Raw genomic sequence first — 72,089 nt, 5'->3', positions numbered from 1 at the left:
CTCCACACATGGGGATTAAGAGATGAGATTTGGGTGGGGACACAGAGCCAACCATATCAGAGTCCTTATAAGCAGAGGCTCAGAGTAGGAAATGTGATGATAGAAACAGAGACTTGAGAGATAGAAATTTTAACATGCTATTGGGCTGGCTTTGAAGATTTAGAAAGGGATGAAGGGCCAGGGAAAGCAAGTGGCCTCTAGAAGCTGAAAAAGTCAAGGGTAACAATTTCTCAGAGGAGCCTCTAGAAGGAAGGTAACCCTGTTGACTCTTTTTAGAATTCTGACCTTCTCAACAGCAAGATAATACATTTTTGTTTTTTAAAGCCACTAAGTTTGTGGTAATTTATTACAGCAGCAATAGAAAACTGATCTAAGTCCCAATCTCCATCTCTAAAGAAATAATATTTCTTCTTAAATTAGTCTTAGAGTGAATAAAAGACAAAGACTCAAGCTATCAACTCTCTGTGGGTTCTAAAGATTAAATGTATTTAAAATAATACATGGCGAGGCTATACAAAGGAAGATTTACATTTTGGTTGCTATGGTGATTATTAAACCTACATCTATGTAATGCATTATTTTGAGCAACACAAGCCATTTTGAACAAAACAAAGTAATGCAACACATTCCTATGGTTCAATACAAATATATAACCTTCTGAAATAAGCATTTCAGGTTCAGCTTAAATAATTTTTTTTAATATCTACTATGTCTTGGGTATCTTATGCGTGAGTGTGTGACAGAGAGAAAGAGAGAGAGAATTTCCAGTACTTTATGAACCTTATCACCACATGTCTTTCTTTTAGCAGTACACTCTAGTCAGTCATTTATTAATTCATATTATTATTTTAAAATATTTATGGCATAATTTAAATGGATTCATTGTTAGGACATGTTTGGAAATGTTACCCATCTTTAATTTGTGAGACATGTCATAGTTTTCACAAACTTTTTGAATCTTTATTTGCTCTTCATCCTTATTTGGTAAGCTAAGACTTCAAATTCTTTCTCTCCCTTTTCCCTTCATATGAACTCTTGCCTTAATGTTGAGATGCCAGGAATTCATGGAATTAAAATGGTAGCACTTTCTGTAAGAAATTTGCATTGTCAAAGGTTTCAGATTATTCCATTCTAAACATGAAGCCCTGTTGGTAGAAGTCTTAATGTCTATAATCTTTGGCATTTTGAATTCCCATTTATAATAAATTGTACAGTTTACAAAGCACTTTTCTTTTGGAAGAACACAAGGTTTAGGGTTATCATTTAGGGTTCTGACACAAACTCTGCCACTTCACAAGCTAAGTGAACACTGGTAACCTGCTTAATATTTCCGAGCCTCAATTTTCTTACCTAAAAAAAGAAATAAGTGGAAACGATAATACTTATTGTATATCTTTGTTTTGAAGATGTAGTAATATATTTTTAAAGGAATGTTAAACCATAAGAAACAATGTAAACAATGGTAATAATTTTTGTTAATACTATCATCGTAATGGTTATCTATTAATGGATAACAAATATCTTGGAACTTAGTGGTTTATCACAATGAACATACAATCTCGTGGCTTCTGTGGATTAGGAATCTAGGTGTGGTTTATTAGCTGAGTCCTCCATTGGAGATGTGTTAGATGGGCTATAGTCAGAATGTCTGGCTGGGCTACAGTTATCTCAGGGTTTTATTGGGGCACATACACTTCCAAGCTTTTGTATATTATTGTTGACAGGATTCAGTTCCTCAAGGGCAACTACAGTGAGGCCTCGGTTCCTAGTTAGCTGTAAACCCGGGGTATACCCTCAGTTCCTCATCATGTGGAGCTCTCCATATGGAAGCTTATGACATGGCAGCTGGCTCCCCTCAGAGCAAGCAAGCAAGAGTGGATGCCCAGGAAAAAAAGGCAACAGTCTCTTGGTAACTTAATTTCAGAACTGACATTCCATCATTTTTTTTTTATTCTATTTATTGGAAGCAATTCATTAGGTCCAATCCATATTCAAGTGAACAGCGTGCACCAGGTTGTGAATTCTGAGAACTGGAAGTCACTGGGGCCATATTAGAAGCTGCCTATCATAATCATTGTTATCTAGTTCTTAAAATTGCCCCTAACCAAAATTCTAGCCACGGGGTCAAGGCATTTTCCTTTAAAAGGAGTCTTGGATAGTTAGCTGAAGGCAAAATAGACACTCAGGTCCAGTTTTAAGGGTCCATTTCCATGTACATTTGAATTTATATTTCATGATTAAAGTACAAGGAACACATCATGAATTTTCTTACAGAAAACTCTTATCTAGGGGTCTGGGTAATGGAATACGCCAAGCTATGAAGTTTTGCAAAACACTTGGTTGCAGGGGAAAAACAGATTAGTGCTCTCTTACCTATGACTAAACCAGTGGGTACAGCATGCAATCACCATTTCCAAAACAATTATTTTGAATTTAATAGCTCTTCAACTCTTTCTGGTGCTGCAACAAGACTACTGATTTAATGGTGCACCAAGCTGCTACAAACCAGAGGTTAAAACCCGTGGTTCAATGACTCTGGTGAGTGGTGTTGAAAGCTGTCATCACGTGGACAGTTCTCAGACTCCAGGAAGGGGGAAAGAGGAGGGTGGTATGAGGAAGGGGGTAAAGAGGAAAATAGAACAAAACAGGAAAACCCGACAGGCAGCTGAGGCTTTCAAAAACACTCAGATACTGCCAATTTATTTTTCTTTTCTTTTCTTTTTCTTTTTTTTTTGTCATTCCAAATGTTAAATTGAGGTGATTATAAACCTCTTGTTTGTTTTGTTTTGCTTTCAGTTAAAAAGGGAAAATTAAAAGACAGTGGGGATAAAGTGCAGAGAGAGCTTTTGACAGCTGAAGGATGGAAAGCCCATTACCCATAATCATAATAATACAAACCCTCTGGACAATGCTAGGGGAGGGAACCTCTCACAGGAGAGGTGCTGGAAATGACCCAGGCCTGGCAGGCCCTGAGGCCATCACAGGAATGAGATTGCAAACCCCAGGGAGAAGCATTGAAGGCTGCCAACATGGCGGGCTCTGAAAGCTGCACTCTGTGATGACAATGGAAAGCAGGAGAATTGACGGTGAACTGATTGGCAGTGGGTGGGAAAATGGAGAAATAGGCTGCCTGCCTGGAAGGCCAGAGACCTGGTAGGAGAGAGGTCTGAACAGCCAACAGAGAGGCAAAAAAAAAAAAAAAAAAAAAGAAAAGAAAAAGAAAAAAGAACAAAAAACCTGAATGCCAGAGGAAAATATATATAATCAGAAATCAGTTAAAAGAGTGAATTGTAACTTTAAATCCAGGGCATGAAATATAGAAAAGGAAAATAAATAGATTAACGAATACTTCTTCATGTAGTACAAATAGATTTAATGTTGTCCAAATAAGCGTAGAGAATAAGCATAGCTGCATTGTTATGTTTTTGTTAGAAATTTTATTAACCACACAATCCATAGTTATTATTGTTGCTTTAAACAGTCACTTAGCTTTTAACTAAATTAAAGATAAAGTGTGAAGACATTTAAAAAATATTTAACCATAAAAATAAAATAAAATGGTGCAGAAGTCATAATGTAATCGCTCAATGAATTTTCAAAGGAAATGCACCTTTTAATCAGCACTCCAATTTAAATAAAAAGACAATTACCTGCCTTCAGAGGGTTCCCCATGTCTCCTCCATTTATTATCCACTCTACTGTCACCAGCGATAATCACCATACTGATTTCTAACATCATAGATAAATGTGTATGTCTGAACTTTACATGAGTGAAACCTATGGTGTGCTCTTTTGTGTGGTCTATTTTGCTCAACATTTTTTCAAAATTGATACATATTGTGTGTCATAGACTTTTGATTATCATTGCTGTATAGGAATTCAGTGTGTGAATGTATCACAAACTAATGATACATTTCATTTTTGAAGGTATGTGATTAGTATTTAGGTTAGGCCTGTTATTGGTATTTCTGTTGTGAATGTGTTAGTACTTTTTTTTTTGTGCCATTTATTTTGGATTTAACTTTATGGCTGCATTTGAATGTCCCATAGGATGCAAATGTTTAGCTTTGGTAGATATTGCCAAATGTCTTTCTAAAGTAGTTATATACAGCTACCCACTCCGCCTCCTGAAAGCAGTGCATAAGAGTTTCTTTTGCTCCATATACTTTCCAGCATGTGGTATGTTTTCTCTTTAGCATGATAGCTATTGTATTATAGTAGGCATGCAGGGATACTACTGTATTAACAGCTGTGTGTTTTTCTTCTCCTGCTTCTTGAACCCCCAGCCTCATACCTCTACTGAGCTATTAAGCCATCTCATGACATCCTCATGACAATCTGATAAGATAAAATGATGGAGGCGGGGTGGAACAGAGAGGTTTACCTGTACAAAGAAGGACCACATGAAACAAGCGGGAGCTCTTGAACTGATCTGGGACAATGCCAAGAATGTCCTGCTACACTAAAATGTTGACACCAATGATAGCAACTCCTTAATTCCCCTCTAGATCCATGTAGATGTTGAGTTTTTATGTAAATATTAACTATTAACAAATATTAATTCAATCATAGGATGGAGACAAATAAAAATCCCATTGACACATAGTAGAAAACAGAACTGAAACTCAGCTGTGGTTTAAAAGGTAGAGTAATATTTGGCAAATCACTGGACTTCCCTGAGCCCCGAATTTCTAAACTATGAAAGTAACAGATGGTTCTATATTATGTGCAGTATGTTCTTCAGTACTGTAAATTCTTCCCTTTATGAAATACATCAAGGAGTATTTACCATCTAGAGGACATAAATTCAGCTCATTTTTTTATTCCCTAGGTTTTAACTTCAATTGACCATTGGAATTAGAGTAACTATATTGTCAATAACATCACAATTCAGGAAGAGCTAGAATTTCAGATTTACATTTCTCGAATTAAAGGCAAATTTTTAAAAGTCTAAATGTTTTGCATTACTACAAAGAAAATGTCAAGCCTTATATTCAAAATATAAAGGGAATGATTCTAAAGAGAAAAAATACTGTAACACTTCTTGATAATTATTAAAGTATCCTGCAAAATCTCGATATGACATAGCAATTGTGGTCAAATATTCGTCAAATATGTGTTCATTAATCCTCAGTATAAACAGAAAAATCTGATTAAGATTCTCTTTCGGCCGGGCGCGGTGGCTCAAGCCTGTAATCCCAGCACTTTGGGAGGCCGAGATGGGCGGATCACGAGGTCAGGAGATCGAGACCATCCTGGCTAACACGGTGAAACCCCGTCTCTACTAAAAAATACAAAAAATTAGCCGGGCGAGGTGGCGGGCGCCTGTAGTCCCAGCTACTCGGGAGGTTGAGGCAGGAGAATGGCGTGAACCCAGGAGGCGGAGCTTGCAGTGAGCTGAGATCCGGCCACTGCACTCCAGCCTGGGCGACAGAGCGAAACTCCGTCCCAAAAAAAAAAAAAAAAAAAAAAAAAGATTCTCTTTCAGCATTGCTCTGTTTTCTTCGCAGATCCATTTCAGATACACATGTAGGTGTATTTGAAACTTGCGTATCTAGTGTGGATATTGGATATTCATATTTCCTCAATTGTGAAAAACAAATGAATAGATTTGTGCTCAAAAAACAACACAGTTTGGTTTCTAATCTATGGGTCTTACTGGATGCATCAGAAAAAGCAGAGGTAACAAAGTAGAATCTCCAAGAGGAGGAAAAAGCATTATCCTTAAGCCAAAGTCAGAGAAGGGATGGATAAGGTAGAGATAGTAAGTACTGCTAGCAAGAAAACAACATCTCCATAGATAGTTCACATATGTGGCCTTTCATCTTCAATAAATCAGAAAGCCATGAGATTTTTTATCTTTATGGCTTGAAATTGAACATTAATTTGAATGGGAAGGTGATAAACATATAAGTAAAAATCAAGATCTAGCAGTAACGGAATTAGTAATTCTGTTACAAGGTCCTGAATAACTCATAAATTAATTAAAGGAATGAGTGTGATTCTTGAGAGAGTCAACATCAGAGAGACTAATGCCTCTCTGTCAAACACTTAAAAGCAGGAATAAACACAAAGGGATAGAAGATGCTTATGGAGTGGTCCTGGCCAAGGCATATTATGAGTTCTTCTTTGATCTCTCTAGGCTGAAAATAAAACGGTAGAAAGCTGACAACGATTTTTTTTCAACATAGTGCTCCACATTGTTTCCTATCAAAATTGCTATATTTATTTATGTTATCTATTAAAAATTAAGCATCTATTATAGAAGAATATATAATGATCAGAAAGATGTCCATAATATATTGATAAGTTTATGTGTGTGTATGTGTTTGTGTGTGTGTGTGTGTGTGTGTATGTTTACAGTTGATCCCTGGGCAACACAGGTTTGAACGGTGTGGGTCCACTTACCTGCAGACTTCCTCCTCCCTCTGCCACCCCTGAGACAGCAAAAGAAAAACCTATCCCTTCTTTCTCCTCCTTGGCCTACTCAGTGTGAAGACAGTGAGGATGAAGACTTATGATTATCCATTTCTACTAAAGGAACAGTAAATATATTTTCTCTTACTTTTGATTTCCTTAATAACATTTATATCTCCAGCTTATTTTATTATAAAAATACAGTATATAATACAAAAACAAAATATGTGTTAATTGACTGTTACTGGGAAGGGTTCTGGTCAATGGTAGGCTATTAGTAGTTAAGTTTTGGTGGAGTCAAAAATTATACATAGATTTTCAACTGCGTGGGGAATTGGTGCCCCTAACTTCTGTGTTGTTCAAGAGTCAAATGTATAATGATGGGGAAGATGTCCATAATATATTGTTAAGCTTAAGTGTGTGTGTCTGTGTGTGTGTCTGTGTGTGTGTGTGTGTGTGTGTGTGTGTGTGTGTGTGTGTAGAGAGAGAGAGAGACAGAGAGAGAATAGGATCTATCCCAACCCAAACTGGTAAAAAACAGAATAGGTTTTATCTATCTTTTCTAAAGTGCTAACTGGACACGTACATCTTTTTTTTTTTTTTTTTTTTTTTTTTTTTTTTTAACCCGAGACAGAGTCTCACTCCTTCGCCCAGGCTGGAGTGCGGTGGCGCCTTCTCTCGGCTCACTGCAAGCTCCGCCTCCCGGGTTCACGCCATTCTCCTGCCTCAGCCTCCGGAGTAGCTGGGACTACAGGCGCCCGCCAACACGCCCGGCTAATTTTTTTGTATTTTAACAGAGATGGGGTTTCACCGTGTTAGCCAGGATCTCCTGACCTCTTGATCCGCCCGTCTCGGCCTCCAAAAGTGCTGGGATTACAGGAGTGAGCCACAGCGCCCGGCCGTACATCTTTTTTAATAAGAAAAAAGAAAATACTAAATGAATAGCCCAAGTTACATAATGTTAATAAATACTTAATTTCATTTTAAAATTATTAACTTACTCTTCTGCATTAGCCAAAGGTCACTCAACAAAATAGTCAGTCCACTGGTTTATGCTTTGGGTGCCCCCAAATCATCCATCCATCATTAGTGGAGAACTTGGGAACCGGTGACAAAGCGTAGAATTCACAGGTGTATTAATAATAATGCAGTAGTAACAAGGAGTATATATCAACAACAACAACATACACTGAGTGTTGACTGCATCTAAAACATTATACCACATGGTTTACAAATGATGATACCTTTTATTGTCACAGCAGCCCTATTAGGTTTGCACAATTATTTCCTCCTGTTTTTGAGATGAGGAAACTAAGACCAAAGGGCTTGTGAATCTTGCGCAAGGACTTACAATAAGTGATGGAAACCAAAACAGTCTGATACAAATATGTTCTTTAAAACGATGCCATGCTTCCTCAGAAAAGAAAGATTCTGCTTCCGTAACCCACATAACAAGGTAATGAGGACCTTACCCAGCTGTGTCTAATATACACCTGGGAGAGCAGTGTCACCAGAATCCATTTCACATCACACAAATGGAAACAAAGTTTTGCCAATTATCTGGTTAATCCTGTTAGTTTCAGTGAAGCAATGAGGCTACAAGATAAATTTTATTTGGCCTGAAACTTTGATTTGGCTGTCTGCATCGATTGAAAAAACTGGATAATCAAGAAATCTTCACGAGCTCTGCTTAGCCACATCCAACTATGTATCTGTAAATTTCCTCTCAATCTGGTGTAAAATTTCAACATTTCATCTTAAATATTGTATATGCTTGTTATATGTTATTTTGGATCATACATAGATTGCTACTGAACAATTTTCAAAGATTGTGAGGTGTTTATTTGAGCATATGGTAAAATTAGAACTTCGGGTATTTGAGAAACAGGTTAGAAGGTGAGGGAGGAAGGAGGAGGAAGGTCAGAGGCTTGGAAAGTGAGTTGTTTCTCTTGTAAGTTAGTACCTCTTTTCTCAAACCAGAGAGACCTTAAATGATGTGTGTCTGTTTATTTTAAAGACCACCTGGGGAGAGGCTGTTAACTGTCACCAAATAAATTTTACACGATCATTCTTACACCCATTTATTTCCCATGCCTTCTGAAATAGAAAAGAAAGCTTCACGTTGTCATTCTCTATACTAGATATTAATTCCTAGATGAGTTTGATTTTTTTTGCAGTTGAATGATGATAAAATGAAACTATTTTGAAGCACATTAAATCTGCAAATTTTAACACTTTGATGCCAATGTTCATTTTATTGCAAGGTATCCTATTTTCACCTTAATAAAACTGAATGCTTGTATGTACCATATAATTAAATTTAGCCATACCAAAAACTCAAGTCTATGAATTTATTAACTCTTGACTGCATCACTGCTTAGAAACTTTGATAAAGTTTACTGCAATTTCCTTAATCTCTGATGTAGCTCAATTCTGAAGTTTAGGGAATTACAAAGCTTTGCTTTCTTATTTCTGTGGCCCCTATCACAATTGCACAGTGCTATTCTGGCAAAGACAACCACGATTAGCAAGGAATTCTTTTCTTCTGAGATACCGGGCTCCCCTCAATGTTGGCGCTAGTATCTGCCCTCAGGAACAGAACTGTTCTTCTAAGGGAAGTAGAAATTAGTTGCTGTTCATCAAGATGGAGACTTATAAAATACATTCTGGCTGGTCACCAGAAAACAGAAATTTTGCAAATCTTAGAAAGTTTGGTGCTGCTAAAGGTGGCATTTGCAATCTGTTCTTTCAGGAGGATTTTATTCAGATCAGTTATACAGGAAACCTAGAGTATATAATAAGAAAAAGGACAGAGAAGAACAGATTCCCTGGAATAGAAAGTCACAAAGAACCAAACATGAACATTTTAAAGGAGAGATGTGCTTTTCAAGGGAGAGGGCCACAGGCCCATCTAATCTGTTACACTAATTGCTCATATATATATGTAAATATCAGCAATTAGTGTAACAGATCCTTATGTGTGACATATATATCAACAATTAGTATATATATAATTAGTATATATGACATATATCAGCAATTAACATAACAGATATTTATGTATACACACACAAACACACACACACACACACACATATATATATATTGCTTTCTATAGTGTTGCCAAGTATGAACTTACAGTCTTTTCTGCCTTATTTCCATTCACTACCAACCACATGTCTATTCTGTGATCAAAATAGACGGCAAATATTTTCCAAAAAAACACATTTTTTACCCCTCTGGTTTCTTATCCATTCTGTTTTATATGTTCAGACCACCAATCATCTGCTCACTGGTTAAGTACAAACCAGAAGTTAAATCTGTGACGTCATTTCAGCCATGAATCTTCTCTGCTCTCTGTCCTAGCCCATTTTCTCAAAGTATTGTCGACACAAGCTATCTTCATCTGCTTACATCCTTCTCACTCTTCAGCCCGTACTGATTCAGTTTTGGTTATGCTATTCCACTGAAGCTGTACTCGTCAAAGTCATTCATGCCTTCCATACTGGCAAAAGAATGGCTTTCTCTGTTCTCATCATAATGGACTTTTCATTAGCTCTAAAAAAAATAAGGTACTTATTTCCATTTGAAATATTCTATTTGGGAGTGAAACTTACCACTCTGCTGATGTATTTTTTTTTTTAATTCCATGGTTTTCCCCCCATTATTTTCCTGTGATGTCTCCCCCTCAATCCCAAATCTGTAAATTCTGGTTGCTGCAAACTGGGTTTCCTTAGGGTTTGGTCATAGTCACTTTACAATACTCCCGCCACCACCCATTCCCAATAAAGTTTTTATTAGGTTGGTGCAAAAGTAATTGCCAATTGAAAGTAATGGCAAAAACAGCAATTACTTTTACACCAACCTAAGAGTTCCCAAGGAATTAATCACTATTCTTATACCAATCACTCTAGATTTATACATTTTGGCAAGAATTCTCGGTGATTGTGATATTTTTATATCTAAACTTTCTATCGCCCTGGAATAACCCCATATGTATCTCAAACACAACTCTCCAGAATTTATCTTTTGATTTGCACCACCATGACCTGTCTTCTATCATCTACTCAGTTTTTCATGCAGAATATCAATGGAGACATTAAAGTTCCTCCCTTTCTTTCAAACACGCCATATGATACATGAAAAAGTTTCGGAAACTTTCATACAAGTGATCTCAAATCTGTACAGTTCTCTGTTGACTACCATGTTAATTTAGTGTGCCACGTGTGTCGATGTGTGTACACAATTATACATCTGCAGAGTTGTTGTTTTCTGAATGGTATACCCTAAATTTTATTTAGTAAAGTTGCACGTTTCTGTACACAAGTGTGATATTTTTAACTTGTAAAAATTAGATTACACTCATATTGTATGATTCTATTTGATTGAAATCCAAATGCAAACAAAACTAGTGATAATAAGAAAAATCAGAATTGTGGTTGCTATGAGGGAGATAGAAGTTAGTGGATAAGGGGGAAATTGACTGGAAAAAAAGTACAAGGGAATGTTCCAGAAGGGTTGTAACTTTCTAATCATACAATATGAGTGTAATCTACATTTTGTTTTGGATAGTGGTACCAAGAGTTTACAACCTCCAAAACTCATCTAGATGGATGCAGAAGATCTGACCACTTTATATTAATTTTATATCAAAACAAAGTAAGGCATACATTAAAGGTTTTAGTAACTTCCCATGAAATAGCGAAACAGAATCTTTTCTCATCAAAAGACTCTGAAAGAGCCTGCCTAGGCCTCTAAACTCATCCTGCCTCACTATTCTTTGCTCATATTGCTCACACCATACCCATCTTGTTCCAGTTTCTTTAATATGTGAAGCTCTTTTCTCCACCTGGATGAACTCCATCACTACCATCAACCATGCCCCCCTTCATCTGGCTACTTGTGTCTCAGTATTAATGGTTATCACTGTGCTTCCAAAAATTCATTAACTTTTTTGTGATCGATATTAATCTTTTAAACTTTTTAAAAAATACCACAATTTGCAATTGTTTGATTCATTTTTCTGTGCTTGCTTCTTGATCTGTCTCCTTCATCATAGCATAAGGCCTTAAGAGCAAAGCCTGAATGTCTTCTGATCAGTACTGTGTCCTTGGTCAGCATAACACATTTGACCCCTGAGCAACAGAGGTTGCTAGCCTGTGTTGCTCAGGGGAACATAGAAGCCATATATACTTGTTTATAGATATTACATATATTTATAAATTTATTCATACGTTTTGAGGTTCAGTGAAAAAACGGGATATTAGAGAAAGTTCTAAAAGGCAGATAGACTCCGTTTGGTTGGCAAGATGAGAAGGACATTCTAGGCAATGGGAGTGAGTGAGGCAAAAACATAGAAGCATGAAATAATTGCATGCATAGTATAATTGGCTGTTGATGAAAATGATCCTGTATGAAGTAAGAGTGGAAAATAAAATAAGGGAAGTAAAAGAGAAACCCTTGTAAAGATAGTTTTTTATTAAAATTGATTTTAATTGGTGTTGACGTCTACATTTTCTTTTGTTGTTATTGATGTTGATGTCTCTCTCTCTAGTGTGTCAGTTAAACAAATTCTCCAAGTTTTATTTTCTCTGCACATAAAAACAGTAGGTCTTTATTTTAATCTTTAAGCACAGAACTTTGTGGGACAGTCTCTCTGAAAATGGATACTGATGAGCCAGGATTTTTTTCTGTAATCATCATACGAAAGAAAATTATTCAGCCAACATTTACCTGGCCCTATTAACATGTTATGAGACAACATGCTCAAATCATATGCTAAAGTTTTGGTAGATGAATCAGAAGCATTATACAGCCATAAAAAGATAAAAAACATTTGTAGCCTAAGAGTTAAATAGAAAATAAAAATAATTGACCACATAGAAACTCTGAAGCTAACTCAAGAAATAACCTTTAACAACAGCATGGAGAAGCAAATTACCAGATGGTTTTGACCCAACAGGCCAGGAAAGGAAAATGCAATGTTTCAAAATTATCATCATTCTAAAGTCTGAATACATTCACCTTGTGAAATTTTGTAATCTGAGTCTTCAAAGAATGAAGGGTCATCTTTATGCTGAAGACAAAAAGCTGTTTTAGGGCTCTGAAGTCACACAGGGCACTAACTCATCTACGTTGTCAAACAGCTGTTATCCATATCTGTGGAAAGGCAACAACTGATGTTTTCTGACATGTTGTTATGTTTATATAACATGGAGTAATGAGTGTTCCATGTTGAGAATGAAGCCATGTCAAGGGGGCACTAAAGTGACACTACTGGTCTTATGGAATCACAGAATCTTGGAATTGGAAAGGTTGTTGGACTATTAAGCAAAAGAACTCATCAGATCCTGGAATAAAACTTAAATGTGCAGTTGCAATTTTATTGGTTTCAGGGCATCTCACTTTAAGGGGTAAACTAAAACATCACAGTGATGTCCTTAACAGGAATATTTGCATCATGGGATGAAATTTTGGGGAAAAAAACAACAATAGAACAGTCAAAGTCAATGAGCAGTAGAGGAGTGGAAATCTGAGAGTACAGACTACATGGTAAGTAGGCTCAGCTCTTATGGTTAAAAAAAAACTACCATTATTGTTATTGGAGATAGACATATAACAATATACTATAATTTATATATCAATATTTATATATTATTCAGGATCTTTTTTTTCAATATTTTATTGGAATACTGACTTTGATTCAATAGAAAGAAGAATGACAGCTGGGCACGGTGGCTCACACCTGTAATCCTAGCACTTTGGGAGGCCGATGAGGGTGGATCACCTGAGATCAGAAGTTCGAGACCAGCCTAGTCAACATGGTGAAATCGTGTCTCTAATAAAAATACAAAAATTAGCCAAACCTGGTGGCGGGCACATGCAATCCCAGCTACTCGGTAGGCTGAGGCAGGAGAATCGCTCAAACCCTGGAGGTGGAGGTTGCAGTGAGCCGAGATCGTACCACTGCACTCCAGCCTGGGCGACAGAGAAAGACTTCAAAAAAAAAGAAGAAAGGAAGGGAAGGAGGAAGGGAGGGAGGGAGGGAGGGAGGGAGGGAGGGAGGGAGGAAGGAAGGAAGGAAGGAAGGAAGGAAGGAAGGAAGGAAGGAAGGAAGGAAGGAAGGAAGGAAGGAAGGAAGGAAGGAAGCCATAAGGCAGAACTGTCCGGAAAAGGAGTGTGTTTCATGGGGATGTAGTTACTTGCATGTCCCTGGTCAAACATGCAACAAAAGTAGTATTTCAAATGGGGCTTACCATCAGATTGGATGTGTATCAATGAGCTTAGGGTCTGATATTCATAACTCGGGGGGGATAGGAAGAGTTGATTTAGATAACTATGGTTGGAAAGCTCATTATTTATCTTTAATTATAAAATTGTGGTTTATAAAAAGAAATATACAAAGTTTAAAATGGGTATACTAAAGGCAAATGTAAGCTTTTAATTTGAAACTGACTTTTCTTTTTTTTTTTTTTTTTTTTTTTTCTTTTTTTTGAGACAGAGTCTCGCTCTGTAGCCCAGGCTGGGGTGCAGTGGCGCGATCTTGGCTCACTGCAAGCTCACCTCCAGGGTTCACACCTTTCTCCTGCCTCAGCCTCCTGAGTAGCTGGGACTACAGGTGCCCACCACCACACCCAGCTTATTTTTTTGCATTTTTAGTACAGACGGGGTTTCACCGTGTTAGCCAGGATGGTCTGGATCTCCTGACCTCGTGATCCGCCCGCCGCAGCCTCCCAAAGTGCTGGGATTACAGGCATGAGCCACCGCGCCCGGCCTGAAACTGACTTTTCTGTTAACTCTATTATTCCAGAAAAATAAACCGGTTCAAATTCAAGGGGAAATAATCAAAGTTTATAACCAGAAATATGAATAGTTGATCCAGCTATTCAAATATCAGCCTAATTATTCATATTTTTTAATCTAAACTTTCAGATTGAAAGACCAAAATTTTACTTTCATCTTGTAGGCATTTAGGAGACTTGGAGGGACTCCAGGAGAAAGGTTAAGGTGCTATTATTAGCCAATTCAGACCAATGAGTGTTGGGCATTTGCACAACTCTAAACTAGGAGACTGAAAATGTTCTCTTTAATGATTTTCTTTCCATTCCCTACTGTTTTGCATGCTTTCAATTTCTCAGTTCTAGCCCCATCACTCTGTTTCCAAGCTCCTGAGCATGCTATATTTTGCTTAAATTTGTTCAGATATTCTCTTTCACTTGCCATCTGAGAGTAGGGGGATGTTCGGAAACCAAGATCTTTAGTGATTTTATTTTTGCTTCCATTTTCAACCACATTTACTGTCATCCTCTCACTTATACTTCTGAATATCTTCTCAAATTGTCTTCATAGAATCTGCTAAATAAGTAGGAGGCTATAGTTTTACATCTGAGCCTCTGCACTCTCTTGAACTAGAATAAGCCCTTGACCCACATTAAACAAATCTGATTCTCTTTCAGAAATTTGAAATTGAAACTGAGGAATGCTATTTTTTTCTGGGGATATGTCTATCTTGAGGGACCTCGTAAGACTTATGGGCTATTTTTCTGTAAAGAGAACCAGAGAAAGCACTCAGAAAAAAGAGAAAAATGAAACAGATCAACACAGACCAGAAAATAGAAAAAAATTGTAGTGAGATAAAAAGATGAAGTGGGCAAGAGAAGAGCACAAGGACACAATCAGAGATAAAGAGAGGGATAGTCCTAATCCCTGACCAATCTGAAAATCTGTTTCCGGACTATAGGAGGTTTGCCTTTGTGCTCTGGCAAAATTTCCATAGAACGATTCCTCTCTATTTCCAATTATTATCACTTGTTGTCATAGTTTATTTGAATGAATTTGAGTTGCTTTAGAGTCGAAAAAAATCTCTGAATAAAACAATTCTTTCCAAGCCATTCCAAGTGCTAGAATGCCCGTTGCCCTACAATTCATTTGCCTTAGTCTTTCAGCCTTCAAATCTCCTTCTCCATGGAGCCCTTCACAGCCTTTTTTGGCCATATTTGTCTCTCCTCCATGCTTCCATAGCATGTTCTTTTGCTGTGTTTTCCTGCTCTTTAGAACTTATTTATTGTTAATGGAATATACTTGATAGATATTTCAGGTAACATTTTATGTGTATCGAAAAGTACATTGTATTTTTTGGTTTAGAAACTAATAATTCATGATTCCATATGGTTCACAATTTGTCTACATGTACAAATATATAGCTATATTTATACACATTTACGCATAAATATTTGTGTGTGTCTATGAGTAAATTCTGTTGAGTCATTTACATTTTCTACATCTTCTTTTCTTATTTTTGTTCTGCCTAACCTATTGAGTTTTTTTTGTTGTTGTTTTTTGCTTTTTTTGAGGTGGAGTCTCGCTCTGTTGCCCAGGCTGGAGTGCAGTGGTGCGATCTCGGCTCACCGCAAGCTCTGCCTCCGGGGTTCACGCCATTCTCCTGCCTCAGCCTCCTGAGTAGCTGAGACTACAGGCGCCCGCCACCACGCCCAGCCAATTTTTTGTGTGTGTGTTTTTAGTAGAGACGGGGTTTCACCGTGTTAGTCAGGATGGTCTCGATCTTCTGACCTTGTGATCCGCCCATCTCAGCCTCTCAAAGTGCTGGGATTACAGGCGTGAGCCACCGTGCCCGGCCTTGAATTTTTAAGGTGGTATTTTAGAAAGCATTATGCTTTTTTTTTCTTAGAATTGTTTCTGATTTATTGAAGTTGTTGAAGTCTGTAATATTATGTCTTCATTGTGGGTTGAATTTTTATCAAATTAAAATACCCTGTCTTCTCATTTAATATCCTTTAAATTACATTTTTATATCTGGTGCTACTATTGCTCTTAATGTTTTGTTTTGGCAGATGCTGTTGAAATTCCTGTTTTAATCTCTCCCGTTTTTTTTTAACGTTCATAGCGTATTCACTGTATTCCAATACGTTGTAATAACATGATTGTGGATTTATTATGGGTGGGGGTAGTTCTACCAGCTATTTTTCCTTTTATGTGAAAAGGTTCACCATACCTTGGAATCATTTGCCCTCAGGGACACTATCTTGCTGCTCTAGTTCCAGGGCTCACATTCACTATATTAGTCATAGGAAAACTCAATGGCTTTTGCATATTTGCTACTCTATATGTAACTCCTCTTTTAATAACAGAATATGTGTTATTGGCTCTAACTTTTCAATCTCTTAACTATAAGTTTAGCGTTCTCCCACACAAATCCTCATATTGTACCAAGCTTCTCTAAAATCTATTTGAGACTACAATTTCTTTGCTCCCATCTGTTTCCATCTGCTTCTTATCTTTTCAGGATTCCCACCAAATTTCCAGTCAACTGATGATCTCTCTTACCTGCCTATACTGTGAAATTTCCATCTACATGGTGCTATTTTAGTCTCACCAAGTTGTAATGATGTCTTTACATGTCTCTTTCCAAATTTCTTGTGACTATCTTGAAAGAAGGAATGATTTCACAGTCTCTAATTTTAACACCTACTGCTGCGCCTGCCTCTGGAGCACTTAATAAATATCCTTTGAATTAATAAATGAATTAATATTTCCTTCAAAAAACCCTGCAAGATATATTGTTTATTTCTCATTTGGAACTCAACATTCCCCCAAAGATGTTGTTTTCAACTCTCCTAAAGAATGATAGGCTCATTTTTGAGACGCTTCCCATTAAAATTTCGCCTTAGAAGATTTCACTTGATGAAGAACATACAACCTAAAAGATGTAGTTTTTATAACAGAACACCTTTCATGACCTTAACAATCACTTTGTAATTGGGTCATTATAATGGATGTAAACAAGTAGAAAATTATCTCTGTGCCAATAATAAAAGTAACTTTCACTTTTTGAAAGTCCTAAGCAGCTGATCCACCATCCCAAAGCTTGCTACAGATATTTCCTACCGTAGTGTAAGGACCACAGAAGACTCAGTAGAACATTAAATATATGTTTTGAAATCAAATGTGATGAAAGTACATTTCAGTTAGAGGAGAATGAGCAGAGAAACTGACAAGGAAGAAAATGTGTGCAGAGCATCAGCCTCTCTAATCTCGACAAACAGGATCCCTCTTTGGGGCTGAGCTCATATTGACTAATCATAGAAATCACAGAGCAAGGGTGAGAGAGACTCCAGAGGAAGCAGGGATCTGACAAACTTCCCTGATAACCTTTATTGCCTGGACACAAGAATTTGGCGGGGCTTTGAAAGTGAAAGGGAACCTGCCTGGCAAACAAGTTGAAACTGCAGAAAAGTTTAATTGGAGCCATTGAGGGGATATTAAAAGTAGGAATAATTAGGGCAGCAAGAAACAAAAGAATGAAACCAGATGATTAAAGGAAGGCTCCAGAGGCATGGAGCTACCTGTATAGCATTCTGACAACTATTAAAAACAAATTTGATGTTTTGCCTAATTCCAGTTTAAATTTTTGGTTTGCAGTGTGTGTGTGTGTGTGTGTGTGTGTGTGTGTGTGTGTGTGTGTGTTCCTCTATTATCTGGTTTTTCTTTAATTTTTTTTCCCCCTTGGCTACAGCAGGGTAGGAATGAAAGAGTGCCATGATCCAAACTGGATTTTAATGAGGACAGCTCAGTGCCTGCCAAGTCCTTGGGCGTGAAGTTGGGGAGCTGGGCCTACTGGTCTTAAGGGTCCCTGCTCTGGAACTGAAAGTCCCTCTGTTGAAAACTTGGCAGCCCTTCCAAAGTCTCTTTCCCCTCTGCCAAGCAGATGAAAGCAGCGTCTGGCTCTGTACATGCAATGCTGAAAGTTGCCACAACTGTCAAAGGCCTGAAGAAGGAGCACTTCTTTTCCCTGACATAGATAGCTTCAAATCCAACCCAGGGACCCTCAGCTGTTGTCACCTTTCCTGAAAGATAGCAACTTTTTTATTCTTCATAAATTGCAAAGATGCTGCTTTCTACATTTAGCTTGGTAAAGACCCAAGAAGAAAACTTTGCTTTAAAAAGTCATCCTTATGAAGGGCACTGTTGCTTGCTGATGTGTCTAGAGACAAAAGCTTATATGGGAGAGTATTAGGCAGTGAGGCTAAAGTTTTAAAAATGAGTCAGACTCTAAACTTTCTGTCTATGAATAAAAGAAATGGTTTCAATTTTCTATGGAAATGTTATGGGGCAGCAACAAAGCTGTCTAAGCAGAACAGTAACATAAATTAATTTTTTAAAAAATGCATGAGAAAAACGATAATTGCAGGCTATGAGAGAGAGAGATTTGAGATGTATATATCAGAGATAGAAGACAATAGAGATACTATTTCAACTGCAGGTAGAATGAGAAAAACCTTGGCAGTGGGAAAAAATGGATATATATTCTAGATTTACAAAGAAGATATAATCAACAAGACTTAATGATTGACTTTATGGGAAAGAATGGAAAAAAAGAGCATGAAGATGGCACACAGTTTTCAGGCTTATCCGAATGAATGGTGTTGTCAACCATAAGGGCTGAAAATTAAGAATAAGAAAATTAGTTTGCTCCTTAACAATAATGGGAAAGAAATCACAAGTTTTGGAGTTATTTATAAAGATGGAATTTTAAAAATATATTACAATTGCTGTGCAACTATTGAAACTAAATATGTATGTACCCCTGCAGTATTTATGGGTCTATATACTTATTTTTCTATTTGTACGTGTAAAACTCTCTTGAACATCTCCATCAGTGTGCATGCCAGTCATGATTTCTATAGTGGCATTAAGAACAAAATCAAACTCCATCCCACTTGACTACTACTCCTAAAGTACAAATCTCCCAGATTGCGGAGGATTCCCCAACTGGAGAAGAAAACTCTATCTGTAGAAAATTGAAGCAGATGGTTCCAGTGGGCTAGTAGTTCTCAATGATGAGTGCTTTAAACATCCGTATGTCCAGTTTATGCCCCAGACCAATGAAATGAAATTTGCAGGCGTAGGACCTAAGTGACAGCATTAAATCTAATCAGCTAACGAAAATGGAGTCTAGTTTTAGAATTACTACATAAGGTTATATCTGACACAAATTGGAAAGAGACAGCTGGGAGACAAAAATACCAAGGCCAGTCCAAAAGAGAGGAGTAGAATCATACTCAACCAAAAAATAATGGACAATCAGGAAAGAAGCAGAGCTTGCCTTTGAAGAGCAGTACTGCAGGAAAAAGAATTAAGAACACCCCTCAAATTGGTATGACCTGAATTGACACAGCCAAGGCTTGTTTCTTAGGTGAGGAATACTAGGTGGTGTCTCAGGTAAATTAAGAAGCAAAGCATGAGAAGACATCAGAGGTCAGATATCTTGCAGGAAACCTTCCTCATGTCTTATTGGCTTAGTTTGTTAACCAGCATATTCTTAAGCTAACTCCCATTGTAAGGGAAATGTCAAAAGCTGATTGAATTAAGCACGAGTACTAGAGGTGATAGTAGGTGGGTACCTGCTTATTTTAGTTCTACAAATCTGCATCTGCTCATGAGCATGGAATAGTTAAAAGTAAACCACTGCATTAAAAGTAAACTAAAATTTTTCTCGATGTTCCACATATAGATATTTGCCACTTTTCAGTCTTATTTTAATAAAGTGGCATAAAAATAACTAGTTAATGTTTATTCCCACACTCATATTTCCATGGTATCATCTTCATCTTACAGGTTCAAGTCACTCCTGGTGACTAAATGGCTGCAGTTCTATGCCTCTACGTGAACTTTATTTGATCTTCAAACAGAGTTTCTGGTTGTTCTCCCAAAACATAAGCAACATTCTTCCCCACAAATGTCTCAAACTTTTTCAAGATTTAATGTTATAACTTTATATCAGAATAGTAATGGAATTAAAGAGAACTTAAAAATACCTCTGACTGGAGTTCTCTTTAATTCCATTACTATTCTGATATAAAGTTCTCAACCATTGTGGAAAACAGTGTGGCGATTCCTCAAGGATCTAGAACTAGAAATACCATTTGACCCAGCCATTCCATTACTGGGTATATACCTAAAGGATTATAAGTCATGCTGCTATAAAGACACATGCACACGTATGTTTATTGTGGCACTATTCACAATAGCAAAAACTTGGAATCAACCCAAATGTCCATCAGTGATAGACTGGATTAAAAAAATGTGGCACATATACACCATGGAATACTATGCAGCCATAAAAAAGGATGAGTTCATGTCCTTTGTAGGGACATGGATGCAGCTGGAAACCATCATTCTCAGCAAACTATTGCAAGAACAGAAAACCAAATACCGCATGTTCTCACTCATAGGTAGGAATTGAACAATGAGATCACTTGGACACAGGAAGGGGAACATCACACACCGGGTCCTATTGTGGGGGGTAGGGGAAGGATAGCATTAGGAGATATACCTACTGTAAATGACAAATTAATGGGTGCAGCACACCAACATGGCACACGTATACATATGTAACAAAACTGCACATTGTGCACATGTACCCTAGAAGTTAAAGTATTTAAAAAAAAAAAACCTCTAACTCCAAACACACACTACTCAAGCATTTTCAATTTTGTGAACTGCCTTCTAGTTTTTTTCTATATAAAAATTACCTTTTTCACTTCATGATTATGTTCTAAAATGCATTAATTAGTATCTTAGCATTTTCATTTAGTTTGATTTTGTATGCACATACACACATAACATATATATTTAACACCATCTTAATATTCACAATTATAACTTTTTCATGTCCTTTTGAGCCTTTTTCTGGTAATAAATTCCCAAAAGGAAGATAAGTATGTAAAGTTCCATTGGTACATTTATTGTTTATGGATAAGTATACAGATGCCTCTCCACTTAGGATGGAATTATGTCCAGATCAACAATAATGGTATTTTCAATTTACAATAGGTTGATCAAAAAATAGCCCCATTATAAGTCAAAGAGTGTGCTGAATGCCTATCACTTTTTCACCATAGTAAAATGAGGAAGTCCTAAGTTAGGGACCATCTGTATATAGACAGATCAACTGATGGATTAATTAATACATTGATCGATAGAACTGATAGATGATAAGTGGGGAATACAAGAGGTTTCCTCTTTTATTAGTTTCATTCCAGTAGTATTTTACATCAATTTTATTGCAATACCTTTAGAAAACATAACTATGTGTATGTTTCATACTTGTTTTGTTATTTCGCTAGCCAAGAGATAATTCAATAAAGTTTTAAATAGTGTTTTATTAATAGTAATGGTTGGCATCATAAGGGCTCAGTAAATATTTGTTGAGACTAGATTTTCTGTTTGTTCATACACTATTTATATTTTATCTTAAGTCATTTTCTTTGCCCTTAACCAAGTCTTTTAATTCAAAAACCTATGCTTTATGAGATGTCTGACTTCTTGACATCTGAATATTTCATGGCAATTTATTTTTTTAAATTCAATCCATCTTCATTCAAATGAAGTTGCTCTTCACTTTTTAGTTGTTATAGTTCTTTATGCTTACTAATACTAAATTATTTTGTAATCTTTATTTACAAAGTGGTTGAAAAATACTTTGTATCATGCAAGCATTCTAATAAGTAGATCAGATAAGAAGCGACTTACCTTAATAGAAGGAGCGCTGGTGCTAATTAAAATGTGGATTTTAATCTTTGTGCTATATAATATGTACTATGTAACCAGGATCCAGTCTTTTTGCTTCTCTGCAACTCACCTTACTCTTATGAAAAATGAGTGAGTTGATCTAGAACAGTGGTAGAAAAATGGGTAGTAATTAATGAAAAAAGTCATGTATAGAGGTAATGTTATTTTTTCATATAACATTAAAATTGATTTATGTAGGGTAGTATGAAAAAATGTATATTACTTTCTAATGTATTACCTGCCTTTTTATATTAGAATGCTACCATACAATGTGCTGTTGCATTAGTTAATGTTTTATTTTCCAAAGATAGATGAAACAACATTTCCCATCTCACTTGTCTTACCATGCTGCCTTTATACTCTTCCAATTGAATGATTGGGAATATATCACTTTTTCTTAGATCTGGTTGGGTTTGTAACAGCTGTGGCCAGCAGAGTACAATAGAAATGACATTATGTAACTTCAATGACTATGTTATACAAGTCAATGGAATTCTAAAACAAAAAAAATACCTTGCTTTTAAAACCAACTGAGGAGTCCAACTTTCCTGAGGTCTCCATGCTACATGGAGAGACCGTTTGTACATTGTCTTATTAAAAACTCAGCTGAGATCCTAGTCAATATCCAAACATGTGAATCAAGATGCCTTGAACATTTCTAGCCCTCAACCATTAAGTCTTACCAGGTAGGGCCCCTGACATCATGACCTAGTCGATTTTTCAGATTCACAGAATCCATGAGCATAGTAAAGTGGTTCCTTCATGCCACTCAATTTTAAGGTCATGACAATCTACACACCCCAAAGACTAGTTCAACTCTCTCCATGTCTTAATTCCAAAGTCCAAAACATGATGGGTCAGTGTCCAGTACAATCCAGGGTGTTGTGGTCAGAGGTCAGGCACAGACCCAATACAAATCTTCCATGTCAGGACACTACTCAACCAAACAAGTTAAAGTGAGCAGATCCTAGAGAAAAAAAAAATAGCCCTAGATTTTGGATTGGTCAGACACTACTAAAAGTATGCTCACAAAGCCATCCAGAAATACACAAGGACAACTGAGAAAATGATGCATTTTGCACCAAATTCTGCTTGTGCCATTAAGGAAAAAAAGGTTTTCTGTATTTTGTAGTGTATAATCCTACTTCTGATTGTCACTCAGAATCTCTACCAAAACAGCTCTGCTTAACATGTATGTAATAAGTATGTATGTATGTATGTAACATGCATGTAATGGCTTGCCTTATCAGGCAGTGTTCCATCTAAAATAAAAATAACATTAACAATCTTACAGATATATCTTCCTATTTTGAATGGCCACACTGAGGTCACTTTAGTAGATCTCAGTATTGAGATCACTGGAAAATAAATGAGTTTGTTTCCATAAACACAATAGTGCTTTTTATTCAATTATATCAAGGAGAGATGATTACACAGTTTACTAATGTAACCACAAGTCTGTAGAAATTAATAAAGTACAATTCAGAGAAGATGCTCCATAAAGATGGAAGATACATAACCTGACTTTGGTTGTCCCAAAGGATAGAGTACAGAACCTTGTGGTGTTTGAATGTGGAGCCAGGTGTTTGCATGCTATCTATTTATAGAAAAATAACATTTGTTATTTCCTCGGGAAAGCTTCCACTGAAATAATGGATTTCAAAGAGAGAGACAGAGAGAGAGAGTGCCTTTCACTTTCAAATTTGAATGTGAAATTATAAGTGTCTATACATTTTATACCACTGCCAGAGAACTACAATGATTTCTGCTGCAATTTCCTAAGGAAATCCAGTCTCTGTTTGCCAAACATAGAAGCATTGTACAACTGTCAGACAGGAAGCTCTCCCCTGAGAAAACAGACATCTCCAGTAGGACCCAACAGATGTTGGAGGAATCTCCCAGCAGTGATATTTACAGTGCTCCATTTTAGGTATTGTCAGTGCTAGTCATGCTGCAGAATCAGTGCCGTTACTATTATTGAAGCTAATAGTTAACTGAATATGAATTAAATGGCTGTTTTTGTCATAAGTGAATCAGGCAGCATACCATGTTCACTCACTCAGTGAGAGGGAAGCCGCCTCCTCAGAGCGACAGTACTAGAAGCATTTTGTCCCTTAGGAAGGTGTATTTTTCATGTTTCTGGGCACACTTAGGAATGTCACTTTCCCGTGAGATTGGGGACAGCATCACACACTCTGAGAAACGAGGAATGTCACCCTTGGTATGAAAAGTCCAAATGTTCCAGCTGTTCAGCCTTTAAAATGCAGGCACATTTCTACTTGCATTATCTGTGATTAAAGTGAACAAGTTTGCAAATTTCACCTATACAAGTAAGAGTAAAAGCTTAAGAAAATAAAACCCAAATCCCTTAACCCATTGGGCTATACTTCTATTCCAGATAAAATATATCTGTTTGGAGGTGACAATGAACAAAACACAAATTGATTGACACTCTCTGTACCACTTTAAAATCACAGAGCTAGCTCTTGCAAAATTAATGCTGGAATTCTGGCCTTTTGAGTCTTCATGTTATGATACATCCAATATTTAACACTCTACTTTCTTGCAACATTCGACATTCTCAACATTCGCCCATCTTTGTGTTTTTCCTGTAGATGCATTCTTCTCCCTCTGTCTTCCCGTCTCCTTATCTCTGATCCAATCTTTTCTTTATGTTGTTTCATTACATTTCCTCCATTGATCATTAGTTTATACAACTTAAAATTTTAAAGGAGTGCTTGATTCAGAGCAGATATTTCAGACATACTTGCTGAATCAAACATAAAGGAATACATGTCACCGGTTTATTTTCTTGTTCTCTGCATTCATTGTCTCTTCAACATTCTAAACATCGCCATTGCTTTGAAAGCTCACTCTCAAAACTAATTTCACCATGATTTCTGTCTTTCTACAGGAGCCATGACCTCCTCTCATGCATTCTCTCAATAAACAATTTATAAGTCTTACAAGGAGAGAGAGAATTTGAGATTCCAAACAATAACTTATAACATCATGAGAAAAAAAAAGAAGAGGAGGTCAAGATATGGAAGCAATCTAAGTATCTCTTGAAAGACAAATGGATTTCCTTTTAAAGTACTGTACATTAACGTACAAATATACAATTTGGAAATTCAGCCCGGTTTCCTCTCTTTTGGCAATTTAATGCCCCCTCAAGCCACATTCAAAAGATACTTTCTGTAGGTCTGTGAAGCTTTGACTAACCCCTCTACCAAGAATAAAGAAAGAAAGTATGGTGAAATACGAAAAGCATGGATTCTGTGGCTAAATGAATTTTGGCTTACTTTTGAGCTGTGGACTTCAGAAAAGTTACTTTTATCTCTTAGAGCTTCAGTTTGCTCACCTGCACAAAAAGAATAGCAATACCAACGTTATAAGGGGTTGTGCAGTGCCTAGCACATGTGAGGGCTTCTGTAAATAGATGTTCTTTGCCTGTTCTTCTCTCTACACTCAGCAAAGTGTATATAACCTGCCTCTCACCCATCTCATTGTGACTTTTTATAGATCTTTTGTCTTCCTGGAACCCAAGTTCTCTGCCTAGCTCACAGTGCCTAGAATATGACTTTAGCAGTAACAATTACATCTACTGAATGACTTATGTATATGTATGAATGTGTGTGTATATGTGCCAGACATCAGAACAGACCCATTTTTGTAGTGTGTTAATCTTTTGTCAGCCCTCAAAGTTTAGATACTTTTAAAATTCCCAGATGAGAAAATTGTGGGCTCATAATGTTCATGCCGCACATTAGTGAGGGTACTCACCAAAATATGGGCCTTTAAAGTACAATTCCAGCACCCATCTCTTAATCACATCACGACCCTGCCTTTTAAACTGGGTGGGTGTAACTAATCTTCGACGATCGAAGTTCCAGAAAGTCCTAATAAAACTAGCAGTCACACATGGCCCTGGGCAAAAAAAAAAAAAAAGAAAGCCGTATATATGAGTACTCCTACTAACTTCTTTTAGAAATAATTTTGGTAGAGTTGGCATGCATAGAGTTACTTTTTGTATCTTGCTGAACCCCAAATGCCAATAGATTAAGATTACCTTAAAGTGCAGTGAAGACACAGCTTTCTGTGCAGTGGGAGAGAATATGGAAGCTTGTGGCATCTCATTAACTCTCTCATTTCCTACGTTGAGCAGCATAAAATGAGGCTGAAAAGGCAATTTACCTTTCAATACAAGGAAAGCTGCTTGATTTCATTTCCAGAGAAATTAGCTCTTCTTCCTCCCTTTTAGTCTTTGGAAAATTGAAGGGAAAGCAAAACACTGTGTCGATAATCTCTATAAAAAGTTTATGACATAAGAGGAAACAAAAACTGAGTTTAAATACTATATAATGTAAAAATGCTTATGCTAGTTTTAAAAGAAACAACTCATATTCAACAAGTATTTGTGCCGTGGATGGCCTGGGGTCAACACTTAACCTGTGCTGTCTCACTTAGTCCTCAACACCGTCTGTTGACCTGTGATTATCTTTACATCCATATGAGGGAAGGGAGACACACATGATTTAATATAAGCGCCCAAAGTCACACTGTTAGTGTCCAAGCTGAAAAGTCTACCCAGAAAGTTTAACTCCAGTGTCTGTGCTGTTTAACCCTACATTACACCAACAGAAAAGTGTGACCCAAATGAGGGTGAAATCAGAGAAGGACGGCATTGGTATGGTGAAAACTTTGGAAACTGGGGTTGGACTTAGAGAGTGTCATCCAAAACCTCTGTGGAGATGAGGGGCCCTCAACAGAGTTTGGCTACATATAAGGAAGCCTTTCATAACACAAAGCGCTCATTAAATAAAATTGTATTCATATACTTATTTTAACAATTCAAAATGGTTTTCTTGTAAAGCACTGGACCTTTTTTTCCCCCCCATATGCGTTCTCAATAGTAGATGACCCTGGATGGTCTGCTCCAAATATCATTTTATACAGAGGCAATTTGGTTGTTCACTGTTCCTTAACATTCCCTCCTTAATCAAGCTTTTCTCTCAATTGCTACATAAATAAACACTGCTAATTCCTGTCTCTGTTCTCTCTGTTCAAGAGATGAACCTTTCCCAGTAAAACTTACAGTAAGTGCTATTGAGTGATAAATTCTGAGTTCCTGGAACAAGAGAGACTCTCCCTCATCATCTGTAATCCCTTCTCTCTCCCCTCCTATCACCAACCATTGCCCATGTTTCAGGACCTGAGTCAAGTCTCACTTCCTTCCATCTTTCTTTATCAAGCACCCTCACCAACATCTTCCAGCTACACGAGGATCTTATTTCACTCATACTGAAATATTTATTGCCATTTTTTAGTGTTTTTGAATAGTGGGTTTTGCCATACTGATGAGACTACAAACTCATAGAAAACAGGCTGTTTGGACAAATTAGTGCAATTGTTTCCAAATTCCTCTACAAATATAAAAGTATGCAGAATTCTCATGCATAAAATAGATGCCAGTGGGAGGCTCTCGTGGAAGTGAGAGTACTGGCCACCAAGTGTGTTCATCCAGCTTCCCTGCCCTTTCCCATTTCTTCTTCAAGAAACTATAAAATAAGAAATGGACAAGGGGATCATAATCAGAGGGACTGAATTCAAACTCAAGCTTACTGAGTGACATCGGGAGAGTTTCCATTTATTGAGGTCTCTGTTTTTATTTTTGCAACGACCATCATACACCAACCTCAGGAATGATATTTAGGCTTCGAAGAAGTAACCAACCAGTAACGTTTTACTTTCTTCTTTTGTTTCTTGCTTTCCCTTTCCCAGACTCTTTGTTTTCTTTTCTCTCATTCTTCACACAACCCTTTTCCATGACATCTTTTATATTGCTATGTCTGTGGTAGGTCCCTGCATACATTTCTTTATTTATCATTTCATGTCCTAAATAGCAAAGATATATTTTGAATGCATTATAATTACAGGTATATGCAGTATGAGGTATGCCAAGAAAATAATATGACAGCCACCATGTTTGTGTTATTGGACATATATTTATATAACTATTTTTATGTATGGAGATAGAGTTTGCATATTCATGGCTTATGTTTTCCATTCCACAATACCACATTAAGCAATATATTACATCTCCTGGCCTGCTTGATATTCATTGCTAATAAAGTCTCATAGATATAAAGCTATGTGGTAATAGAATGGCAGCTTTTTATTATAGAGATGTTTCTATTATGCTAATTTATGATTTAGATGATTTACGCTAATAAGTATAATTTCTTAATATAAACAAAACTATAGTCAAATTTTAAAATGTCTCTAACTCTGGCTGGCAAATTTACATACCTCACAGTTTTATTAAATATATTCTGTGGAGATAAAACACATTTTTTACATAACAATCACCTCCGGCTTTTCCAGGGAGAATTTGATGGCACAAAACAGCTGCACATCTGTAATTGTTTTACCACCTGTTCTATGGAAGTGAAAGTTCTGTACCCTACAGTGGTGATTGGATACTGTTTTGCTCATATTTCAAGGTCATGAATTCTTCTACTTTTCTCTTTCAATACCTCTGGCATGGGAGGGGGAAGGAATGTTTGATAGAGTTGATTTTCCAAGGTTTGATTAGAAATTTTCCAGAAGAAAGGAATTAAATAGGGATTTACTTGAAATGAACAAGATGACTGGATAACACGAGACAGCCACCATCTGTGATGAGCTTTAATTTCTTTTCTGAAGGGCAGTTATTTTACTTTTATTTTGATACAGAGAAAGTAAAATGGTTGAGTTCAAAAGAAATGGAGGCCTTTCATTCAGGAAAAATAACATGAAAATGTGACAATATTGTTTAAATAATGAACTCTGTCTCTCTCATACACACAGAACCTTTCATACTCACTCACAGAAATCACCTATGCTGATTCATGAATTTTAATTAGATCAAATTTAAGCTGATTGACCAATCTATCTCAATCACAAAGGTGCTATATATATATAGATGTCATTCCGAGCCACTGTCACCATCTTTGTCAAATCACCAAAGTACCCAAATCTGTATGTCATCAAGTTAATGCAGCTGACCCAGGTGTTTGTATCAATGACACTACTTTTGGATGTCTTCAAGCGATACTAGTGCAATGACTCAGTATGATGAGGTATGGTATTGAATTCTAGCGATAGAGAGATTGCAGCTGAGACAAGGAGAAGGAATCTTTGTTTGGTTTAATCTTATTAACTTAATTACACATTTTAAATATCTAAATTTTATTCTTAGTTCTTCATTTTAAGTGTTGTCTTAAGACACAATTTTCTTTATTTAATGGGTAGTTATGCATAAGACCAAGTAAATATACATTAAATATAACCTTCCTTCTCTAAATATTTGTTGAAAAAAGAAGGAACGGGATAGGTAGGAAGTAGGAGACTGATTTGAGAGTTCTTGTTGTCTTTAGCATAAACAATAAGAAAGTAGTAAAAATTTAGTCATGGATGTATCTGAAGTTTCTGCCTAGATTGATAGATAGATAATTGTCCTACTACTAGTAGGAATCAGAAATGAAAGGATAAGAGCATTTTTAGGGAGTAAAGAAGAGGATGAAGCCAATTGGAGCTGCACAAAGTTTGGAGTTCTTACAGAGCATCCAAGAGGGCCTTCCCCAACTCGGAGCTGGTGTGTTTTGCACTATGAGCAGCAGTGTACTAGATCCCTGCTTTTCACCTGGAAGCAATTTTGACCCCAGGGGACATTCTACAAAGTCTGGAGACATTTTTGGTTGTTAAACTGGGGAAGTAAAAGGGGCTGCTACTAGCATTTAGATAGAGTCTGGGATACTACTAAGCATTCTGCAGTGTACAGGACAGAGCACCATTCCACAACAAAGAACTATCCAGCCCAAAATATCAAAAGTGTTGAGGTTGAAAAACCATGTGATAAAAACCCTCTTGTGGACTAAACTCTAACCAGATTTCTCTGAGCCTTTTCTCAACTAAGCTTCAACTTTGACCTATAAAGACTTGAAAAACACACTAATACAGTTCCTAACAGCTCAATGAGGCCACCTCCTTAAGATGACCTTAATTTCTTTCAAAGTGCCTGCCTGGGAAAACTCAAGTCTGCCAAAATAATTTACTGTTTGCACAACCCGGCACCTGACAATGGAGTCTCTGATTCCCGGTCTCTGTAGGCAGGGGGGAGGGCCTACCATCAGTAAGAGCCAATTAGTAAACCCAGATGAATTTCGCGTAGACTACCTCCCCTTCCTGCTTTTTGTAGTTTTTCACTTCCCTGATTCTACTGAGCCCCTGCTCAATTCCTCCCTATTTCCTCATTGTTTCTTTATTTATATTTTTATTTTTATTTTTAAGACATGGTCTCACTCTGTTACCCAGGCTGAACTGCAGTGGTGCAATCACAGCTGACTGCAGCCTCTATCTCCTGGACTCAAGCAACCCTCCTACCTCAGCCTCCTGAGTAGCCAGGACTATAGGCACGAGCCACCACACCTGGCCCATTTTTTATTTTTGTTTCTGTAGAAACTAGGCCTCACCATGTTGCCCAAACTGGTCGTGAACTCCTGGGCTCAAGCAATCCACCTGTCCTGGGCTCTCAAAGTGCTGGGATTACAGCATGAGCAATCATGCCTGGCCCATTCTCTCTTTAAAACACAGTCACCTCTGTACAATTTGAAGCTGAGTTCAGTTCACACTGGACTCATCCCTATTGCAGTAGTATATTACTGATTAAAATCTGTCCTTTAGTGTCTGGCTTTGTTTATATTTGATGCCTTTACCAGATAACAGATGAAGGTGGTTGCATAAGTGTGTGTGCTTATGTAAAAAAAATCTATAATCCAGTAAAAGGAAAACAAGATTGTACATAATGGAAAACCCATGTGGATAATAAACATCAAAGAAGTTCACAGAGGTTCAGAGACGGTATAAGAATGGTAGAAAAATAAAATACAGCAATACATTTGCAGGAACCCAGTGAAAATAAGGGTTACCTATAAAGTAACAAAGACTTAAGAAGTAACTTTTTCAAGTTTACTTTGCTAGTTAGTGAGCTACTACAGAGGAGAGTTTCAAACTTAGTTCTTTTTGATTCTACAGCCAATTCATTGTCCTGCCTACAATACTAAGAACTAAAAGCTATTACAATTGAGTGATAAATGATCTTTCCAACTATGATTGAGGGCTTCCTGCAGTCTTTGCATGTTTAATGTTGAAACTTTTGCTGGACTCATGGGCAGCCCATGTTTATGTAGTCAGCAGAGGGCTGCTGTAAACATTATAATTGTAGCAATGTTTCTAGCCTCCCACATATCCACTACTTAACACTGTGAGCAGCCTCCTAAAATGGGTGAAATCATGCACAGTCAACAGAATAGCATATGGAGTCCCCCCTCCACCACCACCAGAAAAAGTGAAATTTCTTTCAGAAATGTTAATCTGAAAGTCTGTTTCTTGCACTGATGGTCGTCACAAACTCCTGGAAAATTATTTTGAGAATAACCTTTATTACGCTGAAGGCATAGTATGTATTGGATCGGAAAATGAGGAGGTAGCTGCTATGGTTTGAATGTTCATCCCTTCTAACACTCAAGTTGAAATTTACTTCCCATTGCAATAATATTAAGAGGTAGGAACCTTAAAAGGCAACTAGGTCATGAGGGCTTCACCCTCATGGGTGGGATTGGTGCTGTCCTAAAAGGGTGAGTCAAACTCCCTTTTACCTTCTCTTTCTGGCCCTTCCATCTTCCACTATGAGATGATGCAGCAAGAAGGCTCTTGCCAGATACAGGTGCCTCAGTCTTGGACTTCCCAGCCACCAGAACTGCAAGCAAATAAATTACTGCTCAGTATAAATTACACAGCCTGTGGTACTGTGTTGTGGCAGTATAAAATGGACTAAGACAGTTGCTATACTGCAGTGTATAATTATAAGGTACAATGAGATATCCAAACACTGAAAGGCAAGAGATACATTTAGGTCCTTGCACAGCAAATATATTAGCTGTTTGACCTTAGTCCAGTCATGTATCCTTTTTAGGACTTGGTTATCAACTGAAAATGATTTAATTAAATTTTAGTAAAAACCATTTGTAGCCTCAACTGGAACTGATTCTGTGATCCTTATAACTTAAAACATATCATCCAAAACTGATACCATAGCAATACTTGATACTGTTTGTCCACACATTTAACAAATGTTTGTTGAAAACTTGCTATTTGTAATTCATAATGCACTTTTTAAGGTGGAGTTCAATAAATCCAAAGCACAAATCCTTGGTTACTGCTCAGGAAAGAAAATATTACTCAGAATTTACGGTGGAAAAAATACTTTCATTGCTAGAAGATACGTATAGGCACAGCAAGGTGGAGTCAAGAGGATGAAGCTACTTTGACTTTGGGGATCGAGACAGGAGTGATTGATTAATGAGCTAGCATTTGAATGAGAAGCTTGAAAGCTGGGTACCACCTTCAAAGTTATAAAGCTGTGCTGCTTAGAATACATATTTTTCCAGGTTGGAGAAACAGAAGTCCACCTCCCTAGAATGAGTTAGACATTTTGTATATACATTCCCAAAAGACTTAAATTATGCCCTTGTAAAAACAGAGGGAAAGAGAGATAGTCGGCTTACTTATCTGTCACTGTTGGACATCCAGTTTCTAACTGATTATTTGACTTCATGAATTATACAAAAAATAATTATGAAGTGCTACATCCAGTACTTCAGTGGAGCTAGGTTCTGGGTATATGTCAAACAGATAAAAAATTAATCTTGATTAACTAATATGGCTGTTTATTATTGTATTGATCTGGTTAAGGGAAGGTTTAGTAGTGAGGATTTACCATGCTCATATACACAGGTGTTTAACAAAATTTAGGAGGAGAAAAAAACTACAATTTAGGTTCTGCGTATTTGTATCAGTCATATTGGGATTCCTTCAGGGTTACATGATTTACTAGACTGACTCCTGTGCAGCACCAGGGTTTATTCTAAGGCTCAAATTACTTTATAATATGAATTGATGCAAACTAGAAAACTCTCATGAGAGTGCATCTTTTCCATTTTATCTCTGAATTATTTTGTTCAATCCAATAGTCACATAGATTGATCTGTATCTCAAGGTTCAGAGCATTGCTGCAAAAATACATGAAAATGGAAAGACCTTTTAAAAATAGGCCCATAGCTCTTTGGAGAAAAAGCTGAATCTATGACTAGGGCAGGAAATAGACAAGATGAGCCAGGAACATCTTATGGGACCAGAAATAAGGAAATGCTAAACACACACACACACACACACACACACACAATTAAAGATATGTCAAAAGGACACACTAAACAACTGAAAGAGCTCCCAGTGGTCAAAGCTGGAAGAATTTGAGCAATAAAATAAATTTAGGAATCTATACTGATGTGCATAAATAATTAAATAAATAAATAATAGGCCGGGCGCGGTGGCTCAAGCCTGTAATCCCAGCACTTTGGGAGGCCGAGACGGGCGAATCACGAGGTCAGGAGATCGAGACCATCCTGGCTAACACGGTGAAACCCCGTCTCTACTAAAAAATACAAAAAAAACTAGCCGGGCGAGGTGGCGGGCGCCTGTAGTCCCAGCTACTCGGGAGGCTGAGGCAGGAGAATGGCGTAAACCCGGGAGGCGGAGCTTGCAGTGAGCTGAGATCCGGCCACTGCACTCCAGCCTGGGCGACAGACCGAGACTCTGTCTCAAAAAAAAAAAAAAAAATAATAATAATAATAATAATAATACAGTAAAGATAGGCAACTGCCCCATGCAGAAAAATTAAAATAATTTACACAGATACTCCACTCTCAAATGAAGTGAAACTTAACCCCTCAATTTTTAAGCATGGACCATGCATAGTGACTTCCCGTGGCAAACTACAGTACAGAAAGAGAGTGAGTGTGTGACTTTGCACTGGAGAAACGTGGCAAATGTTACTTCAATCAAATGATAAAGATTCACATCAACAGTGGCAAGTCATGTTGATGGTATATACCCTTGATGTGATCTGATGAAAGTGGACACTTTGCCTCCAAAACACAGGCCTCCCAGTCTGATTCTGAAACAAAGATCAGACAAATATCAATAGAAGGGCATTCTCCAAAATGTCTACGGTACTTCTTAACACTTTTAAGATCATCAATAACAAGAAAACCTAAGGAACTCTCCACAGCCAAGAGGAGCCTAAAGAGATACAATGCTTAGAGAAAATTCAAGAACAGAAAAGGGACATTAGGCAAAGACTAGAGAAATCTGAATCAAGTAGAAAATTTAATTAATAATAAGGTATCAATATTGGTTCATTATTTGTAACAAATATAGATACTAATATGTAGTCTTAGGTTCCTGCGAAAGTAATTGGCATTGAAAGTAATGGCCAAAGAAATTACTTTTGCACCAACCTAATATCAATAATAGAGAAACTGGTGCAAGGGTATGTGAGATCTTCGTGCTATCTTCACAACATTCTATAAATCTCAGACTGTTCTTAAATTTTAAAGATTTTTTAAAAGGAAGTTCATAAACAGCTTAAAAATTGAATTTCATGCCCCTGTCTTCTCCCGACTCATGGTTCCATTTTCATTTTGAAGTAATCCACTGGTTCTCCACGTTCTTGAAGTGGGCTCATATCCATTTGTGAGTCTCCTGCAGTTCTCCTCTTTGACTCTAGGTCTCTGGCCATTGATCACACTTTGCCTTCCACAGTGGGTCTGATATTTGACTGTGGACCCAGTGCTCCTCTTTCCTGACATCTCTTTCACGCATTCTGGGCTCAGCCTACCCACTGTTCTTCTAAATCTGACATGTTCTCGACTGGACGTGGTGTCTCACACCTGTAATCCCAGCACTTTGGGAGGCCGAGGCGTGTGGATCACGAGGTCAGGAGATCGAGACCATCCTGGCTAACACGATGAAATCCCGTCTCAACTCCAAATACAAAAAATTAGCCGGGCGTGGTGACGGGCACCTGTAGTCCCAGCTACTAGTTTGTGTGCGCCTGTAGTCCCACTTACTTGGGAGGCTGAGGCAGGAGAATAACATGAACCCGGAAGGCGGAGCTTGCAGTGAGCCGAGATCACGCCACTGCACTCCAGCCTGGGTGACTCCGTCAAAAACAAAAACAAAAACAAAAAAGACACGTTCTTTACTCTTTTTTTTTTTTTTTTTTTAATTTATTTATTATTATTATACTTTAAGTTGTAGGGTACATGTGCATAACGTGCAGGTTTGTTACATATGTATACTTGTGCCATGTTGCTGTGCTGCACCCATCAACTCGTCATTTACATCAGGTATAACTCCCAATGCAATCCCTCCCCCCCCCCCTCCCCCTCCCCATGATAGGCCCCGGTGTGTGATGTTCCCCTTCCTGAGTCCGAGTGATCTCATTGTTCAGTTCCCACCTATGAGTGAGAACATGCGGTGTTTGGTTTTCTGTTCTTGTGATAGTTTGCTAAGAATGATGGATTCCAGCTGCATCCAAGTCCCTACAAAGGACTCAAACTCATCCTTTTTTATGGCTGCATAGTATTCCATGGTGTATATGTGCCACATTTTCTTAATCCAATCTGTCACTGATGGACATTTGGGTTGATTCCAAGTCTTTGCTATTGTGAATAGTGCTGCAATAAACATACGTGTGCATGTGTCTTTATAGCAGCATAATTTATAATCCTTTGGGTATATACCCAGTAATGGGATGGCTGGGTCATACGGTACATCTAGTTCTAGATCCTTGAGGAATCGCCATACTGTTTTCCATAATGGTTGAACTAGTTTACAATCCCACCAACAGTGTAAAAGTGTTCCTATTTCTCCACATCCTCTCCAGCACCTGTTGTTTCCTGACTTTTTAATGATTGCCATTCTAACTGGTGTGAGATGGTATCTCATTGTGGTTTTGATTTGCATTTCTCTGATGGCCAGTGATGATGAGCATTTTTTCATGTGTCTGTTGGCTGTATGAATGTCTTCTTTTGAGAAATGTCTGTTCATGTCCTTTGCCCACTTTTTGATGGGGTTGTTTGTTTTTTTCTTGTAAATTTGTTTGAGTTCTTTGTAGGTTCTGGATATTAGCCCTTTGTCAGATGAGTAGATTGCATAAATTTTCTCCCATTCTGTAGGTTGCCTGTTCACTCTGATGGTAGTGTCTTTTGCTGTGCAGAAGCTCTTTAGTTTAATGAGATCCCATTTGTCAATTTTGGCTTTTGCTGCCGTTGCTTTTGGTGTTTTAGACATGAAATCTTTGCCCATGCCTATGTCCTGAATGGTACTACCTAGGTTTTCCTCTAGGATTTTTATGGTATTAGGTCTAACATTTAAGTCTCTAATCCATCTTGAATTAATTTTCGTATAAGGAGTAAGGAAAGGATCCAGTTTCAGCTTTCTACTTATGGCTAGCCAATTTTCCCAGCACCATTTATTAAATAGGGAATCCTTTCCCCATTTCTTGTTTCTCTCAGGTTTGTCAAAGATCAAATGGCTGTAGATGTGTGGTATTATTTCTGAGGACTCTGTTCTGTTCCATTGGTCTATATCTCTGTTTTGGTACCAGTACCATGCTGTTTTGGTTACTGTAGCCTTGTAGTATAGTTTGAAGTCAGGTAGCGTGATGCCTCCAGCTTTGTTCTTTTGACTTAGGATTGTCTTGGAGATGCGGGCTCTTTTTTGGTTCCATATGAACTTTAAAGCAGTTTTTCCAATTCTGTGAAGAAACTCATTGGTAGCTTGATGGGGATGGCATTGAATCTATAAATTACCTTGGGCAGTATGGCCATTTTCACAATATTGATTCTTCCTATCCATGAGCATGGTATGTTCTTCCATTTGTTTGTGTCCTCTTTGATTTCACTGAGCAGTGGTTTGTAGTTCTCCTTGAACAGGTCCTTTACATCCCTTGTAAGTTGGATTCCTAGGTATTTGATTCTCTTTGAAGCAATTGTGAATGGAAGTTCATTCCTGATTTGGCTCTCTGTTTGTCTGTTACTGGTGTATAAGAATGCTTGTGATTTTTGCACATTAATTTTGTATCCTGAGACTTTGCTGAAGTTGCTTATCAGCTTAAGGAGATTTTGGGCTGAGACAATGGGGTTTTCTAAATATACAATCATGTCATCTGCAAACAGGGACAATTTGACTTCTTCTTTTCCTAACTGAATACCCTTGATTTCTTTCTCTTGCCTGATTGCCCTAGCCAGAACTTCCAACACTATGTTGAATAGGAGTGGTGAGAGAGGGCATCCCTGTCTTGTGCCAGTTTTCAAAGGGAATTTTTCCAGTTTTTGCCCATTCAGTATGATATTGGCTGTGGGTTTGTCATAAATAGCTCTTATTATTTTGAGGTACGTTCCATCAATACCGAATTTATTGAGCGTTTTTAGCATGAAGGGCTGTGGAATTTTGTCAAAAGCCTTTTCTGCATCTATTGAGATAATCATGTGGTTCTTGTCTTTGGTTCTGTTTATATGCTGGATTATGTTTATTGATTTGCGAATGTTGAACCAGCCTTGCATCCCAGGGATGAAGCCCACTTGATCATGGTGGATAAGCTTTTTGATGTGTTGCTGAATCCGGTTTGCCAGTATTTTATTGAGGATTTTTGCATCGATGTTCATCAGGGATATTGGTCTAAAATTCTCTTTTTTTTGTTGTGTCTCTGCCAGGCTTTGGTATCAGGATGATGTTGGCCTCATAAAATGAGTTAGGGAGGATTCCCTCTTTTTCTATTGATTGGAATAGTTTCAGAAGGAATGGTACCAACTCCTCTTTGTACCTCTGGTAGAATTCAGCTGTGAATCCATCTGGTCCTGGACTTTTTTTGGTTGGTAGGCTATTAATTGTTGCCTCAATTTCAGAGCCTGCTATTGGTCTATTCAGGGATTCAACTTCTTCCTGGTTTAGTCTTGGAAGAGTGTAAGTGTCCAGGAAATTATCCATTTCTTCTAGATTTTCCAGTTTATTTGCGTAGAGGTGTTTATAGTATTCTCTGATGGTAGTTTGTATTTCTGTGGGGTCGGTGGTGATATCCCCTTGATCATTTTTAATTGCGTCGATTTGATTCTTCTCTCTTTTCTTCTTTATTAGTCTGGCTAGTGGTCTGTCAATTTTGTTGATCTTTTCAAAAAACCAACTCCTGGATTCATTGATTTTTTGGAGGGTTTTTTGTGTCTCTATCTCCTTCAGTTCTGCTCTGATCTTAGTTATTTCTTGCCTTCTGCTAGCTTTCGAATGTGTTTGCTCTTGCTTCTCTAGTTCTTTTAATTGCGATGTTAGAGTGTCAATTTTAGATCTTTCCTGCTTTCTCTTGTGGGCATTTAGTGCTATAAATTTCCCTCTACACACTGCTTTAAATGTGTCCCAGAGATTCTGGTATGTTGTATCTTTGTTCTCATTGGTTTCAAAGAACATCTTTATTTCTGCCTTCATTTCGTTATGTACCCAGTAGTCATTCAGGAGCAGGTTGTTCAGTTTCCATGTAGTTGAGCGGTTTTGAGTGAGTTTCTTAGTCCTGAGTTCTAGTTTGATTGCACTGTGGTCTGAGAGACAGTTTGTTATAATTTCTGTTCTTGTACATTTGCTGAGGAGTGCTTTACTTCCAATTACGTGGTCAATTTTGGAGTAAGTATGATGTGGTGCTGAGAAGAATGTATATTCTGTTGATTTGGGGTGGAGAGTTCTATAGATGTCTATTAGGTCTGCTTGTTGCAGAGATGAGTTCAATTCCTGGATATCCTTGTTAACTTTCTGTCTCGTTGATCTGTCTAATGTTGACAGTGGAGTGTTGAAGTCTCCCATTATTATTGTATGGGAGTCTAAGTCTCTTTGTAAGTCTCTAAGGACTTGCTTTATGAATCTGGGTGCTCCTGTATTGGGTGCATATATATTTAGGATAGTTAGCTCTTCCTGTTGAATTGATCCCTTTACCATTATGTAATGGCCTTCTTTGTCTCTTTTGATCTTTGATGGTTTAAAGTCTGTTTTATCAGAGACTAGTATTGCAACCCCTGCTTTTTTTTGTTCTCCATTTGCTTGGTAAATCTTCCTCCATCCCTTTATTTTGAGCCTATGTATGTCTCTGCGTGTGAGATGGGTCTCCTGAATACAGCAGACTGATGGGTCTTGACTCTTTATCCAGTTTGCCAGTCTGTGTCTTTTAATTGGAGCATTTAGTCCATTTACATTTAAGGTTAATATTGTTATGTGTGAACTTGATCCTGCCATTATGATATTAACTGGTTATTTTGCTCATTAGTTGATGCAGTTTCTTCCTAGCCTCAATGGTCTTTACATTTTGGCATGTTTTTGCAATGGCTGGTACCGGTTGTTCCTTTCCATGTTTAGTGCTTCCTTCAGGATCTCTTGTAAGGCAGGCCTAGTGGTGACAAAATCTCTAAGCATTTGCTTATCTGTAAAGGATTTTATTTCTCCTTCACTTATGAAACTTAGTTTGGCTGGATATGAAATTCTGGGTTTAAAATTCTTTTCTTTAAGAATGTTGAATATTGGCCCCCACTCTCTTCTGGCTTGTAGAGTTTCTGCGGAGAGATCTGCTGTTAGTCTGATGGGCTTCCCTTTGTGGGTAACCCGACCTTTCTCTCTGGCTGCCCTTAAGATTTTTTCCTTCATTTCAACTTTGGTGAATCTGGCAATTATGTGTCTTGGAGTTGCTCTTCTCGAGGAGTATCTTTGTGGCGTTCTCTGTATTTCCTGGATTTGAATGTTGGCCTGCTCTACTAGGTTGGGGAAGTTCTCCTGGATGATATCCTGAAGAGTGTTTTCCAATTTGGTTCCATTTTCCCCCTCACTTTCAGGCACCCCAATCAGACGTAGATTTGGTCTTTTTACATAATCCCATACTTCTTGCAGGCTTTGTTCGTTTCTTTTTCTTCTTTTTTCTTTTGGTTTCTCTTCTCGCTTCATTTCATTCATTTGATCCTCAATCGCTGATACTCTTTCTTCCAGTTGATCGAGTCGGTTACTGAAGCTTGTGCATTTGTCACGTATTTCTCGTGTCATGGTTTTCATCTCTTTCATTTCGTTTAGGACCTTCTCTGCATTAATTACTCTAGCCATCAATTCTTCCACTTTTTTTTCAAGATTTTTAGTTTCTTTGCGCTGGGTACGTAATTCCTCCTTTAGCTCTGAGAAATTTGATGGACTGAAGCCTTCTTCTCTCATCTCGTCAAAGTCATTCTCCGTCCAGCTTTGATCCGTTGCTGGCGACGAGCTGCGCTCCTTTGCCGGGGGAGATGCGCTCTTATTTTTGGAATTTCCAGCTTTTCTGCCCTGCTTTTTCCCCATCTTTGTGGTTTTATCTGCCTCTGGTCTTTGATGATGGTGATGTACTGATGGGGTTTTGGTGTAGGTGTCCTTCCTGTTTGATAGTTTTCCTTCTAACAGTCAGGACCCTCAGCTGTAGGTCTGTTGGAGATTGCTTGAGGTCCACTCCAGACCCTGTTTGCCTGGGTATCAGCAGCAGAGGCTGCAGAAGATAGAATATTTCTGAACAGCGAGTGTACCTGTCTGATTCTTGCTTTGGAAGCTTCCTCTCAGGGGTATACTCCTCCCTGTGAGGTGTGGGGTGTCAGACTGCCCCTAGTGGGGGATGTCTCCCAGTTAGGCTACTCAGGGGTCAGGGACTTGCTTGAGCAGGGAGTCTGTCCCTTCTCAGATCTCAGCCTCCGTGTTGGGAGATCCACTGCTCTCTTCAAAGCTGTCAGACAGAGTCGTTTGCGTCTGTGCAGAGGTGTCTGTGTGTCTTAGTTTACTGTGCCCTGTCCCCAGAGGTGGAGTCTACAGAGACAGGCAGGTTTCCTTGAGCTGCTGTGAGCTCCACCTAGTTCGAGCTTCCCAGCAGCTTTGTTTACCTACTTAAGCCTCAGCAATGGCGGGCGCCCCTCCCCCAGCCTCGCTGCTGCCTTGCCGGTAGATCACAGACTGCTGCGCTAGCAACGAGGGAGGCTCCGTGGGTGTGGGACCCTCCCGGCCAGGTGTGGGATATGATCTCCTGGTGTGCCTGTTTCCTAAAGCGCAGTATTGGGGTGGGAGTTACCTGATTTTCCAGGTGTTGTGTGTCTCAGTTCCCCTGGCTAGGAAAAGGGACTCCCTTCCCCCTTGCGCTTCCCAGGTGAGGCAATGCCTCACCCTGCTTCAGCTCTCGCTGGTCGGGCTGCAGCAGCTGACCAGCTCCGATCGTCCGGCACTCCCCAGTGAGATGAACCCAGTACCTCAGTTGAAAATGCAGAAATCACCGGTCTTCTGTGTCGCTCGCGCTGGGAGTTGGAGACTGGAGCTGCTCCTATTCGGCCATCTTGCTCCGCCCCCCACGTTCTTTACTCTTATGAGACTTATTCTACCTTACAAAATTATTGAAGTTTCGCTTTTTTTTTTTTTTTTTTTGTAGAGACAAAGTATCTCTCTCTATCACCCAGGCCGGAGTGCAGTGAGGCAGTCTCGGTTTACTGCAACCTCCGCCTCCCAGGTTCAAGGAATTCTCTTGCCTCAGCCTCCCAAGTAACTGGGATTACAGGGGCACACCGCCACGCCCAGCTAATTTCTTTTGTATATTAGTAGAGACGGGGTTTCACCGTGCTGCCCAAGCTGGCCTTGAACTCCTGAGCTCAGGCAATCCGCCTGCCTCAGCCTCCCAAAGTGCTAGGATTACAGGCGTGAACCGCCACAGCCAGCCAGTTTCACTACATTTTTAATTAAGGACACAGATGAAAATACTAGTGTATCCCATTTGCTACTTCCTTTACATTCATCTTGAGAACTGATAAAACAGACAGCAATGTTCAAGGCACCAACTTGTACTCATCCCCCAGAGCTGTTTCTAAAAGCTATCTTCCTCAAAGATAAGGCCCTTAGCTTAGTTATTTCATTATATTGAAGTGAAGAAAAAACAACCTTAAAATGCTATACTTAAAACATTGTCAGCTTTGCAATAGTTAAAACAGACCCACTTTTTAAATATGTCTAAATTTCTACACATATCCTTTCTTCCTACACATCATATCAATATCTCTCTATATTTATTTTTCTCTTAACAATCTGTCTTCCCACTTAAGTTTTCCTATATTAATTTGCATGAAATAGAGAGATAAAGTTATTGGGCAAAATGGTATATACGTGTGCACAATTATTGTCAGGAAAAATAGAAACTCAGCTCAAACAGTATAAATAAAGAAAAATAATTATTGTCTAATAAACCAAGCATAAAAATTGCACACTTGCCTTCATCCAAAAACACAAATAATATCATCTGGCCACTATCATTCTATTAGACACATCCTCCTCTCTTCCTACCCCCTCCAGCGGTCCACAGTGTCTATTGTTCTCATGTTTATGTCCGTTGTACTTAATCTTTAGTTCCCACCTGTGAGAAGATGCATTATTTGGTTTTCTATTCCTAATTTGCTTAGGATTATGGTCTTCAACTGCATCCATATTGCTGCAAAGGACATGATTTCATTCTTTTTTATGACTGTGTAGTATTCCATGGTATTCCACATTTTCTTTATCCATTCTACCACTGATTGACACCTGGGTTGATTCCATGTCTTTGCTATTGTGAATAGCACAGCAATGAACATAGGATTCCATGTGTCTTTTTGGTACAACGATTTAATAATGGCTATTACTAAAAAGTTAACAAACAGCAGATGCATGTGAGCTGCTGAGAAAAGGGAACACTTGTACACTGTTGGTGGAAATGTAAATTAGTCCAGCCACTGCAGAAAGCAGTCAGAGATTTCTCAAAGAACTTAAAACAGAGCTACCATTAGATCCAGCAATCCCGTTACTGGCTATATACCCAAAGGAAAATAAATCGTTCTACCCAACAAAGATACAGTCTTTTAAAAGCACAAATGATATCATGTTTCTCAGCTTGTTAAAGTTCTCCCAGAGATTTCTACTGCATACAGAATTGTATCTACTCCCCAAAACAGTTTACTAGCACCTGCATGGTTTGGCCCACACAGATGCTAGTAAAACTACCCCTGCATGGGCCAAGCTTCTGCCTTCTGCTCTATCTCCTTTTTCTCTGTAGCATAAGACTTCTCTATCTTCTTTTTCTCTCTAGCATAGACATCCTTTCTTTCTCAGGGCTTTTGCACTTGTGTTCTCTCTGAGACACTTATGGCTAGTTTCTTCCTGTCTTTCAGGTGACAAGTACCTTATTTTTTTTTTTTTTTTTTTTCTGCGATGGAGTCTCATCTGTTCCCCAGGCTGGAGTGCAGTGGCACGATCTCGGCTCACTGAAACCTCTGCCTCCCGGGTTGAAACAATTCTCCTGCCTCAGCCTCCTGAGTAGCTGGGACTACAGGCGCACACCACCATGCCTGGCTAATTTTTTTCTTTTTTTCTTTTTTTTTTGTATTTTAGTAGAGACAGGGTTTCACCGTGTTGCCCAGGTTGGTCTTGAACTCCTGAGCTCAGGCAATTCGCCTGCCTCAGCCTTCCAAAGTGCTGGGATTATAGGCATGAGCCACCGCACGATGGCACAACAAATACCTTCTTACTAAGACATTCCTTAGCCACTCATATTAAGCTCCTGCCATCCTCACCCCATCCCAATCATTCTCTGTGGACCAATTCCCCCTATCATTATTACCCTCACAACACAAAATTATTTTCTTCATTTCTCCCTTCAATTATTGTCTCCCCAACTCTTAAAAACAATATTTATTAGACTAGGAGTCACACATATGCCTACCACATAAATTTGCTTCATAAACTAGTGTTGGTTAAATGAATTAATTAATTTTTTGTGTTTTTAATGTGAGGCAATGACTTGCCGATCACAGAAGTGGATGCCCAGAATGGGAAAAATGGAAAACAATGTGTCCTTTAGAATGATGACTTAGGTAGTCTTGTATCTCCAGACTGTGCTACCTGTCATACACATGCCCAGTGATAGTAAAAACAATATCTGTGATGAAAAGAATGAGATTTTGTAAAAAGGTTAAGAAGGAGAAGGAAGATATAATATTATTTCCAACTTCCTCAGTTGATAAAACAAAGGCCCTGGAAGGTCTTTTAATGTTATTTATTTGACTTGTATTGCTTTACTGTTGTATTTGCCCAGAGTGCTAAAAACAAAATAGATAACAACACACATCGCAAGTGCTCTTGGCTGTAAGAATGTGATAAATTCACTTATATCTGGAAAGTCTATCTGACTTCCAAAGTTTCCTAAGCAAAATTCAGGAAGCTTTCCAAATTTGCCATCATGTGGACTTTCTCATTTGCTGTATGCATTTAAAACTATTTCAATGAAAATTTAAAAATTACTCCTGAATAATTTGTTTCTATACAAACAAGCACTAGGACAAACGAATATAAAACAAATAGGCAAAAATGCATGCATATGTGAGAGAACAGGGCAGCATTTTCAATATATGTCAATGAGAAAGAAAGGCATGCAGGCAAGTAGGATTGAATTAAGGAAGGAAAGGAGGAAGAAAGAATGGAAGAAAGGAAGAAAGCAAAAGAAAAGAGAAAAGAAAAGATGGAAGGAAAAAGAAGAAAATGGTGAAAGGAGAAAATAAGAAAAAGAAAAAGAAAATTTTAAAAAGACCAACATAATTATAAGTGGTAGAAACCAGACAGAGAAGCAACTTCCTCTCAGAGTATGGACAATCCCTGTTCCGTTTCCAAGGGTCCTTATAAAGAGACACAAGTCTAAAATTGAAGTCTTCTTCTCTTTGAGGGGTATGAGGTTCCTTTTTTCTCTAACATGTATCCCTCCAAAATCTTTAGTGCCCCTCCCTCCAACTCAAGAACATTTTATCTATTATGAATGAATCTATAATGAAACAATTTATCTATATTTATTTACAGTGAAGTAAAGAAAGCTATTTTTTTACAGTAAATGGAATATGAAAAGACAATTTCTATATTATTTAATTGTTGTGTTATTGCTGAACCAGCAGAGTTGAAGATCATATTTTGCCCTCTGTTTCACCTTTGATGATGTTCTATGTTCTGTCCCCATTCTGTGTCTCACTCTAACTTCAAACCTTTCCTCTTCCATATTAATTGTATTTATTTTCTTAGTCTCCTGAATTTGGCATTCATATCATGTCCCAATATGACAGTTTTCTCTTTGCTCCTCACCACAGCTGTTAAAGTCTTCAACTGATTGATTCTTTGCAATGTAACATTTGTGTCCAAGGTTTCATATTCTTTATATGAGAAACACAAGCCCTTTGCTTCCAATTCTTTCCATGCCACTTAGTTCTTTTCATTTTCCCACAAATTAATCCTTTAACAGCTACAGGGCTCAGTTTTATTATCTGTAAAAGTGGTTTGGATATAATCAGGCTATATCTAGATATATTCCAGAAAACACAGGTCCCGTGAAATATTTCATGAAAGTAAATATGCATATAAAAACGGAGAAACAGAGAGTGGAGATGAATTTACATGTCACTGAAGACCATGTATTCACTCAAATCTTCACAAAGCCCTTAACCATTGTGTAAGAACTGAGAAATTCTACAGCAAAGAAACAAATTTAACCTTACTAGCTATCGCAAATTTATTTGGCCACATACTCTTCCTTTGTTCCTGTATGGTAACACCCATTAAAAGCCAAAGAAAATAACATTCATGACCAACACTTAGGAATAATCCTGCCTGGGTATGTTTAATGCTCTGTTCCAATCCTGACAATATTCCAGAGTTAGGGCATTTCAATCAGTTGAGTTCTGTTTACAATTTCGCCTGTGTAATTTAGCATCTACCAATGACATTCCAATAAGGCCCACATACCAATAAAGATTCTGCTACTCAAAGGGTTACAGATGACAGCATCTCCAATCACCAGGAAAAATTAAAGGTCTCCAGGTCACAAAAGGCGGCATTCACTTAACAAACAAACCAAAGAATTACTTAGTTTTTAAATTAACATCTTACATATCACATTAATAGATTGTCATCACTGACATTAATCTTTATAATATAAACCATGCAATTTTTCATTTTATTTCAATTAGGTTGCATTAATTTGGCAGCAAAGAGTACTGACTTAAGTTTGTATTTACAGAGCATCAATTTTGCTACCCATTTTTTCAGAGGATTGACATTAAAATAACCTAGTTGAGACTAAAGCCATAAATTATATTTGAACATGTTGCATGACATAGAATTGAATTAATAAAGTTGAAGCCTAAGCAGTTCCTTTCAATAGTAAACTCTTAAGTACCATGTCTAAAAGTGACAATTGCTAGCACAGTATTTGCTAGATATTAGAAGTTTGATTGATTGAGTGTAGTGGCACATGACTGTAATCCAGGCACTTTGGGAAGCCCAGGTAGGAGGATGACTTGAGCCCAAGAGTTGGAGACCAGCCTAGAGAAAATGGTGAAAACCTATCTCTACAAAGAGAAAAAATACAAATAATTAGCCCAAGGTTGTGGTGCACGCCTGTAGTCCCAGCTACTCAGGAGGCTGAGGGGGGAGGATAGCTTGAGCTCAGGAGGCAGAGGTTTCAGTGAGCTGAGATTGGACCACTGCATTCCAGTCCAGGCTAGGCAACAGAGCAGTGCCCTGTCTCAAAAAAGAAGGAAGGAGAAGAAGGAGAAAAAGGAGAAGAAGGGGGAGGAGGAGGAGGGGGGGGAGGAGGAGGAGAAGTAGGAGGAGAAGGAGAAGGAGAAGCAGGAGGAAGAGGAGCAATAGGAGGAAGGAGAAGGGGAAGGGAAAGCAGACGAAGGAGAAGAAGAGGAAGAAGAAAATAAAAAGAAAAGAAGAAGAGGAGGAGGAGGAGGAAGGGAAGAAGAAGTTGTTTGATTAATGCTTGTTGAAGGAATAGATGATTTTTTGGTGGAAGTATCCAAGCCATGTGTCCAGGCTCTCAGTGTGTCTCATCACATTTTGCCTTTTTTTCCAGCTTTATTGAAGTACAGTTGATATACTAAAAGAAAAAAAAAACTGCCCATGTATAATATATACAATTTTATGAGTTTGGAAACATGCATACATCCATATGCATATTTAATATCACAACCATAGTCAAGGTAATACACATATTTATCACTTCCAAAAGTTTCCTTGTGTCCCTCTGTGTGTGTGTTTTTTGATCTGTGTGCTTGTGTATGGTAAGAACAGACATGAGGCTCACCCTCTTAACAAACGTTTAAGTGTACAATGCCGCATTGTTAACTGTAGACACTGTGTTGCACAGCAAGTCTCTAGAATGTATTCACCATGCATAATCAAAACTCTACTCCCATTAAGCAACAAACTTCCTCTCCTTTCTTCCCCCATCCCCTGGCAACAGTCATTTTATTCTCCACTTCTATGATTTTTGACTCTTCCAGGTACCTAATTTAAAGTGCAAACTAGTATCTTTCTAGGACTGGTTTATTTCACTAACCATAATCTATTCCAGGTTCATCCATGTTATCACAAACAGTAGAATTTTATTTTTAGCAATTTTATTTTTTCTAGCAAAGTCTTCTTCCCTAAAGATTTGGCAAATAGGAAAAGTCCCAGAACGAGAGAAGCAGCATGAATATCATGCTACAGCTAATGCCAAGCAAGCCTGGACAGATTTATTAGAAAAGAGATTTTCTAAAGCCTAGACAGAAACATACTGTTGATTTCTTAGAGAGGAAAGTGTAGGGCAAGCTGGACAGGAAATGTGAAAAATATATGGGCCTGGCTGCATTGAAGAACACAGAGTAAAGGAAATGCATGCAATTGAGAATTACATGTTAGCTAGTTCCTGTTGGGACCTTAGATTGTGCATTGGCTTTGAAACGGACCTGGCTTCTATGCCCTACCAATGAATGAGATATATTTTGAATATGTTACTTATGCAGTCTTGGTTACTTTTTCCCCAACTGGAAATAAGTCAGGTGATAGATTTGGTGATGATAGGCAGGTGGTGATTAATATTAACAGGTAGTACTTATTGAGATCTTGCTATGTGCTAAGAAAAACTCAAAATTATGTATGTGTTAATAATTCAATCCCCACAACAACCCATCATGATTGATATTATTCTTATCCTCAATTTATGATTTAAAAACTGCCACATGTTAGTTGGGCAACCTATGTCACAAACCCCATGAAGACAAACCACAGAAAGGGGAGTGAGGTGTTTCTCTTAATGGATATGTTGCTGCCCATTTGGTTTACTTTTTTTTTTTATTTCAATCTTGTTCCTTATTTATACCCATTGAATTTAGTTTGTCTTAGCTTCTAGGAATTTCTGAGATTGACCGTAATGTTCAAGCATAATAACTGTATTAGAATGACTGATCTGTTTCATTGTTTTATTTCTCTTTTTATGTGATTTTTTACTTAGACTATAACAATGTTATACCATTGCTGTGTTTTAGTTTAAACCACTTCAATATTCTCAAGCAGCACTAGTATAAATTTTAAATAAAACACAAGTACTGAACAACTACTGTGCATGTAGGGGTTGGATTTGGGAAAGAAAGTAGCCACATGGCAGGGTCTTGTTACCTTAATGATTATACTAGAATTTCATCCCTGTTTCATGGAATAGGATACATCTATTTTGCACAAATAGTTAGCAGTGGCTCCTACAGAAAACTATTGGAAATTTTACTTCAGGGTTTTAATTTTCTAAGGAAATGTACTGGATTCTTCATTAGCTGTTTTGGATTTTGTGGCTAAGGACTTGTGGTATTACATTTTTGACTCATGATTCCACAACTATGACAAACTCTGAGAAAACTATTGCCATATGAGAGTGACTTTTATCAGAAAATTAACTAAGAAGCATAGTCATTTAATTTCCTTTCATTTCAAGAAGCAGATACCCAAAACAGGCATTATGTGAACTCATAATCTGATTATTGAAATATTCTTAGTGGCTAGTAGATTTCATTGTTACTATTAAAAATGTTGAGTTCTTAATGAGGTCTAGTGTGAAGTGTATACTTTTTAGACACTCATTTCATTTCTATATTAATAATGTTTTTAAAAGAAAACATTATTTATATTTTAAGAAAAAAAGTCATAATTTTGCAAGCAGTACATTATCGGAGCTATAAATCTAGTTGAAGATGTTGAACAAAAACATTCAATTATTTAGATACATAAAAAGATACTTTATAAATAAAATAAATATTTTCCACATAGTAAATATTATTTTAAATGACCATTTAAAAATACAATGGTTCCCACATGCTGAGGGCCATAAACATGCCTGAAACTGGTATTCCATACGAAAAAGAAACATACATGCAGAAACATCTAATTTAGTAATATAATTGTAAAAGATTTATACCAAACCAAAGTGACTAGTACCTTATGATTTGATTATATCAGCTATTTTAAAACTGACTACCAGCCCTAAAACTTACTTGACTGTGAATCGGGGAAAAGTTCCCTTATCCCCATCTCACGGCGTGCAATGGGGATGTGGCTCGATTCTTCAGTGTCCTACAGCTCAGATCCCTAGGGGGAGCATGCAGAGGAGCAGGTCATGGGGAACATAGGCTCCAACCCCATGGCAGCGTCTAGGGTTGAGTGTTTACAGCTCCTGAAGCCCCAGTGGACTTGTGTTGCAGTGGGCTCTTTCAGTTTAGCTGTCCTCATGCGGCTTGGGTTAATCAGCTCAATTAGACCCTGCGCCTTACTGCAAGGACAGAGGGCTTTCTGTATCCCGAGGTTCTCGCCCTAGTACACCGGTAAAATCGGATCACAGGTGGGCTTGGAGAGTAAGTGCCAGGTTGTATTGAGTGGTGGAAGTAGCTCTCAGCAAATGGATGGGGAGCCAGAAGGCCGATAGAGTGGGAAGGTGGTCTTCCCCTGGAGTCGGGCTGCCAGACTCTTCTCCATCTGCCCCTGGCCAAATCCGTGTTGTTGTGTCGACAGTGGCCTGCTAGAGTCTCTCGGTGTGTTCTTCTGTTAATGTGTTCCTCTCGGCGTCCAGCTGCTTGTGTGTGTGCCCACTAGGCTCTCGAGGTTTTATAGGCACAGGATGGGGGGTGTGGCAGGCCAGAGTGGTCTGGAAACTGCAATATTTTGGGTGCAAAAACAAGAGTGCCTGTCCTCACTTAGGTCCGTGGGCACAAGACCGAGGGATGGACCGTCACCAGGGACCCTGCCCTTCTCTACCTAGCACTTCCCTGCCCCGCTCCCTTATCAACTGGACAATATCTAATATGTAAGCTCTTCTTAACCAACCTTATATTTAATCCGTTACTTAAAACACTGTAGCAATCATACTTGCCCTAAATCTGTTTAATTTAGGCTCTCTCATTTAACCCATTGGTTTGTAATTCAGATTGCCACTAGTCAAATGTCTGGTAATGATCAATGGAGAATACCAGACTCCTAGGTTTATAGTGCATTTACATCTTTTAATTTATAAAAGTCATATTATTTTTAAACACTTCCTCTGTGAAATGGGAGATCTGACCATGTCAACCTTTTATTTATAAACCCTACTTTTGACCCTCTTCAATCGAGAACAGAATTAAAAAATAATATTTGATGGATAAGGGAAATCTCAGGTTCATACACAGCTGTCAATGTTCCTTAGAGCATCATTTCACAAAACCATCTTTCTGATAAGATATCTTCTTAGGAAGGACTGCCTGCCAGGAGAGTAACTGTTGTAAAGCAATCAAGTACTTTTAATTAAAAAAAAATCCCCAATACCTCAAAATGTTTTCCCTTATGACCTTAAATCCTGGGAGGCTTTCATTTTCATCCATTTCTGTATTGCTTTGACATAATTAGAGCAAAGTATCACAGATGCTGAGGATAATTTTTTTAAAACCTGGGCTGAGGTTTACCAGATGTCTAAATCACCCATTGTGAATTATTAGCAATTTTTAAAATTGTTCTGGGAATGTAGATTTACCTCAAGAACCTCAGAAACTAATCTAATCTCTACTCTTTGAATGTATATGAGCTCAAATATGATTGAATTTTGATTTATAAATAATTACCCTGAGTAAGCTCCATATTATTTCATGAAATCTTAAAAGTATATACAGCATAAACATTAAAGTTTGTCCTAAGATTCAAAATGTGTAACTTATTGGGAATAATAAATGTCAAAAGTGATTTCAACATACAAGAGTGTAAACTTTCATAAAACTGGCATTCATTTCTTATGATACCTTGTTGGCTAATTAGTTACATTTGAGAAATTAATGGTTTTTATGAGGAAAAGCAAAAATACTTTACTTTTAGATATCCAGATTTGGAAATGGATTAAACAGACTGTTTTGCATAAAACAATGTAGATTAAAAGCTCAATTAATTTAATCAGTTATCTGAGTGTCAAATAATTTGCCAATGAAATTTTATGTAGGTGTAAACTTGCCCTGAATATGCCATTTTCCAATAGGAGATAAAAAGCTGTTTATACCATCTGGAATTCTGGACAGGGACAGCATTTTAGTGATTGCATCAGCAATGCAGTGACAGTTTCGGAGATAAGTGTTTTGCGGGGGAAAAGAAGAAAAGCAAATCTGTAAGATTTATGCATACCACCTCATGCTCATGGTAGTAAGAGCTGAAAATTTGTTTAACACTATGGCATAACATGGGTGAGCCCAAGGTGGAGATAAATTAGCATCAGTGTCCCCAGCAAGCACTTAAAGAGGAGATGGTTTAAGAATGGGAGTGGTAGAAGGAGGAGGGATGAAAAACCAAGAGAAACGAGTTGAGTCTGACAGAGAAACACATTGCTGTGAGCATCTCCTAAGATTACCGAATGAGTTCACCAAAAAATCAACTTTGCGATGCTCATCAGATAGACTATGTACTCAAGTCCTCTTCATTCCTGGTCTGGTCTCTTTCAACAGCCTCTTACCTATTCTTTGCACCTGCAACTTTCTCTCTCATTGATTTATCCTTCAAGATGTTTTAGGAACTGTTATTATAAAATGGAAATCTGACTATATCACCTCAGGTTTTCTGCTTTCCATGGCCATAAAGTCTGAACTCTTCCAATCCTCCAGAAATGCTCTTGAATACTCCATGCCTTATAGTACTTGTTTTGCCAAAGCCTCATTCCGTAAACAGGCAATTCATCAACTTCTTACCCTATTTTCAGTCTCTCTAGCCCCAAACCATCCTGCCCTTGCAAATGTTGCTGACTGACTAAACTGTTTCCAGACTCAGCCAAGTAGAGATTGTTACTCCTTTTCTGTTTTCCACTGGCACTTTTGAGTTTTCTTAAAAAGTACTTATTAGTCTTGCACTTAGGCATGATTGATTGAATACCACGTTTATACTGACATCCTCATCCCCCAAACAGATGTGAACCCACAAAGACAAGGAATAGGAGAAGAAAACATGAGAGACAAAAGATGACATTGTTTGGGAAAATGGAAATCAGATGGGAGAATAGTAGCTTAGTGAAGCAGAGAAAACTATGTCCAAATTGCTTGGAGAAAGAGACAGATGCGAAGAAGAAATTTCAACTTTGCCTATATACCAGTCCTCTCTAGAAACTCCAAGTTTCAAATATTCACATTTCTGATCTCTACAAAAAATACATACTTAAACTTCATATATCTTAAACAATGTATTACCTAATATAGGCATAAATAATACTTTTTGAATAAAGGAATATTTTAATAATTACTTTTATTTATTAACTTTGTAATATCTATTATTCTGTAAATCACTTTTTACAAATTTCATTTAATGCTTATAAAAACTTCCTGAATTAGGTATTACTTATTCTCCCTTAATAGGAGAACTGGGGCTCAGACAGGATAAATAGCTTCGGTAAGGTTATAGCCTGGCTGTGGGCAGAGATACAATTTGAACTCAAATTAGTCTGAACCCAAAGTCAGTGCTTTTGTACTGCCTAAATTGCTTCTACTTAGGGTTTTGTTTCTCCCTGCAAAATATTTGCTTAAACAAAACGTCTGAGAAGGTGGGGAAAGAGAGAGGAGTTTCTAAAATATTTTTGAGGGAACAATTCAAATGTCAAAAGTAAATAAAAATGTAGTGTTCCCACATTACATTTCTAGCCCAGGGCCTACACTAGTGGAAAGAACACTAGTCCTTTTATCTTGATCCTGCCTCTGACAACAGAGAAAGAATACATATGCTTCCTTTTTGGTCACTAATATTCGATTTTGACATTATCTAACCTATAAATCTTATCAAGCTTTCGTATTTGATCATCGAATTTCAACAAATTGGAGGAAAGATGAAGGGACTTACAGAAGTGAGAAGTGTCAGTTAACAGTAAAAAAGAAAAGCAAATGTAGTAAAAACTAATAAATAACTTTCTGTTTATATTAAAACAAAATAAAAATGATGCTTATGTTCTAGCAATGGTTGTGCTATTCTCAAGATTACAGTCTTCTTAAGTGAAATTTTACATGATACTATTCAATCCGGTTAGCTGCCAGGCAGGGTGATTCATGCCTATAATCCCAGCACTTTGGGAGGCCAAGGCAGGATGGTCACTTGTGTCCAGGAGTTCCAGACCAGCCTGGGCAATATAGCGAGACTTCATCTTTACCAAAAAATAAAAAGTTAACCAGGTGTGGTGGCGTGTGCCTGTAGTCCCAGCTTCTCAGGAGGCTGAGGTGAGGGGATTCCTTGAGCCTGGGAGGTCGAGGCTGCAGAGAGCCGTGATCGCACCACTGCACTCAGGCCAGGTGACAGAGTGAGACCTTGTCTCAGAAACAAAAAACATCCCTGTAGTTCATCTAGACAGTAATGTCTCTGAAGATATTTTTGGCAGAGAGGTAATTTTTTTACATTTTCAAATTTTGATCTTTCTATCTGAGAAGTGTCAAGCACACATAAGACAAGGTAAGACCAAGGCTTAACTAACTTAACCAGTGAAGTGATGAGTCACTTCAAATTCAGTATTTTTTGCATAAACAGTAGAAGAAAGTAGAGGCGGAAGTGGCAGATCCCTGTGGTCCATGTTCCATATACCCAAAAAAAGCATTGAATCAGAAATGGCTAGGTGACTGCAACAGGATTGGAAAGACACCCAGCTGTTGAGAAGCTGTTTCTACTCTGCATCTAAGCTGTTTTATATTTGGCAGCTCTGTTGTGAGGGGAACAAGACAGAAAGCCCCATAGCTCATCCGAGTCCAAGTTGCAGTGGAAAATTGCCTGTGACAGCCATCCAGAGGAAAGCAGGGAATGTGGGATGGGGAATAAATGAGGGCCTCAGAACAGCTTCTCACGGTTTCCCAGCCTCCAGTGTTTCCAGAGAATCACAAAGCTTTCTACCAAGACTTCCATTAGTTGTGGTTGAAACTTTTCTGTGTATGGCCCTTGTGGATACATGCAAGGTTACCAGAGTGCCATAGAAGAATCATTTCCTTGCATAAACAACTGAGAAGTGAGAGAGAATTTTGAGTTGAATCATTTTCTGATAGTATTTTATGGGTACCTCTGTTGAGAATAAAATTTTGTTTGCTAATAAATAAATAGCTACAGTCTTCACTTGCCTTTAATATATGGTCACGATTATATTATATTATAATCTATGCTGATATTATGGAATATATATTTGATTTTTTATTTCCATTTCTTAGCATACGACTCCTAAAATCTTTGGAATCTCCAGAGTGATAGGAGTGATACATGTCTTCTGTTTATGAAAAAGATGACTGGTGGCTGGGGGTCTCAGATAGCAACAGGATAGGGGCTGGTCACCAGAAAGATCAAGGCATGATTACAGATTTGTAGTTTCAGTCCCATTCCCCAACCTCCAGGGAAGGAAAATGGCCTGAAGGTTGAATTGATCACCAATGTCCAATGATGCAATCAGTCATGCCTACATAATGAAGCCTCCATAAAACCCCAAGCATGGAGTTCAAATATGCTTCCAGGTAGTTGAACATATGAGGTTCCTGGAAGATGGCATACTTGGAGTGGGCACGGGAACTCCATCCCACTTTCCCCATACCTCATCCTGTTTATTACTTCTTCTAGCTGCTCATCTGTATCCTCTGTATTATCCTTAAAATATGTTAGCCAAAGTATGTGAGTAAAGTGTTGTCCTGAACTCTTTGAGATGCCCTAGAAAACTGATAGAATCTGAGGAGGGGATTGTGGAGACCCCAGCATATAGCTGATCAGTCAGAAGCACAGGCCGTATTCGATATATCTGATAACTCATATCTCAAGTGGGGAGCAGCCTTGTGAGGCTGAGGTCCTCAACTTTTGAGATCTGGCATTATCCTCAGTTAGGTAATGTGAAAATTGGATTGAATTAGAAGTCACACAGCCAGTCTGTCTGCTGGAGAATCTCTCAGAGAATTGACTGGCTGCTGGTAGAGAGAACACCTCACCTTCCGCCCCCACCAACACACACACATTTTGATGACAGGAGATGCTGTATTGTATTGACTATGTAAAATAAAAAGAAAAAAACACATATATATGTGATATATGTATGTGATGTGATATATGTGAGATATATATCTCAAATGGCTTGTTTAGCCAAATAAAAGAAAATGATCTGTAATGTGCTCTGTTTAAGAACCAAAAAATTAACCTACATTGAGAGTCTATTATGCGGCAAACCCTCTTGCTACATACTTTAAATAGGGTATTATGTATGGATGATAGATCTTAGGCTCAGAATAGTTTGAATTTTTTTATCAAGGCTACATGGTTAGCCAGCATTAGGGAAGGCAATGTTATACCCATGTCTTTCTTACTGACTTGGCTGTTGCTTAAGAAGACATAAACATCCCTAATTTATTCTAGACATACTTCAGTGTGTCACGGTTAAAATAACATTACTGTATTTAGAGGAAATCAATCTCAATTATTGGGGTAAAAGTTTTATTGTATCTCTAAACCCTCCAAAGAACCAGACTATTAAAGAAAGATAAAAGTTGAGATGTTTAGATTCCATATTGTTCTGTCAAGCTATCAATGGCTCTACATTTTAGTTACCTGGAAATGCCTATAGTTAGCCTAAAGAAACTAATTTTCTTTCTTAATATTTTCCAACATAACTTGATTCTACAGTAATAACAGGGAATATTTTAAATTAGAGAATATCCAGGTAAGAATGACAAGATAGTGGGATGACCAGGCGCACTGGCTTACACTTATAATCTCAACACTTTGAGAGGCTGATGCGGGAGGATTGCTTGAGCCCAGGATTTCAAGACTAGCCTGGGCAACATAGTGAGACCCCATCTCTAAAAAAAAAAAAAAAAATTAATTAGCCAAGTGTGGTGGCATGCTCCTGTAGTATCCCAGCCACTAGAGAGGCTAAGGTAGGAGGATTGCTTCAGTTCAAGAGTTCAAGGCTGCAGTAAGCTGTCATCCCACCAGGGCACTTCAACCTGGGTGACACAGCAAGACTCTTTCTCTGAAAAAAAAGATGGTGGAATGTCCACAAAAATGTTATGTTAATTAAGTATTGATGGATAGAACGGAGGCATTGAATTTGAGAGGAAGACACAAAAAAGCCTGAAAGATATTTTGAAGGATTCAAATGACAATTTTTTTAAAGTTGGATAATATGTATATTCAGATGTTCTAATTAGTTAGAGAAAAACCAGGGGCTGGATATTAGAGAGGACATATTTTAGTTCAAACTAACGAAGAAGGTAATAGTTATATGAGCTGATACACAATAAAATCAGCTGCTTTTCTGAGGTATTGAGTGTCCTTTCACTAAAAATGTTTAAACAGACATTCCTCATTGATGTTACAGGTGTAATTTAAACATAGAATAAAAAATGCAGAGAAATCAAATTGAAATATGTCCAAATATTCCCAACGGATGCTCATTTGATTCTTACCCCTTAAAACATCCTTCCCATCTAACTTCATCTGGTGAAACCCTGGTATATCAAAATCTATCTAAAAGCCACTTAATTATTTAATAAAGAACTTCCTGATAATCCAAAACAGAAATGACTTTTTTATTTCAGTACTTCTGCTTCTCTGGGAGGAATTCTTATACCTACCTTGCATTAGAGGTGTTGTTTGATCACAGATCTGCTATGAAACTCTATATTCTGATTGCCAGTATTGTTTTTACACCTGTGAGGTCTTTAAACCTAACAGATGCTCAGCAAACATTTACTAAATCAACAAATAAATTAACTCTACAAACCAAAAGGCATTCTTTTCACCTATATAAAACAACACTTAAAATGGAGTAAGATTCTTATTTTGACTCATTTTTAGAAATTTCAAAACATTTTTCTTCAAGGAATAATACAATCTCATAAATTCTTAGAGTTTTTAAGTACTGTATCTATTTTCTATTGTTGCTTTAACAAATTACCACAAATTTAGTGCCTTAAATAACATCAATATAGTATCTTAATATTGTGTAGAATCTGGTATGTCTAGCATGAATCTCTCTGGACTAACATCAGGGTATCAGCAAGCCTGCATTCTTTTCTGGAAGCTCCAAGGAAGAATACATTTTTCTATTTATTCATGTCATTGGCAGAACTCAGTTTCTTCTGGTTGCAGAGCTGAGGTCTCCACTTTCTTACTGGGTGTGACTTCAGGGCTGCTCCCAACTGCTAGAGGCGGCCACATTTTTATAGCTAGTGGTCCTTCACCTTTACTCTCAAAGCCAGCAATGGTAGTCCTGGTAGGTCAAGGCCTTCTCAAGTTGCATCTTTCTGATCCAATCTTCTACCTCTTTCTTCCTCTTTTAAGAGTTTATGTGATTAAATTGGGTCCATTCAGATATTCCAGAGTAATCTCCCTCTCTTAAAGTGAGCTTATTGGCAACCTTAATTCCAATTGCAACCTGAATTCCCTTTGCCTCATAAAATAATATATTCACAGGTTCTAAGAAATAGGACATGAAACTCTTTGGAACATTATTATTCTCCCTTCTATTTTTTTAAAAAAAAGGCTGTCTTACCTTATTTTCAAAACTTTCAGAGTGATACAACTTTATAAATCTCTAGAGTTTGTCACTTATGTATCAATCATACTATTTACTAAAATAAAATATTATTGCATAACTTCGTTATCTCCTGAAATTGAATGCATTTGTAATTATTATAATTTCCTAAACAACCAAGTATCATAATGGAAAATCATATGTTAACTATTTCTTCTAACACTCCTCAGTTTTCCTTTTAAAAAACAGATAATCATTGCAAAATTCACATTTATTTTCAGTTACTGTTATTAATAAGCTTTAACTGTGGTCTTGAAACTGATTCTAATTTTTGCTGTAAAATAATATACATGAGCTTTGTATCAACTAATTAGCTTGAAGGTTAAATGTCTTGAGTATTTACTTGAATTCTATGTTATTAACTACATTATTGAGTTTTCTGTTTCACTTGTATTCATCATATACTGTAGTTACCTGAAGATCCTATAAACAAAGTGAAATAAATCTAGAGATAATATAGATTTTTAGAGTAGTCATAAACTAATCAATTTAGTCAAAGGAAGCTTCAGTAAAGAAACATAGAAATTATGTAAACAAATACCTCAACTCAATGTATAGTCTTAAATTAGGTAGTTTCTTGGTAAGCTTTTAGGTTAGATGATATCCTAATGTGAAGATATGATTTTAAAATGTTTTCAGAATAATTTGTCTTCATTCATTTCTGTATTTATTATGCAAATCTTATTGCAAAACGCTTTTCTAATTTCTGTGGCCACAAAGTTGAGAAAGACACGGTTGGTATTGTCAAGGGAGAAGAGTGAATAAACTTCTATTCACCAGACATTTATATTTCACTAAAATCTTGACATTTTTAAATTAGTTTTTACTGAACTCTTATGTTCCAAACATATTTTTAAGCATCCTATATTTTTTAATTACTGAATGCTCACAACAACTCGATGAAATGGATTCTATTATAACTTCAATTTCCATATAGGAAATAAACCAACGTTGGTTTCAGAAACTCATCAAGTCACACCACCTTTAAATGGCAGGCTGACGATTTCAGCAATACAGTATAAATCCAGCATTCTCTTAACCCTTATGCACCAAGTTCTTTTATATTTTAACCTCTAGGTTTCAATTGTTTTCTAGATTTTACAAGTGATGAAATAATGGCCCAGTGATGGTAAGAAAAAGTTGATAAAGATTTCATGAGTGGTAGATGTCAGAGCTTGAAATAAAACTCTCTTTCTTTGGTGCTTTGTCTTCAATGAACATGTTCTTTTCATTAAGTCATCATAAATCCTGTTAGTAGAAATAGGTGAATACAGCTGGGTGCGGTGGCTCACACCTGTAATCCCAGCACTTTGGGAGGCCGAGGTGGGTGGATCACCTGAGGTCAGGAGTTCAAGACCAGCCTGACCAACATGGCGAAATCCTGTCTCTACTAAAATACAAAAATCAGCCAGGCGTGGTGGGAGGTGCCTGTAATCTCAGGTACTTGGGAGGCTGAGGCAGGAGAATTGCTTGAACCCGAGAGGCAGAGGTTGCACTGAGCCAAGATCGCACCATTGCACTCCAGCCTGGGCAACACAGCAAGACTCCTTCTCAAAAAAAAAAAAATAAAGAAAGGAAAGAAAAGAAAAAAGAAATAGGTGAATACTTTAGTAACAATAAAGCAAGGAAAGAGGAGTATACAAGTCATGAAAGAGGTTCAAATCTCTAAACCACAGTAAATTATAATAGAATCATTACAAAATGTCTTCAACCAATCACGTGGGTCATATTGAGCATCAGGGTGTGTACACGATTCCCTGTGTCATATTGGATTGCATCCACAAACCGTTTAGACAGATGGTGTGGGTATGTTCGACTGAGCCTGAGCTGATGGATTCTGAAATGTTTGTTGAATGTTTCACCATCACAGCTAGAGTCACAGCCCATCTCTTGAGGTTTAGTTTCTAAAGATATTGTTCCTCTTCTGATTACATATTTAAAATTAGAAGAGATAATGTTTCCAATACAAATTTGAACTATATGTCTGTTTTCTTTTTCTGCTTCAAAGATCAAATTTGATTGATTTAGCAAAGAAGAATTGGATCCCAAAAGCAATTTTCTATCATAGGAAGATGAAACAGGGACATAGTTTGCCTTTCTCTGAAAAAGTATAATTAGAATTAAAATAAAATATTCCATGGTTTTATATGCTTAAAAAAAGACAAAGAAATAACTAAGAGTGTCCAGAATCTAAAAATCTACATAATAGAAGAATCATTCAAAATGAAGTTTGAGGGAGCAAAGGCAACATTAAAACACACTCCCACAAGTGGCATTCCATATTTACTAATGTTATTAGCATCTCTGTGTGAAACCCCCTCACGTTCAAAATACTAAGGCATGATTTAGAAGCCTGGACATTAAAGAGATGAAAGTATAATTGTTCTCTTTGTATACTTAGGTTAACCACATGGATTTTATTTTAATTAATTAAAATACTATGAAAACCAAACATTTTAAATCTATCTAACTCAATGCCCTAATCTGCATCATAAAAGAATTAGTATGAATACGACTTCTAAAGTCATTTGTGAAGTCATTTATAACCTTTATGTATTTCCTATTCTCTTGATTAAATTACATGTCTGAGTGATTCTTAATTATATTTTGCCAAATGATTTGAAAGCTTTCTATCTTAAGGTCTGTTAGTAAACAAATGAAAGTGAAAAAATAGAGTATGCCAATATAATTCATATAATGTAAAAGCTTTATCATTGTCACAGGCATCTTAGTGCAATGGTTACTACTAATAAAGTCAACTCCAGCAAGAGCTATCTTGGCAAATGGAAGGCTCACAAAAGATTTATTGTAGACATCTCCTTGAAATTTATGCTCCATACAGATTATCTTCTATTAACTGGTGAGCTTGAACCTTGAAAGAAGCTTCAAGTTTCAGATAAGTAACACACATCACTGAACATTACGTCTGCCACCTGGTAATGGATAATATAAATACAGCACATTTATTCAGCGGGGAAGGAAAACTGCTTCTATAGCCAATTCTCAATTATTCGGGGTAATGGGGGAAAACCTCTGAGCGGTTATACATAAATACAGATAATTGGCAGAATATGTAAATTAGGTCCCATCTCACAATGTTTATGAACATTTTGCCTGAAGAGTGATAAAAGCAAAAATGAAGAAATATTAAAACACTGTAATTATTATGAAGTATTTGACAGATTCACTCTTGCCTGGTTTTCCTCCCATCTTTCAAAATTTTCTTCCTCCATCTCTCTCCCTTGTTCACTCTCAAAAGGCATATAATCCTCTGGGTTCTCTACTCAGCTTTCTCCTTTTTAATGTATTTACAAATTCTTTCTGGTTCATCTCACCCACTACCATGGCTACAGATAGCAAGATGCTTAATAGATGCTGGTTGAGTAAACACACTGCTAAGATACCCTGTCCCAAGTTGTTTCAAGTGGATGAGGTTAACAATGCTATATATCTGACAGTTATCTGCAGAGTTTTATTTGAATGCAGATACCTAAGCCATTCCTACACCTCAGAAATCAGAATCTGGATGACAATTGGGACAAAAAACAGGAAATCCTCACTAAAAAGAAACAACTAACTAACTGAACACACACACAAACACACACACACACACACACACACACAAAGGTAAACCATGAGAAAAGTTCAAGACACAACATGCGATGTATAATTTCTATACAACTGGATAATTCTGTGAATTTTCCAAGTTGCATATGTGAGTACATTCTATCTGTGTAACTGGAATTCCTTACTCAAAATGGCAGCTCCAGCTGTGATAGAACAAAGCTCCAGCCTTGTTCTTTCACTTGATGAGCTCTTTAATGAATCACATAGTCATGGCATGTATCTCAAGAGGGGTAAGTTCTTGGAACCATAGGAGTTGACAGGGTCAGTTTGTGCATCATAAGATCTGCATCAGTCAATGTTAACCAAACAAATATTTTTTTCATCAGAACTCCCTCTGAGGCAGGCACCATAATATCAGATTGGCTTTTGTCCTAACTGCTTGGCTGACAACATTTTCCAAAAGGACTTTTGACATATGAAAATGACTAAGACGGTTTTTCACGGAATGGAATGGAATTAATTTTCCTCATCTACGCATGGAATTAATTTTGGCTTTTAATCTTTATCCCTTCTCCCAGTGATCTTTTAACAATCATTCTTGAAAACTTCTTGTAATACTGCTTAGAATAAAGGTCTGAATCTTTAACGTATTTTCATTAGACCCTCCAAAGTCTGGCTGAGACATCATCTTCCACAACACTCTCTGCACTCAATTCTCCAGCAATAATGGATTATATTCGCGTTTCTCAAAATGATCACACTCTCCTGTCTAGGCTGAGTACCTCTGTTACGATGGCATCCACTGCTCTTCTACCAACTTCCTCATTCTTCTTTCAAGCCTCTATGCAAATGTTACTTTCATCAACCTCCATATGGACAATTGCCAGAGCTTAACGATAGGTGTTCTCCTGATGATGTGGACTCTTGATGATAGCCAGAAGCAGATGCTATTATGTACCTGGGGTCTCAAAACTTCCAGCAATCTCCTGTTAGTCTCAGAATAAAACTACAAGCTGAGCTTGCTAGTCACAGTCCCTGTGGTCTGCCTTCTGCCAGTCTTCTTCAGGTCATACTCGTGACTTTTCATGTTACTGTGACATAAGATTTCATTCGGCATTTCCAACCAGCCCTACTTCTTCCTCCCACGTGATGATTGTGCACAGTCTTCCCGCTGCCTGAACCACTCTTCTCCCTGATGTTACCTGCTGAAGTTCTCTTCCCCTTTGGCTCTCAGCTCCATTGTGATTTCTGTAGTGATGCTTCTTTTTCTAGACTAGCCTTCTCATAGTGTCATTTATCATGGCTGAAATTTAATTATTTCATTTTCTCACCAATATATTCCATTGTTGAGCTCAGTGTCTGGTACATATTAGGTTCTGAACTTAGGGAAAATTTACGAGGATGGTAGTCTATTCTAGGTTTGACTGAATGTCTTTATTCTATGCCTCTCAACACTTTGTGCTGCCATTCTTCTTTTCTTCATTTTGTTTTTAGATAGGCAGTCTTGCTATGTTGCCCAGGTTAGTCTCAAACTCCTGAGCTTAGGTGATCCTCCTGCCTCAGCTTCCCAAATACCTGGGAGTACAAGAGCACACTACTATTCCTTCCACTTTCATTCTTTTAATCACTGGCTCATTGTCTGTCTTGAACCACTAGACTGTAGCTTTATCTGAGGGCAGAGGACTTGCCTGCTCTATTCCCAGTGCCCTATATAATGCCTAGTACATGAGATATAATTAAAAAATTAAATGAGTTTCAAAAACTAGATATAAAGTTATTATTAATATAAATATCATTATGTAAATAATTGAGTTAATACAGCTTTAGACAATCCATTTACTTTCTCCAGTTATTAACTCACCCATCCTGGACTTTTAAAGAATTTCCCCACCCAACCCTCCCACTAATTGTCCCAAATATCAGTGGAGGTCTGCAGACTACATGAGTTCTTTCCTGCAAAATATTCCTCCAAATGATCTAGTGTGAGGGTGGCTATCCAGACGACCCCAGAGCTCAGTGTTCATAATTCACCATGGATCTGCCAGGACATATTTAATTATAATAATTCTAATAATAGCTAACATTACTGAGTATCAATGAAGGATCAGGTACTGAACTACTTACTTTCTATTACATATTTTATTTAATTCTCTGCATAATCTATCTGGGAAGTGAGAATTGGCCCAATGTTACAGAAAATAACTTTTAAAGCTGGGATTCAACCCAGGCAGGTCAATGCCTTAGCCTGAGTGTCTAACCATTTTCTAAATTCTCTGCCCATCATCAAGTTTCCAGTTGCTGCTCTTCTACAACCATTCTTTGTACATACCTTTAATTGAATTACTTGAATTACACCATCACCTTCCAAAACATTGAAGAGAAAGCCCCATTCATGATAGAATCATTTGCAGAATAACAATGTTTCAGTCAATGACAGACCACGTATGTAATGATGGGCCCATAAGATTATAATACCATATTTTTACTGTACCCTTCTATGTTTAGGTATGTTTAGATATACAAATACCACTGTATTACAATTGCCTACAGTGTTCAGTACGGTAACATGCACTTCAGGAACAACAGGCTATACTACATAGCCTACATGTGTAGTAGGCTATGTCACTAGGTTTCTCTAAGTACACTCTATGCTGTGCACACAATGACAAAATCACCTAAGGATATGTTTCTTAGAATCTATCTCCATCTTTAAGCTACATATGACTATGCCTCTTCATTGTTTCCTTCATGCCTCTTATGTACATAAGGTTATTTCTTGATCCCATCTACCTTTTGGAAAAAATGCACGTTTTGCTATTTTCAATTGCTCCATTGTAAAAGAAGCTGTTGGTTCGCTCCACATTTCCCATCACTCACCATTTCGGTACATGTCTGCAGTATCCAACTGTAAGCCTCTGTAATTCTACACCACTGGGTTTCTTCTTATAACAGGCCAGCAGTGTATTCCTTCACAACGGCCCAACCAATGGCTGGGATTTTGAGGACAAACAGTTAAACTTCCTTATCTCTCAGTTGGATCAACTTCGAGGCATTTTCTGTCTAGACTGTCCCCTAGAGTTCTCCATTAAGAGTGTATCTCAATTCTCCCCTTCACTAACTGATCCATACCCTCTATTGACCTCCTTTCTCTCCCTGTCTCACTTTCCTATCCCCTTACTGAGATCACCTTTCAAATCATCTATTTGCATTTAAATCCTTGTTTCTGAGTGCTTTTTGAGCAGCCCTCCCTAAGGTCTGCTTGCATGCCTAGAGCTTCATTCTTCTGTTTTCCTCCAGCTTCAGGAGCCTAACTTGAACACAGCCTGGATGGAATTTATGATTTCTGTTCAGTTAAGTTCCCATAGAGGGTCCTAGCTTTACCTGTACTTTTCTAACTCAGTATTTCTAACCTTGCATAACCTTGCATAATTTCTTCTCCTCTAGATTCTATTTTTCATTGGCACCCAGTACGCCATGCCATCAAAATGGCCAGGAGGCCTGTACCAGCTCCCTCCCATAGAAGTGGCTTTGTTGCTACTCTGACTTTTAAGTTAAATATCCTATTATCCAGCATCAGTGACCAGGTAACTGTGAGTCATGCTTTGAGTCCTTTGTGATTTCCAGAAAATTGGCCCAAGGGATATAATCTCTGTAAGTAAAGATTATATCCATGTTTTCCCAGCAGCTCATCAGAGGATGAGATTTAATGCTATTTCAGACTCCCATTTCAAATTCATGTGTCCAGCCTGTCATAAAAGGCACTTTAAAAAATGTGGCTCTTAGGAGCTGATCTCAACTAAAAAAAAAAGTTTTGGCTGGGCGCAGTGGCTCATGCTTGTAATCCCAGCACTTTGGGAGGCCGAGGCAGGCTGATCACCTGAGGTCAGGAGTTCAGAACCAGCCTGGCCAACATGGCGAAACTCTGTCTGTAACTAAAAATACAAAAATTAGCCAGGTGACGTGGCAGGCACTGTAATCCCAGCTACTCGGGAGGCTGAGGAAGGAGAATTGCTTGAACCCAGGAGGCGGAGGTTGCAGTGAGCCGAGATCCTGCCATTGCACTCCAGCCTGGGCAGCAGAGTGAGACTCTGTCTCAAAAAAAAAAAAGAAAGTTTTTGATATAGTTTCCAAATTTATTATACACACACACACACACACACACACACACACACACACCCCCACATATAGGCTCTTCAATCTTTCATACTGAATCTTTGTTCTTTTACAAATTAGATTTCCCACGTTCTTTTCCTGGAATTCCTGTTGGGCAAATATAATCTTTTCAATAAAAGATAAACATTTCACAATTTCTTGTAATAATTCTTTGTAATAATACCACTCTCATTTTCATACTCTCCAAGCCACTTAAAAAGTACTAGTTTATTAACCAAGCAATTTATCAATATTTATTCATAATGCCAATGGCAGACTTCTTGTCATAAATAATTATTGAGGTAATAAATAGTTTTATTATTAAAAACTGATGACAAGTGCAGAGTGATTGCCCCGATAAAGACTGATGACAGATCTTCGTATCTGATGCGACACTCAGAACACTGTGCAGATTGAATCTAAGGCCTCCTACATGGATAATAAATTGTTATTTCAGAGAATAAATGATTGATACATTTGCTTGCTGTGGAAAAAGCATTGGGGAGAAGATTCTACTCCCTAACTTATTTAAACAGGCTATGGTGAAATTTTCTTTCCTTGTGACAAATTTAACTTTCCAATAAAGTGACAGCTGTTTGGCAGAGCTGGGAGCAAAGAAGCCTTCTTTTTTTTTTTTTTTTTTTTAATTTATTTATTATTATTATACTTTAAGTTGTAGGGTACATGTGCATAACGTGCAGGTTTGTTACATATGTATACTTGTGCCATGTTGGTGTGCTGCACCCATCAACTCGTCATTTACATCAGGTATAACTCCCAATGCAATCCCTCCCCCCCCTCCCCCCCCTCCCCATGACAGGCCCCTGTGTGTGATGTTCCCCTTCCTGAGTCCAAGTGATCTCATTGTTCAGTTCCCACCTATGAGTGAGAACATGCGGTGTTTGGTTTTCTGTTCTTGCGATAGTTTGCTAAGAATGATGGTTTCCAGCTGCATCCATGTCCCTACAAAGGACACAAACTCATCCTTTTTGATGGCTGCATAGTATTCCATGGTGTATATGTGCCACATTTTCTTAAAAGTCAAGTTCATTTTGGAATACATCTGGATGTTATCTAGCCTCCTTGGCTCCCTCAGCAGGTGGGGCCTGGGCCAGAAGTAGGAACATGGTGGGAAGTCATGCCTTGTGATAGCATGGCCAGCTCAACAAGGAGATAAATGAGGTCTGTCAGATTACATTGGAGAAACTGCCACTGACTTTTACATCACCTGGCTCGGTGCACAAGCTTATTGTATTTTTTTCTATTGGTTTGATCTTACCTTTTATGACAAACTAACCCTGGAAAACAGCCATCTTTTGACAACCTGGGAAATGACTGTATTGGGATGAGGCAGGGAGGAGGAAGAGTGAGAGATTGAGACAGAATTGAAATTGTATGTCCTATGTATTTTTAAATGTTTTATTCATAACTGCTATTACTAAAAATTAAAATGAAATGACAAATATGGAAATCTCCTCAAAGAAGATACCTAAGATTTAAAATGTATTCTCTTTACGTAGCTTAATCTATTTATGCAATGAAAGGCAAGGAAAAGAATGACAAATATATAATTTAAAATGTCACCCAATAATGGTAGGTGTGAACTAAAGTCAAAGAATTATTATATTTTCCAATGTGTATTTTAAGTGAGCAATTGAAACATCAAATATGACATATATTCGATGGTTTTGGATCAATTCTAAATGAACTGCTTATTTATGAAACACAAGTATCCACCTTTGAGGTCTGAATGTATTAGATGCCTTCATTCTTCTCTGTATATGTCTAACAGTGTGAAACGAAAGTAATCTTTGAAAATCATTCTTGTGAAAATAATAATTTCTTTTCAGCTTTTTATTGTTAAAATTTTCTTAGGATATAGAAAAACATAAGTTATAGTTTCTCTATATTATTGAAAAATGATTTTTATATTTAATAACTTTGTTTTCTAGAATATGGACTTGATAAGAAAAATAGCAAAACTTCCTTACTCAATTATTTAGTCTGTGGTTAAAATTATGTTGAGTATATTCGTGAAATGCTATAGATTTCCATTCCTCATTTTTATCTCAAAGTTTGGTGTTTTCTTACAAATATTCATTTTAAAAGTACTTTTCAGCATTTCAATAATGATAACGACGTTTGTATTCATTTGGAAAAAAAAGACAATGCTGCTGCAATATGATGCTTTGTAATTGGCAGATCTTACATTTATAGCATAAAGCAGGAATTATGGGCTTGCAAGGAGAGATTTTTGTTTCTTCTGTGGTATATGTTTAATTCTCTAGGATAGAAAATACATGATGTTTGAATTCTGACACTTATTAAATTAGATTCAATTACTATGTATAGCAACCCCACAGGATGTATTATGCTTTTCAGGGTGGACCCAGGACTTAAAATGTATTCACTATATCCAATAAATTTATGATTACTTAAAGACACAAAGGATAAACAAACAGTCATTTCAGTCAACTAGTTAAAGGAATGGATTGCAAACATCTATGCCTGTTTCACAGAAAGGCGAGGATGACTGTTAGCTCAACTAAGCAGAGCTTTCTCCCTTTAATTCAGGGAACAGTCCTTGACACCACCTAAGTACCAAGCACTATGCTAGGCACGGGTGACATATAAATTCATAACTTCCCATTGGTTCAGTAAGCATTTATGCACAGCCTGTTTGCCAGAGCCTAAGCTAGCTGTTGAGGATATAAAAATGGGTCAGAGTTTTGCCCTTAAGGAATTCAGACATGAAAATAAATAGAATGCAAAGAAGTGGTGAAGTTATTGTGACAGAGGTTTGAATAAGATATAAAGCTAACAAATGTAAGATCTCAGTAACTATATCTGAAAGAGAAGGAGTTTCATGGAAAAGATATGATGAAGTCATCTTCAAAGATGATTTAATTTTCAACAATAAATGAAAGGGAGGGGACACATCTGCCCTGAGTAGCTTGATTGCAATGAAAAACAACAAAAACAGTGACATTAGAAATGACAGAAAAACCAGTTTTATTTAAGTGGGAAAAAAAGGTATAAAGATATTACATAAACCACAAAACTGACAATAAAACTTGAGAGCCACAATAATGCCTGGCTTATTCAATTAAAAAGCTTCAGGTATTGTACTGTTCCTCTTCACACAGTGAATAGTTTAAAACAGTAAAGTAAGTGTTAGTGTCACCACTGAAACTGATGATGAGCCAACTGTGATTCAGTGAGATGGAGAGACTTCCTCAAATTTCTGTGCTGTCTTAATCAATGTGCATGTTCTTTACCCTATATTATATTGCCTACAAATGAAGACCTCCCCACCTTTGAAGTTTGCTGTCTTGGCCCAAGAAACAGACCCATGAAGTGTCACTCTAGGGACCATGTGATCCTATTGGAGAGAGTGCAGGGTAGGGAGGTAGCTTAGAGCAGGAAACTGGGCCAACTAGGGAAGCTTCTTGGAAATTCAGTCTCTTCACTACAGTGGGCATTTATCCTTGCCAACTCATCTTTTGGTACGTGGTATTTAAACATTTCTTAAATTTATTTTCTTTATTTGTTTTCCCTCCCTCCCTCCCTTCTTTCCTTCCTTCCTTCCTGGCAAACACAACTAACTTCTAGTATAGAAGCCAAAAATGTCCAAACATTCACTTTTTACTGTGATTCTTGGTAGCCAGAACATAAGCATGAAACCTACATGTAAGAGATTAAGCATTGCTGCCCAAGACTTTGAATCTGAAAGAGGTGACCCAAAAGGGCAGGGAACTGTTCATGAATCATTCTGGAAAGGACAGAAGCAACCTCACTGTCTAGGGCAGCAGGGTCTGTGCTACCATGTGGCACTAGAGCGGGTGGCAACTAGTCCTTTCCCAGAGTATGGCTTTGGCTGTTATCTGATCATCAAGCCTTCTCTGACTTTTATCCACTTCCCAAGCCTGACTCTCTGGCCATCTAGATTGTGTGATCTATCCCATATCTGCCTAATACACTTTCCTTACTCTTGAATTAATCAGAGTCAACTATTTCCAATAAAAACCCTGACAAGAAAAGTAAATTTTTACAATACAAAACTGTCTCCCTAATTTTTCTACTTCATAAACAGCTCATTTGTCTTCTGTGGTGAAAATACTGTTCAAGAAACTTGTGCTTGCAACAAATACCGACTGCATGGTGTCTTCAAAATTATAACAAAGGTTGTTATTATAGCAAAGGTGAAAAAAAGTCTTATTGTTTTGTTTGTTCTCTGCTGGTTCATTCCATTTCTTTGGGCTGTTTTCCCCGTTGTTGGTACTATGAAAACACATAAGGAATATGATACACATATTCGATGTTTATGAGGCTGTTGGCAGAAGATACAAAATCCAATTTCTAGCCGAGGCTTATTCCAAGGCCATAATCACTCATTTGTTATCATCCTCCTTTTAAAAGCTTTAAGCTTACCTGTACAGAGTTGTGTGGTACAGAATAACAGACTACATTCAAATACTCTAAGATTTTTGATGACTTGCTTTTAGAAATAATTATTGGTCAATTTTTTATAGTTCTTACAGCACTATGATCTCGGCAAGAGGAAAAAAAGTTAAGCACTTAAATTTTCTTGACCTTTTCAGTAAAATTAATGAACCTTCTTCTGAAGACATCACTAGTATGTGGTACTTTTCTTTTCTATGCAGATTCGTCCCATGAGTTTCTTTCAATATTCAAGTCTGGGGAAATTATTTTCTTCTTAATGAATTTGTCACTTTTACTTATTATTTTTCCTTAACAAACAAGACTAAAATAATACAGTTTCTCTCCTTTCACTGATTTCCAGGAAGATGATAATAAAGTGAGCTCTAACCTTTGCTCTTTAGTTAGTCAGAGTTATTTACAATGACAAAAAAAAAGAAGTAATGTAAATGTCTAATGTCAAAACCTTATTAATGGTATATATTTAAAGAAAATAACATCAATTTGTCAAGGAGATATCTTCACTCCCGTGTTTATTTCAGCTCTATTTATCATAGTCAAGATATGGAATCAACAGAAGTCTCCATCACCCAATAGGTGACTCAAAAAATGTGGCATATATTCACAATCAATACTATTCAGTCATTAAAAAAGATGAAATCTTGTCAGAACAATGTGGATGATTCTGGAGAACATTATGTTATGTAAAATAAGTCAGACACAAAAAGACAAATACTATATGACCTCACTCATATGTGGAATCTAAAATAGTAGACTTCATAGAAGTAGAGAGTTGAATGGTAATTACCAGAGGTTGGGAAATGTAGAAGGTAGGAATGATGGAAAAAGGTTGGTCAACAGACATAAATTTATCGTTATTCTGTTGCATAACTGAGTAACTATAATTAACAATTATCTGGGGAACCAGCCCCCAATATTTCAACGTAGGTTCTTTTCTATTTTCCCTAAGTGTCAGCCAGTCTGAGAAATAAAGAGAAAGAGTACAAAAGAGAAAACTTTTACAGCTGGGCCTTCAGGGGTGACATCACCTATTGGTAGTTTCCATGATGCCCACCTGAGTCGCAAAATCAGCAAGTTTTTATTAGGGATTTTAAAAGGGGAGGGAGGTATGAATAGAGAGTGGGTCCCAGAGATCAGATGCTTCCTAGGGCAATAAAAGATCACAAGGCAAATGGTAGAACAAGATCTCAAGGCCAGGGCAAAATTAGAATTACTGATGAGGTTCCATGTCCCGCTGGGCATGCATTGTCATTGATAAACATCTTAACAGAAAACTAGGTTTGAGAGCAGACAACCGGTCTGACTAGAATTTGCCAGGCTGGAATTTCCTAATCCTAGAAGCCTGAGAGCACTGCAGGAGACCAGGGCCTATTTCATTCTTTATCTTCAATCACATAAGACACACACTCCAAGAGCAGCCATTTTAGAGACCTCCCCGTGGGAATGCATTCCTTTCCCAGGGCTATTCCTTACTGAGAAAAGAATTCAGCTATATTTCTCCTATTTGCTTTCTACAAGAAGAGAAATATGACTCTGTTCTGCCCGGTCCCTCAGGCAGTCAGACCTTATGGCTATCTCCCTTGTTCCTTGAAAATCGCTGTTATTCTGTTCTTTTTCAAGGTGCCCAGATTTCATATTGTTCAAACACACATGCTTTACAAAAAATTTGTGCAGATAACACAATCATCACAGGGTGCTGAGGTGACATAATCCTCAGCTTACAAAGATGATGGGATTAAGAGATTAAAGTAAAAACAGGTATAGGAAATTATAAGAGTATTGTTGGGGAAGTGATAAATGTCCATGAAATCTTCACAATTTATGTTCTTCTGCCATGGCTTCAGCAGGTTCCTCTGTTTGGGGTCCCTGACTTCCTGCAACAAACAGTAAACATGTATACCTCAAAATACCTAGAAGAAAGGATTTTGAATGTTCTCATCACAAATAAATGATATATATTTGAGTTGATGAATTTGCTACTTATCCTTATTTGATCATTATATAGTGTACACATGTATCAAAA

Source organism: Macaca thibetana, chromosome 20 (assembly GCF_024542745.1).
Source record: "Macaca thibetana thibetana isolate TM-01 chromosome 20, ASM2454274v1, whole genome shotgun sequence".
In the NCBI taxonomy this organism is placed as follows: Eukaryota; Metazoa; Chordata; class Mammalia; order Primates; family Cercopithecidae; genus Macaca; species Macaca thibetana.
This window is presented reverse-complemented; position numbering follows the sequence as displayed.